The 67,643-nt window shown below is 50.8% G+C and overlaps 7 protein-coding genes, 1 long non-coding RNA gene, 1 other non-coding gene and 1 pseudogene across 13 annotated transcripts; 2 read left to right on the top strand and 8 right to left on the bottom strand.

Moving 5' to 3' along the window:
* Window positions 1-5,849: 5,849 nt before the first annotated feature.
* Window positions 5,850-8,290, bottom strand: LOC120641736 (60S ribosomal protein L11). Its single transcript, XM_039917959.1, has 5 exons — window positions 8,133-8,290; window positions 7,901-8,008; window positions 7,448-7,490; window positions 7,170-7,365; window positions 5,850-6,271 (listed from the first exon to the last, which is right to left on the bottom strand). The coding sequence occupies exons 1-5, from the start codon at window positions 8,133-8,135 to the stop codon at window positions 6,073-6,075; spliced, it is 549 nt and encodes a 182-aa protein (XP_039773893.1). The 5' UTR covers window positions 8,136-8,290; the 3' UTR covers window positions 5,850-6,072.
* A 54-nt stretch (window positions 8,291-8,344) lies between these two features.
* On the bottom strand, window positions 8,345-8,417 carry TRNAE-CUC. Its single transcript has one exon. It is a non-coding gene; the product is annotated as a tRNA-Glu (tRNA).
* Window positions 8,418-12,231: 3,814 nt separating this feature from the next.
* LOC120641735 (oxygen-dependent coproporphyrinogen-III oxidase, chloroplastic-like) lies at window positions 12,232-16,286 on the bottom strand. The gene is made up of 8 exons (XM_039917958.1): window positions 15,558-16,286; window positions 14,838-14,913; window positions 14,345-14,439; window positions 13,814-13,897; window positions 13,390-13,477; window positions 12,874-12,998; window positions 12,696-12,794; window positions 12,232-12,546 (listed from the first exon to the last, which is right to left on the bottom strand). The coding sequence occupies exons 1-8, from the start codon at window positions 16,098-16,100 to the stop codon at window positions 12,478-12,480; spliced, it is 1,179 nt and encodes a 392-aa protein (XP_039773892.1). The 5' UTR covers window positions 16,101-16,286; the 3' UTR covers window positions 12,232-12,477.
* A 1,501-nt stretch (window positions 16,287-17,787) lies between these two features.
* Window positions 17,788-28,192, top strand: LOC120641734 (probable potassium transporter 15). 4 transcript variants are annotated; one of them, XM_039917956.1, is made up of 10 exons: window positions 17,788-18,325; window positions 24,380-24,608; window positions 24,706-24,954; window positions 25,136-25,186; window positions 25,294-25,554; window positions 25,787-25,839; window positions 25,948-26,062; window positions 26,276-26,530; window positions 26,632-27,154; window positions 27,275-27,642. In XM_039917956.1, the coding sequence occupies exons 1-10, from the start codon at window positions 18,029-18,031 to the stop codon at window positions 27,276-27,278; spliced, it is 2,037 nt and encodes a 678-aa protein (XP_039773890.1). In that variant the 5' UTR covers window positions 17,788-18,028; the 3' UTR covers window positions 27,279-27,642. The 4 variants fall into 4 exon arrangements, with proteins under 4 accessions (XP_039773890.1, XP_039773888.1, XP_039773889.1 ...); XM_039917954.1 differs by having other exon boundaries at window positions 17,794-18,325; window positions 27,366-28,192; XM_039917955.1 differs by having other exon boundaries at window positions 17,795-18,325; window positions 24,397-24,608; window positions 27,366-27,882.
* A 323-nt stretch (window positions 28,193-28,515) lies between these two features.
* On the bottom strand, window positions 28,516-32,812 carry LOC120641733. 2 transcript variants are annotated; one of them, XM_039917951.1, is made up of 11 exons: window positions 32,096-32,812; window positions 31,833-31,976; window positions 31,631-31,714; window positions 31,489-31,529; window positions 31,260-31,295; window positions 30,853-30,915; window positions 30,599-30,688; window positions 30,267-30,359; window positions 30,137-30,187; window positions 29,876-29,974; window positions 28,516-28,784 (listed from the first exon to the last, which is right to left on the bottom strand). In XM_039917951.1, exons 1-10 carry the CDS (start codon window positions 32,164-32,166, stop codon window positions 29,877-29,879), a joined length of 771 nt encoding a protein of 256 aa, XP_039773885.1. In that variant the 5' UTR covers window positions 32,167-32,812; the 3' UTR covers window positions 28,516-28,784; window position 29,876. The 2 variants fall into 2 exon arrangements, with proteins under 2 accessions (XP_039773885.1, XP_039773887.1); XM_039917953.1 differs by lacking the exon at window positions 30,853-30,915.
* A 2,975-nt stretch (window positions 32,813-35,787) lies between these two features.
* LOC120641732 lies at window positions 35,788-37,027 on the top strand. Its single transcript, XR_005662375.1, has 2 exons — window positions 35,788-36,221; window positions 36,317-37,027. It is a non-coding gene; the product is annotated as an uncharacterized LOC120641732 (long non-coding RNA).
* LOC120641731 (ubiquitin-conjugating enzyme E2 28-like) lies at window positions 36,811-39,500 on the bottom strand. The gene is made up of 2 exons (XM_039917950.1): window positions 38,966-39,500; window positions 36,811-38,808 (listed from the first exon to the last, which is right to left on the bottom strand). The coding sequence occupies exons 1-2, from the start codon at window positions 39,248-39,250 to the stop codon at window positions 38,440-38,442; spliced, it is 654 nt and encodes a 217-aa protein (XP_039773884.1). The 5' UTR covers window positions 39,251-39,500; the 3' UTR covers window positions 36,811-38,439.
* A 3,883-nt stretch (window positions 39,501-43,383) lies between these two features.
* LOC120640332 lies at window positions 43,384-48,971 on the bottom strand (annotated as a pseudogene).
* Window positions 48,972-49,806: 835 nt separating this feature from the next.
* LOC120640331 (uncharacterized WD repeat-containing protein C2A9.03-like) lies at window positions 49,807-52,054 on the bottom strand. Its single transcript, XM_039916172.1, has 3 exons — window positions 51,867-52,054; window positions 50,680-50,881; window positions 49,807-50,567 (listed from the first exon to the last, which is right to left on the bottom strand). Exons 1-3 carry the CDS (start codon window positions 52,052-52,054, stop codon window positions 50,154-50,156), a joined length of 804 nt encoding a protein of 267 aa, XP_039772106.1. The 3' UTR covers window positions 49,807-50,153.
* Window positions 52,055-65,772: 13,718 nt separating this feature from the next.
* LOC120643115 (late embryogenesis abundant protein 19-like) lies at window positions 65,773-67,291 on the bottom strand. The gene is made up of 2 exons (XM_039919639.1): window positions 66,988-67,291; window positions 65,773-66,893 (listed from the first exon to the last, which is right to left on the bottom strand). Exons 1-2 carry the CDS (start codon window positions 67,168-67,170, stop codon window positions 66,174-66,176), a joined length of 903 nt encoding a protein of 300 aa, XP_039775573.1. The 5' UTR covers window positions 67,171-67,291; the 3' UTR covers window positions 65,773-66,173.
* Between the last annotated feature and the right edge of the window lie 352 nt (window positions 67,292-67,643).

The raw sequence follows: 67,643 nt of genomic DNA, 5'->3' as shown, positions 1-67,643 counted from the left end.
ACTCTGCGCAGTATGTTGCGCAGTCACGTTGGGCCCACTTGTCGGGGCCCCAACGTCCTATATATCCGCCCCCTTGGTCTATAAAAGGGGGCGCCCGCTAGAAGAAAAACTCAGGCTGGGTGAGAGCCAAGGCCCGGCAGAGGATAGATTCATACACAACAGAGATCAAAGCTTCTCCCAGTGGATGTAGGGTATTACGCTCCGGCGGCCCGAACCACTCTAGATCGTGTGTTCTTGTGTGCTTATCTCAGAGCTAGATCAGCCCAATCGCCTAGCACCTTCCCGAGCACTCCCTCTCTGGGAATAGGCGGGTGCGTTCCGCCACCCGGCTGTGGGTACCCTAGAAATCCCACCACATTTGGGAGGGGCGCTTTAGCTAGTTTTAGCTCATCTCTTGCCCATCTCCATGGCTTGGGTGGTTGAGCACTCCCACCACGACGACGACGTGGAGATGACGGAGGGTGTGGCGTCATCCGCGCCACACGCCTCTCGCCTTCCTGCGCCAGGGGCAACCGTGCCCGTGGAGCAACCACCGTCGGCAGCGGCGCGCGCTGCACGTCGACAAGAGTCAGGGCGCTCGTCAAGGGCCCCCTCACAAGCTGCGAGCGGCAGGACGACAAATCCCAGCTCGCAACATACCTCACTCATGTGAGGAAGCCCGCTCCGACGGAAAGCCGACTCCGGTCGCACCAAAGCCTCTCCGGCGAAAAGCCGACTCCGGTCGCACCCCGACTCTACATCTCTGTAAGTCCTACCCTTAGAGGCCCAGCAGGGAATAAAGCCATTTCCTTTGTAACTAGGTAGTACTTCCGTGTGGTCCAGTCCGGTGAGCCTCCCCCGTGGAGGGGTCCGGACCTCTGCGAACCAGGTTCAGGGAAGCGTACTCAACCTTCGGGGAGGTCTGGAGCCGTGTAGCCGCTTAGCCTAGTTCTGTACCCTAAGCCTGCATGCTCTACCTCCCTAGGGCGAGTACCGTAGTACCTAAGACTGGGGGCCCGGAGGTCCGGACAGCTCCGGCCTCATAAACCCGTGTTCTGGCTTACATCGCACATCTCATGTACATTTAGTTATAAAGGAAAAGTTTATTCTCAGTCCGCCTCTAAAGATGTTACATTCCAATTTCAATCTACGCATTCTGTTTGCGCTAACCCCCACGTGGCTTCTTACTCTTGTGCGGTGATTGTGGTCCGAATTGAGTTGGCTAATTAGTGACTTAGCTCGAGACCCCTCATAGAAGATAGGGGTTCGGACTCCTGGGAACCTGCAGGTTCAGGGAAGCGCACTCATTCTCCGGGGAGGTCCGGAGCCGTGTAGCCGCTTAGCCTGGTTCTGTACCCTAAGCCTGCACGCACCACCTCCTGTGAATGAGTGCCGTAGTACCTAGGACTGGGAACCTGGAGGTCCGAATTTTCTCTTAACCCAAAGGCCGGCCCCTTGAGCTCCATTCATTGAACCTAGCTGTCTATCTCAAAGGATTATAGCCAACAGGATTTGGGACCCGTGGGCACGCTACAAAGCATCTACCTTGAGTCATGTGCAGGTCCAAACGTGATGATGCAGCAGGTGACCCAAAGGATGGACGACGCAGGACAAGACCCTTGCGGCGCGCATCGCTGGGCGCCAGAAGCAGCCAAGTTGCTCACAGTAGTGGCCCCACCTGCGGGTTCGTTGCCTCTCCCGAGGCGGGCCCGGGGGCCTCTGTCGGTACCCTGCAACTGGGGTACCCACTCCTACTGTGCCAAGACTCGCGTAGTTATCTGTAACTACGCCCTAAGGAGCTGAGTAGCCGGACCTCTGGGGTCCGACTCCATCTCACCAGACCAACGGTCCCGGACCCGCTTCCCGCTCGGGGACGGGTCTGGTGTCACCACGTGTCCTAGAGGTGGAAATGCTCAGTACTTGTGGCCGCGGACCCGGACCCCCGCAGGTGGGTCCGGGACCTCCACGTGCCATCCGGACTCCCGCAGATGGGTCCGGGACCTCCACGTGCCATCCGGACTCCCGCAGATGGGTCCGGGACCTCCACGTGCCTATCCGGAACCCCGTGAGCTCTCGGCTCAGCTAGCTGATCAGGAGGGGTCCGGAGCCACCACGTGTCACGCAGACGCGGGCGCAAGCCTTCCGCTGGAAGCTCCCTCACCCACCCGCATTAAGTGCGAGTGGTTGAGGCAGGCTCTGCTGCCTCTGGGCACGGGGCAGCTTTTGTCAGTCCACACTGTAGATCGCCAGTTACCGAGGCGGCTCGTCAGTTACCAAGACAAGCATTAAAGACTCAGCGCCGTGTGCATGGGCGACGAGTCATGATGACCAGCTACTGACTGGAGCAACAATGCACGCTGCTACAGTGGGCTGAGTCAGTAGTTCGGCGCTTCATCATGACCTCGACGCGCGGCTGCAGAGGCTAGACTCTACTCTGACAGGACAGCTCAAGACCATCCCTACCTGGCGCGCCAAATGTCGAGGTGCTACAACCACGGCCGGGTGGCGGAATGCACCCGCCCTAGCCCAGAGGGTGTGTACTCGGGGGTTAGCTAGTCCCAGATGGATCTCACTCGAGAACACGATGAACACAGCAAGATTTAGAGTGGTTCGGGCCGCCGGAGCGTAATACCCTACGTCCACTGTGTGTTGTATTGCCTTCCCACGAGAGTGAGCGAGCTCACCAGGGCTGGTGTGTGCGGAGAGCTTGAAGTCTGTAGTGCACAGCGAGCGCCTCCCTTTTATATCTCAAGGGAGGCGCGTACATGGCTGTTGGGTCCCCGACAAGTGGGCCCAACGGTGTAGTATAAATTAACGTACTGTTCATACATCATGGCGTCGCAGGCAGCGGGGATCTCTCTCCTGGAATCCCTTGCCTGCTCCTGGTGTACCTCGTTCATCATGTCCAGGCGCCGTCTTGTCGGGACGATGCCAGACGTAGCTAGTGGCGTCGCCTGCCACGTAGCTGAACGGCTGTGTAGGGAGCGGCGTAGGCGGCATGATGGAAAAGTGCTGTGCCGTCGTATCCATTTAATGCTGCAGACGGTCTCTGCGCGGGCGCGGCACAGGCGGCCGCACTGTGCACCTTGGTAATACGCTGTGCACAGTGAGGCCTGACAAAGGCTGTCCCGTGTGTCGCGGTGACAGAGCACGCCTCAACCATTCGCATTAAATGCGGTGGGTGGGCGAGTCTCCTTGCGAAGGACTCGCGCACGAGCCCGCGCCTGTGCCACCGGGGCACGTGGCGGCTCTGGACCCCCACACGGTAAGGGGGGGGGGGTCCGGATGGCGCAGGAGGTCCCGGACCCCTATGGGGGGGTCCGAGGCCTTGACTGTCAGCTCGGAGCTTCCCTTTCTTAGAGACACGTGGCGTCTCCGGACTTATCCCCAGGCGGGGAACGGGTCCGGGGCCGTTTGCTTGGTGAGGAAAGAGCCTGACTGGCGGGGCCTAGCTACTCCGTCCTTACGCGTAGTTACGGATAACTACGCGGGTCCTGCCTTGCTGCAGTAAGAGTGGGTATCCCTGCTACAGGGTACCGACAGCTTAAGTGCTCCAATTTTCCAGAAATTTAGTAAGCTCGAGAATGTCCATGGAGGAAAGGAAATGCTTGGCAAAGAAGTCTCAGCAAATGGGGCCGATAATAAAATGTTCTTGTTCTTCCTTAGCTTAATCATCAAATGGGCTAAGCCGAAAGTTAACATGAAAAGCTGTCACAGCTCTCATCAAAACCGGCTTATAGTTTTTATATCTTTTTTTTTCTGAAGCTAAGGACGATCAAATTACTCGCCGGGCGCCCCGATCGATACGGAGTAGTAGTATATCTTCCCGTTCCCCTCCTGCGCCGAGCAACATATGCATGGTATCCAGCACGCTCAAGCACGGCGTACTGGGCGTAGAAGTCCATCCATTCCATGGATTGGCAGTTGATCGATCATTCTTGGCGGTGCAACTTGACAGCGCGCTGTCATCTCCAGCACACATCGCTCTCGGCCTCGTTGCTCCCACGTGAGGACGCTTGAGGGAGATCGGTATTTGGAATCCCGTCCCCCCCTGGAATAAAACTTTCCAATCACATGGGATGTCAGGAAGAAACATCACATGGCGGGGCAGCGGCGCAAGCAGCGCGCGGGGCAGTGGCGGCGAGGGGCCGAGGACGACGGCCGGACGGTGGGGAGGAGAAAACGAGGACAGGAGGTTGAACTGTGGGTTCATTTCAACCAAAGTTGAGGATTTTTTTCGCAAAATTTCTTAAGAGAAGGACGGACCGCGGGTTATTTTCTAGAAAGGGCCGCGGCTTCGTTGCGCGGGACTCGTATCTCACGGTGTAGTATTGTAGTTGACATGAACTTTAGTTCATGTATGTAGTAGTTTTTTCTTTTAAACAACGTTGTTAAGATAAATATGTCGTTTTATTATTTTCGCATAGGTGTCATGGTCTGCAACCCGCTATTGCACTCAGTATATAATTTGGGCATTTTATTATGGTGACGATATTTTGAGTAGCATATTATTTTGGTTATCGAAATGGAGCTATGACATTTGTTGCTATATTTTTTGGGTGAAAGAAGGGGTAAAATAATTTTATTAGGAAAGGCGGAGCACAATTAGTCGAAAACTTAATGTATTTGTGAAACCATGTTGCAATTAATAGACGTGTTACTTTTTAAGGCAGTAATAGTTATATGAAAATATGATGCATTATTGTGGAGATATCATGAGAAGTCATAGAAGGATGGTGGTACGATATTATATTTTTAACAAACAAGATGTCATGTTGAACAAATTATGAAAATGATTTGAATTTACAAAACTTTGCTATACAGTAAAGTTGTAGATTTTAAAATTCTAGGCAACTTTTATGTTAATAATTTTCTGCTTTGAAGACGTTTTGGTGTCCAAATTATAGGTACTACGGCTCGCATGTAAGTGTTTGTGCAAATGAATTACGAAAGTATTTTGAATTTTAAAATTTACTCTATAATAAAGTTGTAATTTTTGAATTTTTTTATCAAATTTGATGAGCAACTTTTGGTTCCAACATGTTTTGGTGTTCAAATTGTACGAATAATGTTGGTCGTGTAGAAGTAACGGATAGAACGGGTTGTGATTTGATTTAATTAAAATCCAAGGATTTTTCTAAGAAAAATTCTAAGAGACGACAAAGAAGGCGAGTTGCTTTTATAAAAACTTAAGGTTTTTTTGACCAATTAATCTGAACCTAGTCTGTTGGATTGCGGGTTGATTTCAAAAAAAATTAATTGGTTTTTACGAAATATTACCTGAGAGAGGAAGCCGGACCGCGAGTTGTACTGACTAGGAAACGTAAGATCTGGACACTCTGAGCTGCTGGGCCGTATCCCACATATGGGCCTTGCCCGCGCGCTGGACTGGAAACAGATTCCACAGCGAAAAATCGATTGAAGACAGTAAGAGAACTCAAGTGATGGTTAATAATTGCTATTATTTATATTTACAAATAAAGAGTTTAATTTCCTTGCAAAAAAAAGTTTATTTGGAGTTTTTTTAACTTGGAGTAAACGCCTATATATAGGGAATAAAAAAAAGCAAACGCCATCTTCGTTAGCAATTGAAGCGTTTAGAGACTTGTTTGTTGAAGTTCTGAACACATGCCTGTGCTTTCCATGGAGCAATTTCCTAACGAGCACATCGGAGAGGAGTTGATAGGTGCAGGAAAATAATTGACAGACATGGCGTCAAGTTCAGTTCAGCACAATGCACGGGCGATTACAGGTTCAGTTTCGATTGCGCATACTATCTCCCGAAATTAAGTTCAGATCTAATTTAGCACGATTTTGTAGCACATTGGTACTCAGGATTTTCCAAGAACGAAACGAAACAAAACAAAACAAAACAAAACGCTACTTGAGAGAATAAGCCAGTTATCTACTATTTCTGCCAATGTGGGTAAAATACAAGCGAGAATTAAGATGAAAGTACAGGGCACCCAGAAAAAGGGTCCAACTGCAGTACAGGCAAAACTGACAGCATTTTGTTTCTTTCTAGTAAAAATCCAACCACCAGAGAAACTTAAGTAACGCGAGCTCTAAAGCGGGGCTAAGCTCTTGTGATGCTTAGGAGGTGTTGGCTTGGGCCTTGTTGAGGATCACACCCTCGTACTTGACCTGGAACCACTTCATGGCATCCTCCTTGGTGACCCTGTGCTGGATACCAACACGGGACTTGCACCTGCGCCGGCGGGCGACACGGTACCCAGCACGCTCAAGAACAACGTAGAAGTCCATGCCGTAGATACCGGTAGATGGGTCATACCTGAGATAATGCGATAAAGAAATGGTTATTAACAAAATGTAACACTTGATTAAGCAGACACCAGGCAGCCGGGAAAAGGGAACTATCCCCTGCAAATATGCACAATAAGTATCCTGAAATTCCAAATCCGCAAGGGAGGAGAAACGAGCCACAAACACACAATGCCCACATATGCACACAGTTTATAATGTTCTACAAACTGAACCAAGTGGGAATGGCATCATATGCACAATTTATAACAAGGATACACCAGGTCACAAATAGCTTGTCAAATTTAGCAAAATATGCCCATTGCACCACATTACTACAAATTTGACCATAGACCTGGACAACCAAGCTAACCACGCAATCAATAAGATACAAAAATCAGATACACCTAAAGAACAGCATTTTGACTTGATAAGGACTCGAGCTAACATGGCAACCCTGGTACAAGCACACACTGAGATTAACTAGGTGATACACACTGGTGTGGAAGTTTCTGAAAAAAAACATTGAATTGAACTCAACAGAACAAAATATTGGAAATTTGATGTCACCAATTCGACATGACTTGCGAAAATAACTTGGATACTGTAATAGATAATGAAAAACCAATTCCAGTACATAAAAAGACCAAAATGATGTCATTGGCATAAAGGGAATTCTGTGGTTGTATGATTCCGTCACTTTATCACAACAGAAAATAGATGAAGCTACTAAAAAGCTAATTTTAGTGGATTCTCAAACTGTGTTAAGCTGTCATAGTGAGTAGAAAACCCCACATGCTGCACACATGAATCTAAAGTTACATGTTCCCTCGTTTACTTACTGACAAACAGCCATCATAAAAGCATCCATTCACAGAAACAGTACACCACATTTAAATCACTGGAGAGCAGAAATGGGATAATCTTACTTGATGCCAAGATCAATGTGCTCCTGGATACCAAACCCGAAGCAGCCGGTCTCACTGAAGTTCCTCCTCAGCAGCTCGTACTCCTTGACCTTCAGGCCACTCTCCAGCAGCTGCATCGCCTTCTCTCCCCTCACTGTCACGTAGCACGCAATCTTCTCATTACGCCTAATTCCAAACGACCTCACAGTGTACCTCGCTGCAATATCATAACACCATCGGTTTGAGCACCGTCAACTCAAACCACACACATACTTGTCTGACAGGTTTAAGAAAATCACCCTTGGAGAACACCGGTGACTGCCCACTCAGCTGCTCGAGCACCTGATAACAATCACTGGAGGTTAGAGAAGAGCAAATGGTGAAGATTGTCCAAAGGCAACGATGAATAGTGCATACAAAGAGACATCAAAGCAATTAAGGACATTGACCAGTCTCGAACTGAAACTATGCGAAAAACATCAAACCACAACTGATGTGACAAACAATCGTATTCCTAAGCATTTGGACGGCACAATTATTATGTTGATAAATATAATACGATATGATTTGACGGCATGAGGAGTGGAGGATAACATACAGAGCAGAATTATTTCTCACAGAAAATGAAATGGAGCACAACTAGATACGATTCCGACAGACCACAATACACAGCTGAAAGTAAACTATGAAACACAAGCGCCGAGCAAGCATACAAATCAGAGCGCAGAAACTAAGGTGGAATGGGCGAATACCTTGGCGGCACGGGTGAGGCGATCACCGCTCTCGCCGACGGAGATGTTGAGCACGAGCTTCTGGACCTTGATCTCCCGCATCGGGTTCGACTGCTTCTTCTCTGACGCCTGCAATCGCAGAAATCAAAACAGAAACCAACCCCACATCGTCAGAACCGCACGCACGAGAGGGCCGAACGATTCGATGGGACAAAAAGAGAAGGGGGCGGCGCTAAGAACAGCGCGAGCTCACCATTGGAAGATCTGGGAGGCGACGGCGAGGGAGGTGAGATGGTTCTGCAGTGCTGTGCGGGGCGGCGGCGGCGGACGAGGGAGGAAGCTTTATATGTAGACAAAGAAACCCTAAATCCCCTCATGCCTTGTGCAATTACGTACTTAGCCCTGAGCAACCTAGTGAGTGGAGGGGTGTTTTAGTAATTTCGTGAAACGAATTGGCAAAAAAATTTCCGTTGCCGGGATTCGAACCCGGGTCTCTCGGGTGAGAGCCGAGTATCCTAACCAACTAGACTACAACGGAATTGTGATCAGGGCAGACTGGTATTTTATATAGTTTAAAGTAATTGTTTGAATGGACTCATGGAGCCGCACGGCGCCAACGATTGCACGTCTGCCTGCGCGTGAGGCCGTTTCGGGGGCCTTTGGGCCAACTAGGCTGGGCTGCAGTGCACGCCATCGATGTGAGCGTTTGAACAGACCGAAAATAATCCTAGGCCGTCATGGAGCGGCCCGCTTTGAATGAAAAATGAGTTCTACTAGTGTTCTCTTGGATAAAAATAAATGGTCACACAATTTTTAATCCTTGGACAGAAAACCAGGGCAACGGCAAACGAGATGGTTCGCTCTTTCACGTGGGGACAAACAGCTAGCATTAGAGCATCTTTTAACAGTTTGTCATATCACTTAGTACCACGGACTCCTCTCGGCATGTCTCCCCGTCGTCTTCTCCCGCGCCTCCCCGTCGTCTTCTCCTGCGCGATGGGGGACGGCGCCGACGGCCGTGGCGGGGCTGGGCGGTGTCCTCGTCGGGCATCCTCGTCGCCCACGCACCGGTGGGGATCAGGCCGATTTGGCCGGAGGAAGCAGGGGAGCTCTTGCCCGTGAGCGCCGGCATCCGGTTGGGGTGCGGCCATGGCGACGGCAAACTGGCAGCGGCGCTGTAGGGCGCAGCAGCCAGCGATGGCGGACCGCGGCGGCTCGTCGGCTAGGAAGAGGAAGGGCAAAAATGGAAGACGACGGGAAGGCGCGACAGTGGCTACGCAGCCATTCAACCACGCACACGGCACACGCGGACAAGATAGAGGGAGCAGCCATGGCCGCCGCCTTGTACTACCACCCGGCCGCCGGGAAGGAGAGCCTATGTGACGGAACCGCCAAATTAAAACTCTAAATTAAGTGTAATGGCCGTCATTTGAACACATCGGGCGCATTAACTTAATGGTTTAATTTGACAGTCCTTTCTCAACCCACGGCCCGGTCGAAACAACACCGGTAATCCCACGCGAAGGTGGGCGCAGATGGTACAAGCACGACACTACTTAAAAATACAATAGTAGTACACCACAAACATAATAAGTTTTACAAACCGAGTTCAAATACAACAGTTTTACAACCCTAATTTAAATACATACTTGACACGCAAGTCTTACAATATTACAACTAGAATTTATACTAAAGAAAAGACTACACTGCACTTCTGCCCACGCTCAGCCTAGCACCACTGGTCAGACCGGTTAGCCAAACCGGTCAAACCGGCCTGCATGCATCTACCCAAGGACTACCGGTCAGACCGGTCCATTAGACCGGTCAGACCGGTCGCAACAAAACAGAGAGACTGCACGCTCAGGCCGCAAGTGTGCAACCCGCCGACGCCCTAGTCTAGGGGTCTCGCTCAATCACCTCCCACCCCCTCTGCATCACGGCGGATGAACTTAATGCAGCAGGGGCAGAAGTCGACGTCTGGGTGTCCTGTAACAAAAAAGTGGTGGCAACAAATCCTGAGCAACTAATACTCAGCAAGACTTACCCGACCAGTTGGTATAATTTAGCCCACATAACTAGACATACAAAGCTTTTTGGGCTGGTGGTTGGTTTTGCAGAAAAGCGCTAAAAGCGAGTCCTTATCTTCCAAGTTTAAGCTCCATTTATAACAATAACTTTACTAACCATCTATGATTTGCAAACCTACAACAATTAAGGTGGGCAAACATTAATTAAATATCAACAACCCTCATTGCATCTCATATCTTTTTATTCCATTTCCTTTCTACGATGTGACCAAGAGATCAAGGCTCTCATAACCGCGAGACACGGCGAATCGATTCGATTTAACCTTGCAAGGTGGACCTAACCAACACGGCACGCATAAGCCCCATCGGGCCACACGCACCAATCATTCCCCTCCCCGCCTTGAACTATAGAACCGCCCCACCTACATATAGTCAGTCGAGCTCAACGTGAGACCACCAAAAGTAAACATATGCATCCCGTTTCTCCGCGACTACTTGACTCGCCCTAAGGGGTGGTGATAAAGTTCTGTACCTTCGAAGCGAGGCAGTACTAGACTTACCGGTTTCGACTACCTCCTACTCCTGGCATGTGATTAGTACAGTTCAATCCCCGATCAGCACAGCCAATAACGGAACGGTCTTAATCAACACAGATGGGGCTACACATTCCCCCATCCGGTCTCCCAGCCCATATCTTCTATCTTGAACATAATAGCTCATATAATGTAATTTAGAGACATCCTATATCTCGCGAGTGACAGAATTATCACTCGACTTCTACCGAACCCTATTAAGCATAGCAGTGCTACCGACCTACACATACTAGTATAGGGCCCAGGAAAACCTAAGGATCATGCAACTAGGGTTTTCAAACAACTCCTACACGTAATGCACAAGTAATAGATACATATATAGGTGTCATAATTTGAAATAATAGGACATGCACCGGGGCTTGCCTTCGGACTGCTACTCAGTACTAGGGTGAGTTGGGCTTTGGGTCGGCTCCTCACGACCCTCCTGCTGCGGGGTTTGCCCATGCGGCTCTTGTGGCTCCGCAACCACCTCGTGTACCACCTCCTCCGCTGCGGCTGCTACACGTGTGCATATGCATATGACATGAGAATGCATGCATGATTTATAAAAATTACAAATAACGAATAACCAAATTGATTTCCAACTAATTGCACCAACAACCTCCTATTTAACCTTCTCAGCCATTGCTATACCGGTCAGACCGGTATGCCATACCGGTCAGACCGGTCTGGCCTGTGTGCGACTCGAGACCAAAAATCCGGAATATCCGGACGTATTCTCGGAGTATCCGGACTCCCAAGTCCGGAATATCCGGACATAAACTCGGAGTAGCTAGGCCACTACAAACCCGTAGTATTCGGACAAATGGCCGGAGTCTCCGGACCCATACCGGTCAAACCGGTCCTTCCTAGACTAAAGGCTAGACTCTTGGTGCGACGAAAATCGCCTACCAATTCTAAAACACCTCTAGACACTAGTTCAGGGAGACCTTTGGACGTTTTTGACTAGAGGAAAATCACCTAAGATCATCTAGAAAAGGAGATCGACCCATCCCTAATAAAATACCTTGAATGAATCCTTCCCCGCGAAGAACTTGAATCCCCTGCTCCCCAGGGAGGGAATAGCGAAGAATAAGCCTCCCCAAGTCGATTTAATCCAACCTTGACCTTGAATCGAGTGGAAAAGGAGGATTTGAAGCTTTAGGGCTTGGGGAGAGGGAGGCTCGGGAGAGAGCGTGAGAGAGCTGGTGAGGGGAGTACTGGTAAGGGAGAGAGATATGGCGGTTTAAATGACGTGGGGCCCAACAAAACGGTTGACTCAGCCCCAACCGGTCAGACCGGTCTGGCCCAAGCTGACAGGAACAACTTGATTTGGTGATTTGTAGCGTGAGTTTAAACTAATGACTGTAATTAGTTTTAATTACAGAGAATTAACACCTGATTGTTACAGCCTAGACGCAGTGGCCCCGTCCTTGCTGTCGCTGGCCCTGCGGCCATCGCAGAGCAAGGTGCTGTGCATCGGCAGCAGCCGGTGGTGGATGAGGAGGAGATGGGAAGGGAAGGCGAGGGCGAGCAGCATCAGCGGCAGGGCAAGGGCACGCCCTGTGGCGAGGCCCGCCTTGTTCGCTCCCGTCGCCATGGAGTGGTAGGAGAAGTTGAATCGGAGAAATTTCCCCTTTCTTTTATCCTTTCCGCCTTGTTCGCTCCCGTCGCCATGGAGGGGAAGTGTTTTTCTTTTATCTTTTCCGTCGATTGCATTTAAATAGCTAAAACTTTAATTTTAGGGAGTAAATTATGCCAAACTGTTGGAGATTGTCTCTTTTTTTACTTGACATATATTTTAGGGAGTTGGCAAATCTTAGTAGAAAATGCCAAACTCTTGGAGATGCTCTTACATCATACTATTTATTATTCACGATTCTACAGATAAAGAAGACGTGATGAAACTACACGTATGACCGGAACTCTCAAGCTAACAAAGTTACAAGGAGGGTAACACTAACAAAAAAGATCTGAAGAACAAACAAACTTCGGCTAATCAGATCCAATCCTTTGGGTTTATGCACGCGTCCAGGAGTTTCCATTCTTCAGTCCCTTCTTCTGGTTTCTGCAGGCAAGGGTTACATGTTAGTGGTATTTCAGCAGTACCTTTTCTTCTTTTGTATTTTTGCTAGGACTTTAAACGTTCTCTGATGGCAAAACAAAGACACGTCTATGTTTATTGGTCGGCAGAGGAAAGCAGCATTTTTAACTTACATGATCATACTGCCATCGTGCTGTAAGTGGAAGAGACACGAGTATGCTCTCAATCCTTCCTCCAGTCTTTAGGCCGAATGTTGTACCACGATCATAAACCTTCAAAAGAAGGTGGTATTAAAGCCAGAAGACGTTCATCCACGAAAGACACTGGCTATGTTAATCTAAAATCACTTACAAGGTTGAACTCCACATAACGACCTCTCCGCAGTTGCTGCCATGCCTTGTGCTCCTCGGTGAATGGAGTGTCCTTACGCCGCTCTATGATTGGTACGTATGCAGGAAGTACAGAGTCCGCACATTCTGTAGGGAAAGAAAAACACCTTGGTTGTTAATACCATTACTTGAGCCCACCTCAAATCGCACTGCAACCAAAACACTGAAATGCTACATACTCCCTCCGTCCCAAATTATTAGTCGTTTTGGATTTCCTAGATACATCAATTTCGCTACATAGCCCCATAATTTAGAGGGAGTATAATTTAGGGGCAAGAACACAAATGCCCCATAATTTAACTACATAGTAAATAGCTCATAAGAAAACAGAACATGATTCAAAGCTATAGCCACCTTAAATTTGAACTCATCTCACACAAAATGTGTGGAAACTCTATCACACTGAACAATTTAGAAACCACTTTAGAAACCTTAAATACAAATAAGTTCATCCTATCAGTCTAGCAAAGTGTCCCACCTGTGGCAAAGTTGAGAAGCATTTCTTGATCATAATCATTAAGATCATCAAAAAATATTCCACCAAGCCCGCGTCTCTCATTACGGTGCTGCATTAAAAGACAACATGACTACATGAGAACTCAAACACAAGGTGCCAGAAACTCTTAAGAATTATTGATTGCTACATCCAAAGCTTCCTAACAGGAAATTAGTATCTTCTCCAGGATTGCCAATATACCATGGCCATCACAAAGACACAAGACCATTAACCAAATACAGAAAAGATGTTAAAAGTTTTTCTTTCTTTCTTCGTGGTATTTGAACCAAGTTAGGAAATGCAGAATTGTGTCATTGCAAAAAAACGATACTAAACAATGCGATCCAAACTGTAGAAATGATTCCTTTTTTAGCTTCTAAAATCAAAAAGAAGGAACTGAAAATACCTTAATATAGAAATAATCATCACACCACTTTTTGAATCTTGGGTGAAAACTTGGATCAAATTTATCGCATGCTTGTTTTTGAACCTGATGTCAGACAATAAAAATGTTAATGACTTTCAACGAATATGAAGAAGCAACTAAACTGCTAGGATAGCTATTACCTAGCTTATTAACTCTTCTTTTTTGTTCTGTTTCCTCTCAAGATTAACAGAAGAACTTTGCCCATAAGAAAGCCTACCATAAATTTTACTTGTGCTAGTACTAATGTGGATTGCCCACATGTTGAACTGAAAGACACCCTTTTTCAGAGTAAAGAACAGCTATAAAGTATATCAGAAACCTAATAGATTGATTAACTACATTTGAGACTAGTTTACAACTAGAAATGGTGCAGCATTAAAAATAGTACTAATTCCATAGATTCGCCTAGCATAGTACTATCTAGGAGACAAGCATTGCCCAAGATATGAAAGAAAAACATCCTAGAGTCTAGGGCACATGGCTTTGCAATATTTCGGGGGTGTTACGTACAGAATGGAAATGCTTCACGTCCTCTTCAATAATGTATGAAGGAGTCAAGTCAGTACCACCCCCAAACCACCATTGTCTTGGTGCACCAGGAGCGTCTGCAGTTGGATATTATAACAGATGAGCATTAAAAATCACATTTCCTACTAAGAAAGACACTTACAGTATGCATAAATTTTTTGAATGTGCATAAAATTTCCCCAGCGTCCAAAGATCTATATGAATGCGATATATTTGCACAAGGATTTGGAGATGATCATGTTAAACTTGGGTTACCACATTAAGAAAATAACATGACCCCGGTTCTCTTAAAGATATCTAGAGGATTTAGTCTATTTTAAGCCTATATTCACTAAAAAAGCAAAGTGTAAGAGCATCTCATTTATTCAGTGGTCTTTGTACATGAGGGGGGCATATATAATGAAGCACAAATCCTCTTATTGTGCAGGATATAATTAAATGTAATACTTCTAGATTGTATAGCATAAAAAGATACCTTTTGGTGCATCTGTCTCAAAGTAACGGTAGTTAAAATGCAATGTAGGAGCAAATGGATTCTTGGGATGGAGCACCTGCCAAAAAAAATAATCTTTAAATCCACGTATCATATTCATAGGTATTAAGATTAGTATTGCCTAAAGTTGGCAAGCATTTTTGTAACCCTGAATAAGCATATTAAATTATCAGTGTCACTAAACAAGAGGTCAAGAGCATGGTGTACATTAAGTAGAGTAGAACAAACTGAACTGAAATTGATCACCACACTTCAAAGGACTAACAACACATTCATCTAATTCATCTATCAACTGCTTAACAGAATATTTAAATGAAATCTATGCACTTCTGTTGTAGCAGTGAAAAGATCGATCATATAGGTACACGACGCTAGTGCCGTCAGCACAGAACAATATGCTAGCTATTCAACTGTGCAGCATGCACATATCAACAACTAAAGCAAATGGGTAATTTATGCATCATGATCACGCTTGTTAAGCCAAAATGACCAAATTTTGTTTATAAATGTTAACAGGTTCAACGCATTCTGATTCTCGGTGCCCATCATACAAATGGAATGTACTGCCTATACTGGGAGCAGGGGAGCTAAACACTAGCTTCCTACTGCATTGCAATGTCTACATGCAACTTAGAATTTGCATAGCGGAAATGGAAAAGGGATATTGGATTTTCACGTCAATGCACCGGGAAAGGCACTTACCGAGCTAATCCCCGCGGCGAAGAAGGGCACGGGGCCAGCCTTCTGCGCCTCCGCGGCGCCATTCTTCCCGGCCTCCCCCTTGGCCGCGCGGTACGCATCCGGCGGCATGACCCCGTACACGACGGACACATTGACCCCGGCCTTCTCGAAGATGCGGCCGTCCTCGAGCACCCGGCTGATGCCGCCCCCGCCGCCGGGACGCGACCACACGTCCTCGACGAACCGCGCGCCGCTGCCGTCGGCCTCCTCCAGCGCGGCGCAGACCTCCCCCTGCACCCTCCGGATCATGGCCTCGAACCGCTCCCGCACGGACCCGGACCCCGCGCCGCGGCCGTCCTCGCGCAGGAACGTCGGGGGCGGCTCGCTCTCGGGCGTCTCCTTCTCGATCGCCACCGACGCGCGCACGCGGAGCGCGCGGCTCCGGCGGGGGGCGGGGCACCCGCGCGGGAGGTGCACCTGGGCCGGCGCCCTCCGGCGGAGCCCCGCGGGGGCCGGGGCGGGCGCTAGGGTTCGGGACGGGGTGGAGAGGAGGGACGACGCCATTGATTGGGGTTGATTGGGTCCGGCGAGCGGTGGTATGCTTGTTTTTGTAGACGCCGGGGGCGGTGGCTGGCTGCCGCCGGTGGGCGGCGCGGGCGGGATGCGGCCCGCGGTTTTGCAGGTGGGAGGAGTCAAAAGGGAAGAGCGGGTGGGAGGGAGAGCTGCTCCCCCTATGCTTTGCTGGCTTGCTGCTCTGCCGCGCTGGCTTCCCAGGGGATAAGGAAACGGATCATGTTCTGGGCTCTCGGGATTTTCAGATTCCGCGAAAGGGAAGGCATGCCGCATGCGTGCGACAGTTAAAATGGCTTCTGATTTCAAAACGTGATGAGAAAAAAAATGACTGATTAGCAAACTGGTGAGACATGCACATCAGCATATGTGATCATACGAGACGTGTTTGTTCGAGCTAATTTGAAATTGGATTTGCAGTCTTGTTGCCATTCATGTTCTGAACTTGTTTCGTTTTCAGATAAGTGTTCTGAACCTGTTGTGTTCATTCAATCATTCTCGTCAGGTTCAGACTTTATGGCCTTATTATGGGGGTAAATCACTGTCAATCTCCGGTCACTCCATGGCGACAACAAACAGATTGTCGTTCAATAGAAAGCTGTTCCAGCAGGAAGGTGAATACTGAAGGCAGGTCAACTATACTCGGCTTGTCGTGCTTACCGGATCACAAGTTTTTGAAAAACGGGACGAAACAGTGGTCGACATACTGAAATACTGGATGTTTAAGCTACCAACTGACACAACATGTTGAAAGAGAAGTGGTGATGTCTTAAGCGTGGTCGAAGTCAAACCGTGGAAGGCATGAATCCTGTGGGTGCCGGATTTCCGTGTGCCTGAACAATGGCGCGTAGCTTCAGCCTTCATTTTCCAGGCGCCATATATTGTTTCACTCATCAAGTGGTTCTATAGTTTCATTCATGAAGTGGTTCTGAAAAGGTAAACGAGAGACAATAGTTACGTCATGTCGTTTGCACCTCTGAGCCCTTCCAGGCTTTGACGAAACCTAACAATGGTTGCCTGTCCATCTCAAGTCTCGCAAAAGTCTAACGATAAAGAATATATATTCATTAACTGAGGCCAGAGGTCTCTCGATGTGTTTTATTTAAGAAAAAAAAAGTTGGATTCTTCTAAGATAAAATTGTTTTGTATTTCGAACGGACAAAGTAAACATGGACCATAGCTTGGTGAAGGTGAACATGAAGTGTAATACTATTGTACACATAAGTTTAAGTTTGGCTTTGTGCCTTTATGTTGAGCCACTGTTTTCTTTTTCATCTTTTTATGTAGGAAATTCTAACTTTTAGATAATTTCTAGGCAATGCAATCAGCCTTCGCTAAATGTCAAAGAACATTGATTTTTTTTAAACATTCTAAATAGTGTACTCTAATGTATACATACGACTTTATAGTGTCTAACAGCAAATATCAACATTTTAGTGGATTTAGCAAAAGTAGAGAGCCGGTTTCTTTCTTTTTCTCCCATTGTATAGAAACACACTGTGCTTACATGCTTCGTGCACGCATCATCCGCCTCGTTTCACAAATTTATCTAGGATGTCAGCCATCTGTAGATTCTTGTTTCTCAAATTATGGAATTTTCAACTATTAAGTATTTGTTTTTTTTAAAAAAGGAAATCATTGAGCTGCTCATGTGACTCCCACGTGCTGCCACCTCAGTGGCACTCCTTCCCTCCATCTCCGCGAACAAGCTCGTGTGCTCGTGTCCGCCCCGCCATCGTCATTGTCCGCCCCGCCATCGTCATTGGTTTCGCTCTTGCTCCCGGTTTTCTCGCTCGCCGTGCCCCCTATCTCCTCCACCACCCACACCGCCACACGCAACCACGGAGCGGAATTTTTCTATACCAAACTTCCTCGTCCTGGCCTGCCCTCTCGATCCGATCGGGACCCAACCCTAGCCTGGAATGGCGTCGTCGGCGGAGTCGGCGGCGGCCAGCGGCATGCGGAAGGCGCCGTCGCTGGAGTGGCGCTGGGTGTCCACGGAGGAGGACGACGACGAGGACCGCGGCGGGCGCGGGGGCGCCGCGGCCGTCGGGGCGGTTGGCAGGGGCGGGAGCTTCGAGTCGGAGGACGAGGAGGACGCCGAGGACGAGGAAGAGCGGGAGGGGAAGAAGAGGCTGATCCGGACCGTGCCGTCCGTGGACTGGTTCGACGTCGAGGGCAACGAGGTCTCCGTCGGCCAGCAGGTCGAAGACACCGAGGTGAGGGGCTTGGCACGGGCGATCATTCCTTTATCGCGTTTGGGGCGAGGGACTGGTGTTTGTTTCTGTTGCGTGATTGAGATAGATTTGCTTCGGGGTCAGGATGACACGGATAAGGTGCTGATTGCTTAGCTGGGAGGATTTCTGAAATGGTAGTCCATCAGGTGGGGAAGGGAAATCTAATCCTTGAAGCCGCGGAAATTGACATTCCGGTTAAGATAAAGTGCTGTGTGTTAGCAATGTATTATTGTATTTCCTTTTCCTACAACCCACATTCACATGTATGCCAATTTACTTCTCTAACCTGCACAAAGCCACAAAGGAAACACAACGTTTACATGTGAAGACGTGTATGTGGGCAGGTAATCACGACTTGATTAATCATGTACACAGGGTTACAAATATATAGGCAAGCCTCATCCCGGTTTATAGAAACAAGACCCGGGAGGGCAACCAAATCAGCCGTAATTACAGGAGCCTAAATAGGAGATGCAATCTCCTGTCTAACACCCCCCCGCAGTAGGATCGTCGGTAGAGCGAACGTTCATACTGGACCGAAACTCCAAGAACACAGAAGACGGCAGTCCTTTGGTGAAGATATCGGCATACTGAGAGGATGTCGGGACGTGGAGAACACGGATAGCCCCAGCAGCCACACGCTCCCGGACAAAGTGAAGGTCAATCTCGATGTGTTTGGTGCGCTGGTGCTGCACCGGGTTCGACGAGAGGTAGACGGCACTCACATTATCACAGTAGACAATGGTGGTACGCTGGAGGGGCTGATGCAACTCCTGAAGTAACTGACGCAGCCAGGCGGCTTCAGCGACACCGTTGGCAACAGCACGGTATTCAGCCTCAGCACTAGAGCGGGAGACAGTCTGCTGACGCTTGCTGGACCATGAGACGAGACTATCACCGAGGAACACCGCATAGCCTGAGGTCGAACGGCGTGTGTCGGGACAGCCGGCCCAGTCGGCGTCAGTGTAGACAGTGAGGGCAACAGGCGAAGAACAACTGAGGGAGAGTCCAAGATCAACTGTGCCCCGTAGGTAGCGAAGAATGCGCTTGACAGCGGTGAGGTGCGGCTCCCGAGGATCATGCATATGAAGGCACACCTGCTGAACTGCGTAGGTGATGTCCGGGCGAGTGAACGTCAAGTACTGCAGAGCGCCAACGAGGCTGCGGTAGAGAGTGGGATCCGCGACGGGTGGACCAGCAGAAGAGAGCTTGGCCTGTGTATCGACGGGTGTGTTGCATGGCTTGCAGGCAGTCATCCCAGCACGCTCGAGTATGTCAACAGTGTACTGCCGCTGAGAGAGCATCATACCAGCAGGAGAACGAGTGACGGCGATCCCGAGAAAATGCTGAAGGGGTCCCATATCCTTCATAGGGAAGGAAGCCTGCATGGCTGCAATAATCCGGCGCAGCAGGTCAGCTGAGGAGGCAGCGAGGACAATGTCATCGACATAGAGCAACAGATACGCAGCATCCGAGCCACGGCGGTAGACAAAAAGGGAGGTGTCGGACTTGGCCTCAGTAAAACCCAGGGACTGCAAGTGTGTGGCGAAACAGCTGTACCAGGCACGAGGAGCTTGCTTGAGACCATACAGAGATTTGTTGAGACGGCAGACGTGATCGGGGCGAGTTGCATCAACAAAACCTGAAGGTTGAGAGCAATATACTGTCTCTGAGAGGGTGCCGTGCAAGAAGGCGTTCTTGACATCCAGCTGGTGAACGGGCCACGCACGGGAGAGAGCAATGCTGAGAACCGTGCGGATGGTGGCAGGCTTCACAACCGGACTGAAAGTCTCATCGAAATCAACACCAGGCCGCTGGGTAAAGCCGCGAAGGACCCAACGGGCTTTGTATCGATCGAGAGAGCCATCAGAGTGCAGCTTGTGCCGGAAAATCCACTTCCCGGTGACGATGTTCGCATGCGGAGGGCGCGGGACGAGAGACCAGGTGTTGTTGTCGACGAGGGCCTGGTACTCGTCCTCCATGGCACGGCGCCAATGAGGATCGGCGAGCGCACCCCGGTAAGAGGTGGGTATGGCGGAGACAGCAACTGCCTGAAGGTTCAGGTTAGGTTGCCGAAACCCACTCTTACTCCGGGTACGCATGCTGTGCTGGTTGACGACGGGAGGAGCAGGCAGGGCACCGGCAGGGAGCCGCGGTGCAGCCTCCAGGGGCCGAGGCACCCGGGCGGTGCGCGGGCGACCGAAACCAGCCCAGTGCCAGGCATCCGTAGGCAGGGGTGCCGGCGCACCAGCTGAGCCGGGCAGCTCACCAGCCGACGTGAGCGGGGGGCCGGCGCCGGGGGAGGCCGGTAGGGGGCCGGTGCCAGCGCCAGGGGAGACCGGAGAAGGCCCAGCGCCAGTGCCAGCGCACGGCCCAGCGCCAGGCGAGGCAGGCAGGGGCCCAGTGGCAGTCGGCGGCCCAGCGCCAGGCGGAGCAGGCAGCGGCCCAGCAGCTGGTAGGCCAGCGCCAGTCGAGGAGGGCCGTCGTGCCAGCGCAGGGAAGCCAGGCGGCCCGCCCGGCGGCCGGGGCAAGGCTGCAACAGCGCCGGAGGGTTGGGGAACCTGTACAGCAACCTGGGAGGCAAACTCATCCAAAAAATCAAGGTTAGTTGGAGGAGACGAGGGGGAGGGCGCTGCAGCGAAGGGGAAGGTGGACTCGTCGAATGTGACATGACGAGAGATGAGAATGCGATTGGTGGCAAGGTCAAGACAACGATAACCCTTGTGGTCAGCGGAGTAACCAAGGAACACACAAAGGGTAGACCGAGGTGCAAGTTTGTGGGGAGTGGTGGCGGAGAGATTGGGATAGCAGCGGCAGCCGAAGACGCGGAGGTGGGAGTAGTCGGGCGGGCTGCCATGCAAGGCTTGGTGAGGAGTGGAGAAGGAAAGGGTTTTAGTGGGGTGGCGATTGAAGAGATAGGTGGAGGTGTGGAGAGCCTCAACCCAATAGGCTGCGGGAGCATGAGAATGGAAGAGGAGGGAGCGAATGATGTTGTTCACTGTCCGAAGTACACGCTCAGCTTTGCCATTTTGCTGAGAGGTGTAGGGACAGGACATACGGAGAATGACGCCATGGGAGAGAAAGAATGCACGGGAGGACGCATTGTCGAATTCACGACCATTGTCACATTGCACACTTTTGATGGTGGTGCCAAATTGCGTGGCAACAAAAGAGAAAAAATGCGCAAGGGTGGAGAAGGTGTCGGATTTCAGACGAAGGGGGAACGTCCACAAGTGGTGCGAGCGATCATCAAGGATAGCGAGGTAATATTTAAAACCAGACACACTAGGAATCGGGGAGGTCCAGAGGTCACAATGTATGAGGTCGAAGTTGCGGGAAGCGCGAGAATGCGAGGAAGGAAAAGGGAGGCGCACATGACGACCCAACTGACAGGCATGACATAGATCAATACTAAAAGTATTTTTATTACAAGCAATGGATGGCGTGCTGGCTAGACGCGAAAGAGCCTCGGAGCCAATGTGGCCGAGACGCTGATGCCAAAGCTCGGGAGATGCAGTGGCAAGGAGGGCAGTGGCGGATGGCTCGGAGTGAAGCGGGTAGAGAGGGCCGGAGCTATTGCACCTGGCGATCACGCTCCGGGTCCTGAGATCCTTCACAGAGAAACCAAAGGGGTCAAACTCGACAGAACAGGAGTTATCAGTGGTGAATTGACGAACAGAGACAAGATTAGTGATAATGTTGGGAGAGACAAGGACATTATCGAGACGGAGGTTGCCAACGGATGCAGACCCAGTCGCGGTGACGGGTAAGGGGGCACCGTTGCCAACGACAATAGAAGAAGGATCAGAAGGAGAGGGAGGGTGGGAACTGGAGAGAAAACCAGGGTGGGAGGCCATGTGGGAGGTGGCACCTGAATCCATATACCAGTTACCGGACGGAGCTGGCAGAGTGAGGGTCATGGTGTTGAAGGCGCCAGCCAAAACTCCTTGGTCCCAGGGCCCAAACCCCCCCAGCCCACCAGCGGCCTGGACAGGCAGCGGGGCAAGGGGCGGAGTGGGGGACGGTCCACCAGCAGGCAGGCCGGGTTGGCCCGAACCGCCGTGCGCAGGCCAGCCCATAGGCCAGGGCGCCAGCCAGGGCCCAGGCGCGGCGGCAGCGAAGGCCATGGGCGGCCCAGCCGGACGGGGGAGCCCAGCAGAGGGCCCAGCGGACGCCGGACGCCCCTGGACCGGACCGGGCCACATCTGGATGGTCCCGGTCCAGGGGTTGTAGACCGAGGGCCAGGGGGAGCCCGCGGCCGGAGCGGAAGCAGCGCCGCCGGCGGGAGAGGCTGCGCCCCCGGCCTTGCTGTTGCTGCGGCGGCGGCGGCTCTTGGAGGAGCCGGTGGGTGGTGGAGCAGGAGCCCTGGCGACGAGCGCAGAGGCAGCAGAGCCCGGCGGAGCGGTAGCGGGCGGCGCGGGCGGGGCTGCCTGACCCGCGACGAGGGCGGTGGGTGGAGCAGCAGGCGCCGCCGTGGTGAGCTCCTCCAGCTGTAGCTCGGACCGGATCTCGACGAAGGAGGGGAAGGGACGCTGCTTCTTGAGGAGGAGGCGGAGGGTGTCGAAGCGGTCAGAGACCCCGCGCAGGACGTTCATGGCGAGGGCGCGGTCGGAGACGGTCTCGCCGAGTTCGGTGAGGGAGTCCGCCAAGGTCTTCATCCGGCGGCAGTAATCATTGACGGAGAGGGCGCCCTGCTTGAGGGTGCGGAACTCGGTGTCCACCAGAAGGACACGGGTCTCGCGGTTGCCGATGAACTGCTGCTCGAGGGCGACCCAGGCGCCGCGAGCGGAGGGAGACGCCGTGGTGATGATCTCGAAGAGGTCGCCGGTGATGGAGCCGTAGAGCCATGAGAGGACGTGGAGGTCCATCCGCACCCAGTGCGGAACGGCGGGGAAGGAGGCGTCGCAGAGGACGTGGTCGGCGAGGGCGTACTTGCCGAGGGCAAGGAGCATGAGCCGACGCCACTTGGAGAAGGAGGGCGCGGCGAGGTCGAGGACGACGGGGACGAGGGCGCGCACGTTGAGGATGCCGAGCGCCTGCGCGTGCAGCACAGCAACGGCGTCGTCGTCGCCAGCAGGAGGTGCGTCGCCGTCATCAACGTCGCCATCGGCGTCGGAGGCGGCAACGGCGTCGGCTTCCTCGAGCCGGCGGCGGGCGTCGGCGAGGTCGCGCTCGTGGCGAGCGACGTCGTCCTGGAGGCGCTGGCGAGCGGCGGCGGCCTCGGCCTTGGCCGTGGCGGCGGCCGCGGCGTCGATCTTGGCCTGGGCGGCTGCTGCGGCGGCGGCATCACCAGCGGAGGCAGACGGATCGACAGGAGCGTCGCCGGCCATGGCGATCAGGGAGCGGAAGCGAGGGAAGGAAAGCCTAATCTGATACCATGAAGACGTGTATGTGGGCAGGTAATCACGACTTGATTAATCATGTACACAGGGTTACAAATATATAGGCAAGCCTCATCCCGGTTTATAGAAACAAGACCCGGGAGGGCAACCAAATCAGCCGTAATTACAGGAGCCTAAATAGGAGATGCAATCTCCTGTCTAACAACATGTAGCTGTAGTTAATTGAGAAAATGCAGGTATAGATGCAACATTTATTTGATTCATATAAAGTTTGGTACATATGTCCAGCAAGTTAATGAATCTATAAAAGTAAAAGCAAATAGAGCAACACTGGAACTAAATTTATAGGCTGCTAGTATTGTTCAATAATGTTCCAGGTGGTCGCTATTTTTGTAAACAAATAGTCTCACCATTGTTTTGAACACCTCTATTTTAACAATAGTTTATTTGAAGTTTTATCACCAAGTGAAGTTGAATTTTAAAATCAACTCCTTTTGATCTAAAAATATATCACAAGCTTGATCTTTTCTGTTGGCATCAGATAGAGGTAAATTCTTTTGGAACACTTCAAAGAAATTAAGTGTGCACCAATAGATCCTAATATATTTCCAGTTTCTACAGAATGCCTGCCATTGTTGATCATGTTTCACTCATTATCTTCCATATGGTTTAGTTATTTCATTTACATGTGCAGGAGTTTGATTTTGGCAGGACAATGTTTCTTGCGCTTCAGACTCTTGCTGTGGTGTTTGGGGATATTGGAATTGGTCCATTATATACATTTGATGTCATGTTTAACAAGTACCCTATTCAAGGAGAGGAGGATGTCCTTGGAGCTCTCTCACTTGTTCTGTATACTCTGATTTTGATGCCATTAGTGAAATATGTTCTGGTTGTCCTTTGGGCCAATGATGACGGTGAAGGTATATGCGAGGTTGTGAATTGAGTTAATCAGGTTAAGATTTTTGTGCAAAAGTGTGTCAGAGGCTTACATCTTCCATTGATTCTACGACTCTGCAGGGGGTATATTTGCCTTGTATTCTTTGATTTGTAGAAATGCAAAAGTGAGTCTCATTCCAAACCAAGTACATTCTGAGAAGAGGATGTCAAGTTTCCGACTCAAGCTTCCAACACCAGAACTTGAGAGATCCATAAAAGTAAAAGAGAAACTTGAATCGTCATTGTTGTTAAAGAAATTGCTCTTAGGCTTAGTGTTGTTTGGGACTTCCATGTTCATATCAAATGGAGTTATCACACCAGCAATGTCAGGTTTACTTCTTCATTTTGTGCATATTTTAATTTCAATTTTGACGTTTTTTGGTGGAATAATCATAAAAAAGTACACTAGTCATCGAATAAATGTGCATTCTTTTCTATAAAATTGTAAACCTATTTCTCTACTAAAGAATACTTTTGTACATCCAAATTAATTAGTTATCCCTGAATGTAGTGTTGTCTGCTGTCAGTGGCTTGAAAGTTGGGATACACAATACCTCTCAAGGTGATTGTTTTTTGGGTTAAAATTTCTTGTACCTCAGTGCAAACGTTAGTTTTGTTTTAATAATATTGCTTATTGCCCTTTGTATTGTCATCAAACATTCTTTGCAGATGTTGTGGTGATGATTTCAGTTGCACTTCTTGTAATATTGTTTAGTGTACAGAGGTATGCCACTAGCAAAGTGGGGTTTGCACTTGGCCCTTCTTTACTTGTATGGTTTTGTTGTCTTGGAGGAATTGGCATATACAATCTCAGTCTATTTGGGCCAACGGCTTTTAAGGCATTTAATCCTCTATACATCATTTATTATTTTGGGAGGAATCCTTTTCAGGCTTGGCTGTCCCTTGGTGGGTGTCTTTTATGTGCAACAGGTAACAATCATAGCTTGTTGATCTATAATCAGCTGAATGCCCAACCATTTTTTTTGTTTGTCTTATTCACTTTGCTGGATCTCTTTACTACTATTTTTTTTAAAATGAACTAAGATTCCCTTTTGTAATAGTGCATTGCTCAGAACTTTGTCTTAAATATCTGAGTAAAAAAACATTTCTTTTTTCTCATTCAAAAAGACTCACTTTTAAGCTTATCCAACCAACATTGCAGGATCTGAGGCCATCTTTTCGAATCTTTGTCACTTTCCTGTAAGATATGTTCAGGTATTATCTGCAAGCTTATGAGAGCCTCAAATTCATTTGCTCCTTCGTAATATGCTACCACAACTAACATTTCCTGTAAACACCTATGTGGTTCATTTTACTTTGCAGTATATGTTTGTGCTTCTTGTTCTTCCTTGCCTTGTCTTGGCATATCTAGGACAAGCTGCTTTTCTTATTGCCAACCCAAAGTCATCTGAGCAGGTCTTCTTTTCATCGATTCCAAGTAAGTTGAATGTTGCTGACCATTTAGCTTAGCTGCCATTTTCTTCTGAATATATTCCAATAATAGTTCTTCGGCATGTTATGTAAATATTCGCTGCTTAGATCAGTTCTATTTTGTGCTTTCATTTGGCCTCTCACATATTCCAGTTGATTTTTTTTAACCAATACGGAGGAACTATTTACTTTGACTTATTAAACTGTTTCCTCTTTGCAGTTGGAGTTTTCTGGCCTGTTTTCTTAGTGGCAAATTTGGCTGCACTAATTGCCAGTAGGACAATGACTGTTGCTATATTCCAGTGCCTAAAACAGTCTATAGCACTTGGTTGTTTTCCTCGGCTGAAAATTGTTCATACATCTCGAAAATTTATGGCTAAGATCTACATTCCTGTTGTAAACTGGCTCCTATTGCTTTCTTGCTTGGGCTTTATCGTTCTGTTCAGAAGCATATATGATGTTGGCAATGCATATGGTAATAATCTATTGAATATACTTTTCATGCCAGTAGTTTTATTTCTCTTTTATTAAATATGTTTAGTTTCGGATGCTCTGACACAGTTCCATCTTGAACAGCTATTGCGGAGCTTGGCGTGATGATAATGGCCACTGTTTATGTTACAATCATAATGCTTCTAATATGGGAGTCCAATATTGTTAAGGTTCTGTCATTTGTTATCACATTCCTCTTCTTGGAGCTGATTTTCTTCTCCTCAGCTCTGAGTAGTGTTGGAGATGGAGGTTGGGCACTGTTGATTTTTGCATCTGTTCTATTCATGATTATGTTTATATGGAACTATGGGAGCAAACTTAAGTATGACAGTGAAGTCAAGCAGAAGCTTTCAAAGGATTTAATGAGAAAGTTGGGGCCCAACCTTGGTACCATCAGAGCTCCTGGACTAGGCTTAGTCTGCAGTGATATTGTGAAAGGAGTTCCTGCAATTTTCGGTCATTTTCTGACCTCCCTTCCTGCGATACACTCTATAATAGTGTTTGTCTGTATCAGGAATGTGCCGGTTCCTGTGGTTCCCCAAAGTGAAAGGTTTCTTTTCCAACGTGTATGCTCAAGGGGCTATCACATGTTCCGCTGTATAGCCAGGTAAGCTTCATTTTACATGAATACATGTTTTGGTCCATGTAGAGGTTAGGTTTCAACCATGCTATTGTTTTTAATTGCAATGCAATGTAGGTAAATTGACTGCAGTTCAAAAAAATGTAGGTAAATTGACCATCCAGTTATGCAGGAGTTGTTCAGCTTCAGCATGAATCAGCTGCAAAATGTCCCCTGATACTAACTTGTGTGTACACAGATATGGGTACAAAGACAAGAAGCAGGAGCACCACAGTGTATTTGAGTGTCTCCTAATAGAAGGCCTCGAAAAATTCATACAAAGGGAGGCAGTAGAGTTATCCCTACAAAGCGAAGACGATGTCGACTCTGATGAAGAGCCTCCAACCCCTGTGAAGATCATCACAGCGCCAAATGGCAGCCTCTACTCCCTCGACGTCCCTCTACTGGCAGACTACGCGCCTTCAACAGAAGTCATTCCTGAAGCCAGCTGCTCAACGCCTCAGCACGATCCTGTACTGGACTACGCACAGAACCTCGAACTGGAGCTGGCATTCATCAAGCAGTCAAAGCAGTCTGGTGCCGTCTATCTCATCGACAGCCCCATCATCAAGGCCAGGAAGGACTCATGGTTCTTCAAGAAGCTGATGATAAACTATTTCTTCGCATTCCTGAGGAACAACTGCCGCCGGGCGATCATGTTGATGAGCATCCCACACTCGAACATGATGCAAGTGCGCATGACTTCTTATGTCTAAATGCCGGAGCAGCACTGGTTGCGTTGTTGATGGCTGTCTCATAGATACCGCACTGGACCGGAAAAGGCTGACGGTGAGTGTTGGACAGCCAATGTCCAACGACGATACCTGCACTCTTGGACTTGTTCAGGAAATTATGGCTTCAGTTCGGTTTTTGTAGGGATCAATCTCCCGTGTAGCTATTGTACAATGCAAGGTCCGGTGGATGCATCTGTGACACATTTTGCTGTCATATGCACACGGAACAAATAACTATTGTTTACTTGCCAGTTTATGGAATTTTTAATGAATATGCACACGGATCAACCAATTGTTGTTTAGATTATTGCCAGTTTAGGAAACTCTTAATGATTATTGTCCCGTTACGAGGGGATTATATGTAGCAGGAACGGTACTCAGCACCATCGATGAGATGAAGCAGTTACGGAGGAAGAACAGAGCATGCCTTGACAAATGCAAATTAAAGAACCAAAAGTATGCTTCTAAAGAGTAAATTCCACCCGTAATGAAGTTCAAAAGGAACATGTCTGCATTGGTGCCTCCTGATTAATCCTGAATTTTCGCGTGCGTAAAAAAATGAGAAGGAAATGAATGCAACAGTACGGAACAGTCAAACAAAAATGAGATATAAGACTTAAAAGTGCGTTGAATAATGGAGTAGCTCAATAACAAGATTCCGACAGATTCATTCGAGTTGTCCAAGACTCCAAGGGTCACCGCTACGCAAGTACTTCCTAATTTCAAACATTACTTAAGATCCTCTGTTTTTTTAGATAATAAAGCTACTTCGACTAGGGTAATAAAAGGTCTCTTCAGCTGAGGTCAGTGCAACGCCGAAGCCACCATTAGTCACAGGCCACGCCACGGGGTCGGTACACTGTTTCCTTGCCTGCGCTCCAGACCTGCAAGAGAAATGTAGAGATAGCGATGAGCTGGCAGTTTTATAAAAAAAAAAGGTGTGGTGAGCTGGCGATAAAAGTGCATGAGAGCTGTAAGACGACATGTGCAACATCTAAAGTGCATACTCCCTAGAGAACTTCAGTTCATACATCATGCTGGCCTAAATTCAGGTCCACGAACTGATAATAAGTTCTCTAATCTCATTATGCTTTGAGACGGTCGCAGAGTCACGCGCACTACCATGTCAGAAAAACAAATAAGATATTCAAATTGGCTAAAACTCTTCCTGATGCCATCCAGCATGGCATATACCAGGATCATCATATAAGGTAAATTAGTAAAGCATTAACAGTAAGCTAGTTGAGGTTAATGATATCGATCAGAACACTACCAAAACTTTGAGAGTCGCATGCAGCAGAATGTCCGGGGAGCAAGCAGTAAGGGATGCATTATAAATCAAATTTTTTAAAGGAAATCTGAAGCTTCAACCTGACTTATGCACTTCCTACCTTGATTTGTGACCGGAAAGCAGCTATATTGCGCCTTAGGATTCTAAGAGTAATTCAATTTAGTAATTTGGCATTTAGGTTTCACTAACGAAGTTGCTAAGAAAGACAAGCCAACCATTACATGTTTTGTACTGTTGATGATGTTGATTTAACCTTGATACCATATAAATCATAGTCCAGGCTGTACAAAAGTAGCATTACATGTGATGTTGGATTTATTAACGTATATGCCACATCCTGGTCTATCTTGACAGACACCACATCAATCCAGATTCTATGCCAAGAAAAGAGCTTGCCATTCTAAGGAAAAGCATATAATGGCTGCCTAATTTCTTTTTATGTGAGGTGATAATTTATGAACAAACCCTGATATACAAGGAACCATAGTTGGATCAAGGCGATGCAATTATACTAAATGCAAATAACACACTTAAAGGCAAAATGCAGTAACAAATATTTTGCAGGGTTGTCTTTGGGCTGTTCCATATAGAATACTACGCAGAATATACGTAAAACTAAACTATAAACATAGCGCTGCTGTACATGTGAAAATTCATGGAAAACGGGAGCGTAAAAAGACGTACTTCACGAAAGATTAGTTGTTTGCGGCCCATTTAAATATTCCCTGGTCCCTGGACGAGCAGCATCTTGTGGAGACTCCTGAGAGCTCATAAGCTTCATGGCTGCCCAAAACAACATACTCTTAAGGACAAAAAATACCCTTGATAGGGACATTGCAGTAGCTTCCCACAGTTAGTAGTAAATTAAAAGCAATTTCATAGACCGAAGGTGCAGGTGGTGTATTGCCCCCATTTGAATCAACCTAAACGGTTAAATCAACTTACCTGACTTAGTTGTTTCTGCAAAGGCCACAGCAGCAGAACTCTGCAGTGCATCTGCAAGTAAGAAAAGAAAAGGCTTGGCAGTTGGAATTTGCAGCTTAATTTGAATTGCAGAAAACACAAGGCATGTTACCTTGTTTGGGTGAATGTTGGAATTGATGTACTTGACCACTGGAGGATTTGAGCACGAATGGAGGCATAGCTAGCATCTGCATGGGCGGAACACCTGTAGAGAAGAAACAGTAAATTCAGAACTGCAACAATATGTTTGTTAGGGTCCCCTTTTTGTCCACACCGTGTACATCTACATAAACCCTTGCTTTCGTTTATATAATATAAGAACTTCAAACTGCAGCTTGAAATTGTAGGAAATACAATATTACCTTTCTTTGAAAGGAAGAAAAAAAGATCGGCACTAAGAAATTGCAGCTTAATCTGAGCTAAAGAAAACACAATGCATGTTACCTTGTTTGGATGAATTTTCAGCACGGGGGTTGATGGATAATGGAGTCAAATGTACCTTCTCCCTATCTAGCATCTGCAGGAGCGGAAAATCTGTAGAGAAGCAAACAGTATCAGCAATTTGGAATTGCAACTTCTGCTAGGGTGTTCTTTGGTCCACGCTGTGTACATACATATAAACATTTGCTTTTGTTTTATATAATGTAAAAAGTTTCAAAACTGCAGCTTGTTCTGAACTGTGGGAAATAAAATATTACCTTCTCCATCGGGAGGAGGATATTGAGGGTGAAAGTAACACCTACCAGCATGCAAAGCTTTCTCTGAAGATCACAAGAGTTTTCCAGTCATGATCCAGAATTAAGTGTTTTGCAAAGTAATGAGAATTCGTAAAAGAATGAGGGGATGTTCTTGTTCTGCTAGCTTGCATGTATGGGAGATCCGATGAAATCATAGTAGACATGGTGTTCTACACTACCAAATCATAACATCTATCAGAAGAAGAAAGTGAGCAGATGCGAGGACAGCAAACAAAGTTTGAAATAGCAAATTCACTCAAAATTGGGAAAAGAGAAATATACTCTGTTTAACACACCATCAACAACCTGTAAACTGGAATGTAAACAATTAAGAGCGGATACAGATGGAAAAAACTAGTCGTACGTACCAAGTAGTGCAATCAGTGGCTCATCTAATTCACTTGCTGCTCCAGCCATTGAAAAAGCTTGGTCAGTAATAAGCACAACCGTATATTATAAATGAAAGGCAAACACATTCTTCAGAACCAAATGCGCATGCGCCAGACATTATAGGAGATGCCCAATAATGTCTGTATATGATGCTTGAAAAGACAATACTATCTACAGATATCCAGTAACAGTTTTATCCATTGATACCTGAGAAACCATTACTTTCACCCTGACTTGAAGAAGGCAGTCTGCACGGTTTCAAGAATCAATATTTTTATAGTGCAGATCTGTGAGTGTCAAAAAAGAAGATGCAGAAACAGCAGAGTCTCAATTCATATGCATGTTGTACCTCTTCTTCAGCTGAAGATAGACTCGAGCAATGTCGGTTGCTTGTTGCCGGCCTAAGTTCTTCACGACACGCCTTCGAGGAAAGCTAGGCGAGATTCCATCACATGAGCAGCAGGCCGACTGTTAGTCCTGGAAACTGCAAATGTCATATAGTAACGGAAGAAGCTTGCACGGTTGCACCGGTGCCGTGCGCACAAATGTACCTGGATCCAATGGACACGACGTGGTACAGGTTGTTCGGGCGGCGAGGTAAATGCAGCTTGTCCTTAAGCTCGGGCACCTCGTAGGCCATCTTTTTTACCATCTTCGCCGCCTTGTGCTGGACTACTTTCCATGCCACGTAGTCCCTGCATCAGGAGTAAACCCCAGAGAAATAAGCGTGCTGCACATCACATTATATACAGCTCAAAGAAAAAGATCACATTGCATAAGGTAGCGTCATGTGGGAGGGAGATTAAGACCGTACCTGGCATGATCTGTGCGCAGGAAGAGGACATCCTGAATAAGGGTGAGGAAGCAAGGGTACGCAGCGAGCATAGGTTTTGAGGGACCGAAAAGACGACCAGAGGGAGGTGAATGGGAGCCGCAAAAATTATCGCAATCGTAAGCTCGGCTTAAGATCCCAAGTGCGCACCCAACCCTAAAGTCCTAGGTGAAGTGCAGAGTAGTTATAAAGGAACTACACTAACACAAAACAACCCTAAGAACAAACGAGAACAATCGCGGAAGCAAACACGAAGAATAGCACAAAAATCGGCTCGATATATGAACACCAGTTAAACCGACGTGTGAAGAAAGTCTTCACCGGTTCAACCGACGTCACAGAGCCGGCAGCAAAGAAGAACGAGCACCAGTTGATCCGATGTAGAGATTAACAAAGCGTCGGTTCAACCGGCGATAATACACCGGATGATCTGACAAAATCACACTCCAACGTCGGTGCAGTTGTCCAGAGCGGCCTCAAAATGATTTTCTAAGCACCGGTTGAACCGACGAAAACAAGTCCGAAGCGCCGGTGCAGTTGTCCAGAGAGACAGTAAAAGCAACAACACCGAACACCGGTTTAACCGACGCTGCGAAAATACTATACGCCGGTGCAACTGGCCAAACAGCACACACTCGGTCTCTGGTGAAGCTTCACCGGTTGAACCGATGCGTGTGGAACTAATGCACCGGTGCAACCAAGCAGAAAAGCCAAAAACCCTAAAAACCGAAACTTCTACTCACCGGTTGATCCGACGATCTTGATCTCAAGCGTCGCTTCAACCGGCGATAACGAAAGACCCAGCGCGAGCAGAACTGGTGTTTAACAGCCCGCGTCCTTTGAAAAACTCGACGATTGGAGGATCAAACCAAGTCCAAAGAAGCTCAAATTTTGCAGGCACGATCACAGAGACCTTGTGAACATACCCATCAAAGGAATCGACAAATCACTCCATGGTTTGGGAGGAATCGAGGAATTCCCGAGCAAGAACGGGGTCTTCTCTAGAACTCAAAAACTTCGAATTAAAGGGACTTGTAATTCCGCGGGTTTTAGTACTAGGCTAGATGGATTAGAATTACTTCAAAGAGTCACGTGATCATCAAGAAACAACCCCTCATCTCGTGCTCAAGAATCGATAAAGGAAAATCGAATTCATCACAAACTAAGCACAAGACGTACGAGATTGAAACGAAATCAAAACCCCGGAGGGCACAAGGAGGGAAGGGCCTCCTTTCCCATTCAACCTTAGTACAAAGTCTCAAAAATCCATACCTTGAATCCTACTCCTAGAGAAGGAAGGGAGGAAGAACAGAGAGAAGGGAGAGATGGCGACGGGAGGAAGGGGCAGGCGGCCTGGGCGCCAGGCAAAAGGAGAGGGAGAGAGGAGAGGGGGTATTTATGGTGCCCACGTAGGGGTCCAAAATACCCTTAGACTTAAACTAGAGACTAAAACACCCGTAGGGGCTAAACCGGAAATATCTACATGATCTCATCCGATGGCCGAGGTTCTTTCTTCGAATCGAAGTCTTCTCCGCGATGCTGCCACGTAGATGAAGATCCGGTCCGCGGTTTTGGAGGGTCCGCGAAATCTGGGTAGGTGGCCGGTTTTGAGAAAATCATCAAAACTCCACGCGCGGGAAGATTCCCACCTCCACGCCGTGGCCCTGGACGCCGTTCCCGCCTTGGCCTTCTGACGGCCCTAGACGCCGCCCGGCGTCTGTCACCTCCTCGCCCGTAGCGAGGCCTTAGACGCCGTCGACGCCCGTTCCTCCGCCAGTCCCGAGACCGACGCCGTGGCTCCACGACTTGGCGTCTTCAACCGCCGTCCGCCAACTTGGTTTTGTGGCGCAAACAAAGAAACCCGCCTTCCGTCGGCGCTTGCGCTCTCGATCCAGGAGTGGACGCCACAGCTGCCGCCCGACCCGAGCTCCGGTCCCGGCTGCCCTTCACCACCGTCCACCGCACGGTCCATCGGCCACAGCACCTCCACGACAACTCTCCGTCGACACTCGACGCCCATGTACCTGCAACCAAAGACCAAGCACACGATCACACTGCACGGTTGACAATTCACTCATCACAATCAGGAGTGAGTACTCCACCTTTCTCAGGTTTCTTGTACTTGTAGAGGCGTGCGAACGGGTGGCAGAACGAGGGTGCCGTCCTCCATTGGCCGTCGGCGAATTCGTTGAGGACCCTGAGTTGCTGGAGGAACCCCAGGAGGAGGTGGCTTTCGTAGCTTGAGGTCCGGTTAATGAAGCGGTTGAGATAGTTGCAGGCCGGCCGCCACATGCCAAACCTGACCTTTTGAACAAGGTATCTCACATCGAAGAACACAACCATCTTATCTCTCGCCCTGCGATGTTTTTTTATGAAAAAAAAGGAAAAGAAAAGGCGAGCAAACAAATCCCATTTCAAGAAACAAGGAAAATAAAATCACACGGATCTCTATCTACGATTCCTGGACCAAACTGCGGGCGCCCGATAGGGCCACGTCGCCCGCTAACCCCATAGCCATCGGATCTGACCAAGACACGATACGGACCGTCCGATCGGGATCGTTAGCGGTGTCTCACCCGTTAATCCGTCAAGGGTCGTGAATCCTCGCGAGGGCCGCTCGCAGCCCGCACCTCGCTTCTCCTCCCACTCCCAGCATCGGCCTCGCCGCCGCGGGCACTGCGTTCCCGGCCATCCCAATGTGGCCACGCGGGTGACAGCCCAGCGGACTCGGAGACCCCAGCGCAGACGGGGTGCAGGCGCGGCAAACTCGGCCGCTCCGGTCCCGGCCATCCTGGCGCAGGCAGGGGCCTCCAGCAGCCACCGCGACCTCGGCACGGCCGGCGGTGCGAGCGTGGGCTCGACCCCACTAGGCTTTCCCTAGCGACCCCGACGCAGACGGGCTGCGAGCGCGGCGAACCCGGCCATTCCAGCGCCAGTAGCGCCCTAGCGGCCACTGCGAGTCTACGACCCGGCGCGGCTGGCGGTGCAGGCATTGGCTCGACCTCCACCAGGCTTTCCCAACTGCCCTGCAGCATTCGGCTACCTTGCCGTCGGCTTGACCCCGACTCGCTCGCCAACGTTCGATCTCCAACCAGCGTCAAGGCCGTGGGTGGTGAGCATTAGATGCTGTTGCCTCTTCGCGTTTATCTGGATGCTGCTCCTCCCTTCCATGCTGACTCCCCAAATGCTTGAGCCGACAGGTACAAAAAAGTACAAATAGTGTGCTTAAAGTCTTTACCCTCCATGTCCATCGATATTTTGTTCCTCCTTCGATTTGTTGCAAGGAAATTGCAGATATCCTTTTTTTCCTTTGAATTTCAGTATCCAACACTGTCGAGGATTGCAAATACACCATGCTGCCAAGTTAAGCATACTCAGGATACAACAAACAACAATAAAAATTAAATAATATTGAAGGGTCTTGGCAAACATATAGACTAGATATATGCTGGCAATGCCAATACCGTTGTAGTGTGTAAATTTAGCTAGAGGCTGCAGCCAGTTTTCAATTCTAGGAGCATTTGTTTTGAACAACCGAAATTGATTTTAATAAGGTATGAAAAAGAAGTGTTTGCATGTCACATGTCCAGTTCTTTACAACATAGATTATTAGTATCTTAAATTTTGCAATAAAATGGTTTCCGCTGTGAACCTAAATTTTTGTAGCTGCCGTGCCGTTTCTACAGCAACATCACTGCTTCCTGCTCTATGCTTGGCCAAATGAAGAGAAGAGGAATAGAGAGACAGCAGGCAACGAAGACAATTTGTTAAGGCCTCCCTGATGCATCCTTTGTGACTTAAGTCAGAGCATGTATCACTATACTTAGAATCTGCACAGATCTGAACCTCCCTAACACTGAACAATATTAATATTCTATCCTTTCTTTTCTTTTAGTGATTAATTTTACTCCTTTCAGTTTTTTCTCTGAGCTTATCGCTTGTCAGACATATTCTATTATTGATTATCCATTATCTTTCTCACCATTGAATGTCCAGATGCATCCAGTTGCATTAGTTTAGAAATTGAGAGCGTTGTGGAGCTTACAATATTACTTCACTCAGCAGAAAGAGGATATTGCTATGTCGAGCGATCTGGGCGTTGTCAGTGGTTAGTAGATTTCTTCTTCCCCTCATTTCTTCATCTATGCATTGCCGATGTTGTTTTAACAGATATGATGCAATGTGGTTTGTTAATGGTGCTAGCTGTTGCGGCTTCTCCAATATTTTGGAATCCCTTGCTGAGGTGGGAGACGATTGGAGCATCCATGGTTGTATGAGAAAAAAAGAACTTTTTACCATGCTTGTTCCTGCAATTTGGTGGACATACCATGTGGCTCCATTTTAGTACATTCTCCTTTCCAGAAAAGATAAATGATCAAAATACCTCTAACACAGTAACACTAGCTAAAACTATAGAAAGGAGCGGCAAACATAGTTCCGCCATCTTCCTAGAGGTACACTGCCTACTTGCTGCTTGCATATCTGTTTCTGTTACTCATTGAACAGGTGCAGCACCACGTTGAAGTTAATTTTCCAATAGCTCCATAGAGATCATCACTTTTTTTTCTTACATCTTCCTGGAGGTACACTGCCTACTTGCTGCTTGCATATCTGTTTCTGTCACTCATTGAACAAGTGCAGCACCACGTTGAAGTTAATTTTCCCATAGCCCCATAGAGATCATCAGTTTTTTCCCCTTCCCTGGCTGCTAATTTGAATGTTTAGCCTGACAGCATCTTTGGACTTTCCTATTTACCTGCAAGGTTAAATATGGCTGGCTCTTTGATCACAGATTTGCTTCTTTCCATGGATGTTCATAAACTTCCTCACACTCCACAGCTTCATAGTTGTTTAGGTTTCGTTCTCCTTTGTAAGGCACTGTGCAACCTACCGAAATAAGAATTGCATTGTCCCATTGAATGTATCATATAATAACATATTATCTGAATAATTGATATAGCAGAGTAAGATCTTTTACCATATATTCATTTTACAACGATCAACAAGCAATGCTTTAAAAGCAGATGTATTGAATTAACAAGCTTGCTTTTGAACTCCTATATGAACAATGTATCATACGCCTAGGCATTAAGGCACAACCATTTTTATAAGGACCAAAAAGGATGATGAAAAGAGAGCTCAGTCTACACATTGAATTCAAGAATGATCTAGAGACATGAATCCTTTTGAGATAGGTACCTCTCTATAAAGTTATAATTCTATTGCAACCATTGTTGATTATTTCATGGTTGACAATTGATACGCCTCCATCTTATTTACTGAAGATTATATTTCTTTTAATATATATTTTATTTAAATACCTATCTGAAATAATCATATTAATTAATATAATAGAATTGCACCAAAACTATCAGTTTTTCATAGGTGTGAAACGACAATTACCAAGGCAACTACTAAGCAAACTGTTCTGAATCGAAGAATGCCAGCAAACATGGCAATAGCTTTCATTTGCATGATGTATACATGGTTTTCTAGAACTTAAGGCATGATGTACTTAGCAATGCAATTGTCCTTGGTTTAAAGCGAAGACTCAGGATGACAAATTCGTAATTATTCGTACAAAGCAAGTAGGGTGCGGCTCAAGTGTGACAACTCTTGCTTGTTCCTGCAATTGGTGATCAATGATGAACAATGGAGCAGACACAGAAACCAGTTAAATTCTCTTGTAGCTTTCATGTCAAAGAGTTTGGTCATCAGTTTGATGATGACAGTGATCCATACTTAGGCAAACTTGCATACCCTTATCTAGCAATCTGCAATCTTCAACAAAAGTTGTATCCAGCTTTTAAAACAAAATTTGCCTTCCTTTGAATGCTCACCTAAATCTCCTATGTTATGGTAGTACAACAAAATTTCTTGTTGTACTGATGGTTTAAGTTATAGAAATCACTATCACACCTAGAATTATAGCAGTCAGAAGAATACTGGTTGTACCACTAGCAACTCAAGATTAACAGACCAATGCAGGTTTCCAAGGCTTTGCTGGCTCCAATGACCATATATCGACGTTATAAGCATCATTGATATTTTTGAATCCTGCCCTCAAGGGAGGGCGCGGCAAAGCCGCGCATGTGTTTCTAGTCATTTTCTAATTTCTAAACCATCCGAAGAACGCGCAAATCTCTCCATAATTGATCGGACACTAGTTGATGAGCTACGAATGATAAGCTAGTAGCAAGCATAGAATGGCCTGAAGATGAAACACTCATCACCTATGTGTCCAGCTCCAGCATCCAGCATAGCAGAAATTCTGTCAGCACTCAGCAGGCAAGAGGCCGGCAACCTGCAGCTGCAGGCCCTGCCTCCTATCCTGAAGTCCGAAGAGACGCCATCCTCCTCATGAGACGGTGCCACAGCTGGGAAAAGCCCCGGGACGACGACGGGCGGCGCTCCTTCTCTGACGAAGACGATGGCTCATCCCGTGGCGCTGCCGACGCCGACGCGTGCTGCCAGGTCGTCGCCCGCGCGATCTCCTCGTACACGAGCCTTTTCCTCTTGTAGAGGTACGCCGCTTCCCGGTTGATGGCGCCGCCGTCCATGACAGGCTCGTGCAGAAGCGAGACCACGACCAGCAGGATCTTGTCCACCGTCCACACAGGCGTCCACCAGTTCTTGTCGGTCAGGAAGTCGAGGCAAACCAGCCCGGTCCTCGGATCGACGTTCGGGTGGTACACCTGAATGAAATCGCCAGTGCAGAGCAGCGAAAGGACGACATGGATGCGCGCGTCAGCCCAAGAAAACGAAGAGAATTCGGCGATCACAATTCAGACAGAGAGGGGATCAAAATCAAACTACAACGAGCCAGGCGATCAGGGCGCCGCGCGTGCTCACCTTGGTCGCGAACGTGACCTTGGGAGCCTTGAAGGGGTAGTCGCGGGGCAACTCGACGCGGACGGTGAAGACTCCGCCGTCGTAGGGGCTTCCCTCGGGGCCGACGACGACGACCTGCCAGCGGAGGCGGCCCGTCGCGTCGGCGCCGGGGACGCACCACTCCGGCGTGTCGGCCCAGAGCCCCTCGAGCTCCCTCTCGAGCCGCGTCGTCCAGGGGCGAGACTTGTCTGGCCGCGCGCCGGTGGCCGCGCGCCGGAGATGGAGAGCCCCGCCGCCGGGAACCATGGTGGCCGCCTCTGCCTCTAGCTGCAGAGCTGGTGAGCGGTGATGCTGCGAGATCAGGAACCAGGAGAGTGGAGATGATTCGATGGAAGGTAGTTACCTCTACTAACAGAGATCAGTAAGAACGAACACAACTCTAGATGGATTGGACTGTTGGAGTAGGCATTATATAGATGGAGGATTAGGATTTAGGAATGGATTGAGATGGCTTGTGAGATCTTGCTAGCTCGCACTGGCGTGGCATGCCGTGAGCCCGTGACTGGCCGAGGAGCCTCCATTTATGATTTATCGACAAGTAGTTACGTGAGGTATACCAATTACCATACGTGATAACTGATACCCCCACTATGGGATGGAATGGAAGAGGCATGCGCACTGAATAAAGAAATGTAGATGGATTTGAACTCCGAAGCACCGAAATAACATTTAAATCATAGGGTCCTATTTGATATGATCGAGAGAAATATTCAATCCTAGAAATAATGCACCCACTGATCAAGATGGTTGTGGCTCGTGACCGAATGTAACAACCTCCAGATTAGCTAAAGTTACATAGTACAATTCAGAAAAGTGAGGAATAGTTTATACACGAGGAATTGCATCTAAGATCTAACTAAGCGCATGCACAGCATGATCTCATACACACTCATAAACAAAACAAAAATTCCAACCTAATAAACTATCACAAAAATAACCTATGTGTGATGTGCAGCTCCTAATTTCACCAATTTGGAAGTCCATTAGCTCATTTGCTATGCAAAATAAGATTTACACATGTTTGTATACTGAAATTGGGGCTGTTTGTAATATTCTGGAGCTCCGAGGGCTATTCTGAAAACTTACCTTTATATGGTTGCTCTTTCTTCCCCTTTTGGGGTTGCGGGGGAGAGAGAGCAGATCTGACGGGTGAGGCTTTGATATACAAAATCCATCCATTAGAGAGTGAAATCGGAGGTTTTTTACTCCCACCTCTTGTATTCCCATCTTCATAGTGGATTGCTTGCTTGTTGTCGTTCGTGATTTTTCTTGTAAAGGGTTTCCACGTAAATCATTATTTCTACTTTTAATTCGGTGTTTATCTTGTCATACTTGTTGGTTTGTTCCTATCTTGCATGCTATTGGTGTCATTTTGTTCAAGTTCATGATGTATGGATAAGATTAGCATATGATGCATACATGAGTTTTTGATATATTGATAGTGAGGATTGGTGTGTTGGTGAGCTAATTTCTGCAAGTATATTCCAACTTGTGATGTTTTGACAGCACCATGTTTGAAGAATTGATACCGTAAGGCTGTTTGATATATGCACATAAGATGTTCGGTGAAATGCTTATGAGTGTTAGCTTGCTAATTCAATGCTTCCGCTGCCCCTCTGCGCTCAGACCATGTCAACTGAAGAATTTGTGCCGTGTGCCAATGCAAGAGTCAAAATTGACTTTGACAAACCAAACTGCCAAAAGGAGCTCAATTTGGTAGGCAGTGGACCAGTAGTAGCACTTAAACCTCACATCTTTTTCGAATCATATAATGTAAATAACAGGCCATGTAATGTATAACTGACCACTAACTTACATAAAAGGTAGCATATGTACATTTTTAACATGAAAACGATGACCAATATTGCTTGCCTAACATAAACATGGAAAAGGCCAGCTTCACAAGTCTCACCATCCAAATATGACAAGATAACGGGAGGAGTGATAGTGGTCTATCATGACAACAACTCATATATACCAATCAGAAGTAAGCACAACTGATATACTGAATTAGGCTACAATCTCCACGATTTCCTCGAAGCATTTGGAGCTAATACGAGACAGAATTATGAAGCAGCATCGTCTCGTCGTTCTCAATTTCAATCGCGTACGCTATAGACCATGCGTCTAAATACCTTAGAGAGAATTGTTCATCTTGTGCTAATTAATCAAAGGAAACGCTACGACCTTGACGGTAGATGGCAACGCGACGGGCCGGCGGCCCTGAAGAAACGGAAACGCTACACTGTCCTCCACTGACAGGAGGCTCCGTCCCTTCTCACGTCGCGGCGCGGCGACCTTGTGGCGGCGCTCCGACGACGAAGAAGCAGAGCGGAGCCTCCCTTCCTTCTCTATCTTCGCGTTGTGAGCGGCCATACGGCGTCGCAGTAATCCTCCCAGTTCTCGTCCCCCTTCTCCGGGTAGCAGGAGGCGACCGGCGTGGAGGCGGAGCTCCGGGTCCACGCCCTGGCGCCCTGTGCCGCGCCGGCCTCGGATCGGAGCACACACCGCGGTGACCTCGGTCCGACGAGGTGCCGCCGGCCTCCCCATGAACTCCAGGCTCATCACCGCTGCGTATGCCTGCAACACGACCCGCTTCTGCCGCATGTCGGGTAGCGACAACTTCACCAGTCCAGCCTTCGGTCCAGTGCCGGCAGCCGTCCAACCCCAGCAGCGCCGCCGAGGAAATTCGTCCCTACGACGACGCGCGAGCACGTTTTCCGCCAACTTAGCCGTTGAACGCATCCATCTGGGCGAGTAGCTCCGCAGCTCACGGTCGGTGCCCATGCCGGCGGCGTGGCGCGCCGAACCACAGTGCCGCGACAGCGCCCTCCTGTCCGCGACAAAGCAGGCCGATGGCGCCGCCTCCTCTCTGGCGCTCCGGAACACGGCCTCGCACCGTCTATAGCCCAGGAGAGCAGGCGGCGGAGGCCACGACGGCGTGGCTGCCATCGATGAAGCCGGTCGGCCCAAACTAGAGGAGGACGGGATTCAATTTAGCGTCCCGGGGTGGACGGTAAATGAAATATCGTCCATCCCTAGGCCTCTCACAGCCGTCCGATCGCAGTCGTGCGGCCGAGATCGGCGCGGATAACTGCAGGCAGCGAACGGCCTCTTCGTCTTCCTCTCGCGACGGGCCCCAAGAGCTAGCGCGCGGCGCCCCCAGAAAGGCCACCCAGGATCACCGACAAAGACGGAGTCCGTCTCCGGAAGCTACCAGAAGGAAGCGACGGGCGTGGAGACTGATCGTGGGCTTGCCCGTGCCTGTCCACCTGGATGAGCAGGCGCCACCTCGTCGGGCCGCGCCACCGCTGTCAATTTGTCTTTTGTCAGAAAATTTGTCTTTTTTTTTTAATTTCTAGAGGAGAACGAATTTGACCCTGAAATTTTATATATAGATGAAGTAGGTTGAGATGCACATTCAAGATTTTTTTCAGAATTTTTTGAGACTTTTTTTAGTTGGATTGCACGGTGATTGCACCATAAGCTTGATTGCACATGATATGTCTCCGGTAAAGATGGTCGAAGACTAACTACTACGCCATCTCGCTGGAACACACACAGATATGGTGGGCGGCGTCCTCGGCGAGCAACCAGTGGTGCTTGCACCGTCTCCCAACAATAAGACATCGCAACCCAGTGGTGCTTGGGCAGCGGGGACGGGGAGGCGTTCAATCGCGTTCGTCGCGGCGGGCATCCAGATCTGCGGCCGCCGCATCGTTCTCTTCACGAGCCCCACTAGGCTACTACGTCCAAGGAGAAGCCAAATAGTATCGACGCCGCCGGCCGGCCACCCGGGCGTCTCCTTGCCCGGGCCCATGGACGCTCTGCCCAAACCAGAGTGCGCGCGGTCGAGCTGCTCATGGCGAAGGACCAGCATGCTCTCCCTCTGCATCGGCCCCCCGCTCTGAGCTCGAGCAACGTCGCCGGGGCCGGGCTGCATCATGTTCCCGCCGTCCTGGCGCCCGGCCTTCGGCTATCACAATGGAGATTGCTGCCATGCCCGCCCAGGCCACAGCTCGCGGTCGGTGCTAGTGCCGCCTGCTCATCGAGGAAGCAGCGAAATTGCGCCGCCTGCTGTCCGGAACACGTCCTCGTACCATCTAGGGCCCAAGAGAGCTGGCGGTGGAGGCCAGGGTGTCGTCCATGGCGCCGGCCGTCCCGAACCGGCGGGGACAGGATTCAATTTACCGTCCAGGGGGTGGACGGTAAATGAAATACCGTCCACCCCCAAGGCCTCTCGCAGCCGTCTGATCACGATTGATCGACCGAGATCGACGCGTATAACTGCAGGCAACGAAGGTCCTCTTCGTCTTCCTCTCGCGACGGGCCGCGCGGCGTTCTGTCCACGGCGACGACGCGCTGCAGCGTGGCGAGCATTATCGGCTCGCAATCACTGCCAGGATGATTTCAAGGAGGCGGCAGGCAAAGGAATAGGCAGCGTGGTGGCCGTGGCGTCCGACGGCGACGGCTCTCACCGCCGTCGGCCTCTCCTCGGCAGGGACCGAGAGCTGCTCACGCCACGCGACTGCGAGCAGCCGCTGGCCATGTGCGGCGGCGGCGTCCTTGAGCGGCCCCGCCGCCGACGCATTGGCCGCCGCCTAATTATTTTTCCTGATCACTGACATGATTCATCAGCGGAACACAATTGGGCATCTCGGATCTGAATGCGTCTCCTCTGCGGCCGGACCGCCAGAGATCGTGGCCTTGCTGGTGGCGCCACGGGCCGGGCAAGCAGCTCAAGCGCTTAGAGTGCTCAGATGCTGCCAATGGCCGGCCGCGTATCATCGCCGCCGTAGGCGTCTTCCACGATGACCCTGCGGCCATTGTCACCGTATGTGCAGCTCCGAATGGCCAGGAAGCCTCGTCGTCCTCCCAAACCACGGTTCGTCGCGTCGAGCTGGCGAGCAACGTTTCGATGCGGCAGGCTGAGAACCACGCGGGGGGTGGAAGAAGTCCGGCCCAGCACGCGCCGACTTTCTCGGCGAGCGTGAGCACCGGCCACCATCTCGGTTTCACACAACGAACCACGGGGAGTTCCTTCTTTCTCTGCCCTCAAAATCACAGCAGAAAGTCCTCGACGGCGGTCCAGCTTTACACGGCCATGGAGGCACGCTAGCTGCTCCTCGGCACCGCGGCCGGTGTGTGATGGGGGGCCGCCGGCCGGCCGGCCAGGCAACAGGCATGCCCGTACAGGAGCACGAGGACACGTGCACGCGTGCCGCCTCACCGGATACCGGTCTTGGTGTACAACGATCGGAAGCTGCGCTGTGGCCCTCGGGCCTCTATCTCCTGCTCGGAAGCCGTGAACGCCGGCGGCAGGGGTCGGCACGGCGTGGCTGCCATTGATGGCGCCGGCCGGGGCACGGGGTGGACTGTGTTTCACATCTACCGTCCGGGGCCCGGGGTGGACGGTAAATGAAATACCGTCCACCCCTAGGACTGTTGAAACCGCTGGATCGGTCTCGTACGGTCAGGATCGACTTCAACGTAGCATGACTTCCCCGCTGACTCACGCGCTCGTCGCCTCGGCCGCTCCAGAGAGCTGAGCCGCTGCCCGCTGACCAACCTCGTCGGGGAAGATAATCGCGACGCCGCACACCAGCCGTTCTCCTGCCATGGACGCTCGCGGGACCGACGGACGCCGCCGGGGCGCTGAACCGTACTGCGCATGAGCAAGACGCGGACGGCTGTGAGAGCTCGCTGTCCGTTGAGGTCACGCCGGTGAGGTTGCCATGCCATCGATGGCGCCGGGGAGCTCGAGCCCAGGAACTTCACGGCCCCGATCAAGTCCGGTTGCGAGGCAGCGAGTCCTCCCTTTCCACGCCGGCCGCCGGCCGTGAGGCTTTGGTGCAGATGAACGCCGTCTAGCTACGATCACTGCTAAAAACGTTGATTTGTCCCGGTTAGGAAACCGCTATTGTCTCGGTTTCCCAACCGGGAACGCCTGTCCGGGATAAAAGGGGGTGCCCTTTTGTCCCGGGTGTGGCAACCGGGACAAAAGGTACAGCCAGCGCCCACGTGGCTGGCGCACCCTTTTGTCCCGGTTGGTGTTACCAGCCGGGACAAAAGGTCCTCTTTTGTCCCGGTTGCCACACCCGGGACAAAAAGGCACCATTTTGTCCCGGTTGGTGTCTCCAACCGGGACAAAAGCCCCCTGTCCCCCTCGCTGGCCCGGCTAGCCGTTGGACTCGGGACAAAAGCCACCTATTGTCCCGGGCCCAAAGGCTGCCGGGACAAATGGCCAGGAACAAAGACCTGTTTTGTAGTAGTAGATAAGCGACGGACATGGAGACTTGAGCCCGGCAGGCCTCGCTGGCAGCCGCACGACGCCGACGCGAGCCGGCGAGCGTAGGTTCATTCCCCTCCACTGTGCATTTGCTAATGTGGAGTAGTACGTACTCCATTAGATTATTCGGCTGCATTGAATAATTAGCCAAGCATGTGAGATATACAGGATGGACGGCATGGATAGGGTTTCTCCAGTCCTCCTCTCCTCCATGGTCAAGATCGCTTCTCACAGGAAAGGACTCTGCCCATTTGTTATCCGCTGAATGTGTGTGCTGCAGTTGCTAATTGCCAATTGGGCACCATGGGGTCTCAACTAGCTAGGTCCATGAAAAGTCCGAGAAAACTTGAAGAACCCCGTGCGGTTGACTGATGAGTGATGACTGCTCTGACTCGTGATTTTTCCACTATACAGAAAAGGATGTTCCCAAGTCTTCTACTCTTTATAACTGATGATTAACTGCAGTTTCTTTCTAACATAAACTTGAAGAATGCCATTGGCACATGCGAATAAGTGTCAAAACGGCGAGATAACGAGAGGAATTGACGACAATGACAACAAACCTCACCGGTCAAAACTATCATCCAAATTCCAAACAACAGAGAGCTTCCAAAACAGTACCTATACCGACCAAGGCATGCAAAGCATCAACCATCAAGGGAACACGGAATGCATTTGCAGTAAAAAATGACTTGCATACATGGTTTTAAATAGCGGGCTATAACAAATAGCAGCGTATTTTTTTAATGGCTAAGAGGCTATAGCGGAGGCTATAGCGGATTATGACAAATAGCGGTTTACTACTAAATTATAAAAAATATAAATAATAGATGCGCAAAAATATAGTAATTAGCGAATTTTATAAACATAACTATATTTCTAGAGCCACAGGAACATTACTTAAGTTGACAATACAATAAAATTCATACAATCAAATATTCAGTTGTCCAAAAGACTAAAACAATAGCACTGAGATAAAGATAAGGCTATAGCGACGCTAAAGCTACGCCATTTAGTGCAGCTATAGCCCAATTTAGCGTCCATAGCTGCCATAGCGGCACAAATACAAATAGCGTAGCGGAAACCCTCTAAAAAGGCTATAGCGGAGCTATAGCAGAACTATAGCCGGCTATTTAAAACCATGCTTGCATATATTTCCTCCATTTGCATGTAACATTTTGGACATCCACACAATCTATAAACGAAACTTTTACTAGTAGCTCTGCTACAAAATATTTAGAGTGAAATGACCTAGTAGGATCCTCAACTAGGTCCATACAAAGTCTGAGAAAAGTTAAAAACCCCCAGTGCACTATAAAGTGTGAGATCTTCTTGAAATACGAATCCCCTTCTAACGTCGTGTTCTTCATCGTCCATGGATGATCTTCTAAAAACAAACGCGCCCGGTATAGTTTGACAACGGGAGTACGGCAGAAAACATTCGCCTCCTAAAAGTTGGAAATGGTAAGGCGACGGCCCATCCCTGGAGAAACGCCACCGCCCGGTCCCACGTCGCACGAGGCAACGAGATCCTCCAATCACGTGCGGGCGACGACGCGGTCAACAACATCTCTTCCTCTTGGTGGCGCCGCCTCGTCTCCGGGGCGTTGCTAATCCCCGCGCGCGCGTGCCAGTAACGATTCCAACAATCGATTTCCGACAACATGTTTTTTCCCTTTTGGAAAGCGTGCAGCAACTCCAAATTTCCTTCTCTGTGCGCGTCCCGACGTGTTACTGCCCACTATGTGAGCTGGCGCACGACGAGATGTTCGCGTTATCCGCTGTCCGGACTCCACGCGACGTCAGACTCCACGCACCCACGCGAGTCGTGATTTTTTTCACCCACCTCCTCCATGTGAATGACGTCACATGTATTTATTTTCTCTTTTCATTTTTTTGTTTTTCCTTTACGTTCCATAAGTGTTGTTTTTTTGTTTTCCAATTTTTCTTTTTTTACCTTCTATATGTCTGAAGTTTTTTTGACAACTTTTATATGGAAATGATACTAAAAAATTATACCAAGACTTGTGATTACAAGTTGCATGATAAATTTGTGCGTACAAAGGTTGTGTGAGAAATCTTCCAGATAACATCTTCATACAATTTGTGCTGAAAAGTTATCCTCTATAAGTTATTTTAAAAAGCTACGCATTAAATTTTGCATGTACTGTGACAGTTGTGCTAAAAAATTATTAATTTCAAGTTGTTAAGAAAAAATTATATGTAAAAGTTATGTACATCATAAAAAGTTATAATACGAATCTATAACTTTATCATACAAACTATAAATATAACTTTTTGTCATGTATTTTATGCGCATAAGTTTTTGGCTTTAATACACAACTTATGAATATAAATTATGTTGTTATACAACTTATGAATATAAATTATGTTGTTGTACAGATATATAGTTAGTATATAATTTTTGTTGTATAACTTTTTATAATATTTTAAATCACATGTATTTTGTATATGGTTTATATTTATATAAATTTGTCATATAGTTTTTTTATATTGAATGATGAAAGAGAATGAGGATGGCGTTGTCCACCTAGTGGTCGGGGAGGACTCCTTTGCGCTGTGCACGAGCAGCAGTGTTCGGAGGGGTGAAGGACAAAAAAAAAGGAAAAAGAATGGTGCGAGTCGAACAGTGGAAGTGGAAGTGGGAGGGGGTTGCACCAATTTTTTGGAAGGAAAAATAAAATAAAAAAGAAAAGAAAATAATAAGTACTCGTCGTGGCCGTGCCGCATGGCTCAGCAACTCGGTGGCGCCCAGCAGCTACCCGAAGTGAAGAATAAAAGAGGGAAAAAAATAGGATAGAAACCGATAAGATGAGTCATGATGGGGAAATAAAGAGTAAAAATCAGTTGATATATAAATGGTAGGACCCACGCACGTGTGCGGACGGTCGGAAAACCGAGCGCCGCGACGCTCGCGTGCCGAATTGGATTCCGCTCGTCTCCGCCTCGTAGCGGCGCAGCCACTCTTCCGCCTCTCTGGCAGAACGCCTAGCAACGGCGGCCACGCAGCCATTCACTTCCAGCCGCCGCTCGTCTTTCTCGACCGGCGGGAGGTAGGAGATGATGGGCGTGGAGGAGTACTCCCAGGTCCACGCCATGGCCACCTGCTCGAAGAGCTCGAGGTCGCTCTCGTACACGTCGTTGGCCTCGTCGTTGGTCGGGTGGTCGTCGAGCATGGGGTCGCGGAGCACGGAGACGATTAGGAGGACTGGAGGAGCTTGTGGACGTCATCGCCCCGCTCTGGTTCCTGTAGCGGAAGATGTCCAGCGTCATCTCCCCTTCCGCGTTGATGTTCGGGTGGTACACCTGAGGATGATGGATGGCACGATAAGAGATCGTCGGATCGATTGAAATAAACAAACCGAGAAAGAAGAGGAATTAATCCATGCATAAAATTGTTGGAGTGCGCTGCGCACCTTGGTTTTGAAGGTGATCTTTGGGGGCTTGAAGGGGTAATCGGCGACGAAGTCGACGTCCACGGGGAACGTCCCTCCGGCGTATGGGCTGCCGTCGCCCGTCGGAGCCGTCGATGACCACCTCCCAGTGGAGGAGGTCCGTCACCGGCGACGCGCCGGGGCGGCAGAACGCCGGCGGGTCGAGCCATATCATGCGGAGCTCCCTCCGGATCCGCCTTCTGAGAGGCTCCTCCAATCCCATTCTCCCTCACTACCAGGTTCGCCTGATGATCAGTCGCCGTGTCGCCTACAGGTGAAGGAAACCCTATTCCTTCAGGCCAAGGCTGCGTTGGTACTCGATACGGACGTGCTAGCGCTGGAGAGATCGATCGCGTCCCGGTGTCCACGCGGCATCCGACCTGCGAGATCAATGTATAGGCGGTATTCCGTGTCCGATTCTAATGTTGTGGAGTGCCTCTTCGGCGATACGACTTCGGAGGCACAGTACCTACCTACCGGAGAAAAAAAAAGGAAAGGTACGTGGGATGTGATTCAGACTTCACAGATACAAGAGTATGATGCAGGAAACGGGTAAGCAACCATTTGCCAGCAATCAACTTGCCTTAGGAAATTAAAATGATTCAGCACCGATAACCTTAAAACTTTAGTAACCAAGAATCCAAGATAAATTAAAATGACCAGCAATCACCCTCTTTCACTGTTCCACAAGAGACTCGCTCCATGGCCAGACGACCTCCCCTTGAGTTGACCCTTGCATTCCTCGGCGGCGGCGAGGCGCTTCTCCTCCTCAGCCTTCCGTCGTGTCGTATGCCCTCCGGCGGCGCAGCATCCAGCATACATGTTTCATGATAGGAGAGATCGGTTCACTTTTTTTTTATTTAAAAAAAGCAGATCGGTTCACTTCGAATTCGAATTTTGTTCTGACTTTTTCTTCCCTGGAGGCGGTTCCGAGCCGTGGGCTTTACTGGGCTCACTCGTCACTGCTACACAACACTGATTGGCGTAGACACGGCAGGCTACCACAACCGAGACCCAATTCACATGTAACAAATTCAATCGCGTCCCAGCAGCCAGCATACATACATGTTTCACAAATTCATTTCTTCACTCGGGCACCTCAAGAGCGAGGCAACGAGGGCAGAGCACAGCTCCAACCGCTGCACACCCTCAGGACTCGGTTCATCGGAATCTAACATATGACCTGCACGGCCGCACCACATCCTCATCAAGGCTACCTATATAGTTATCTGCTGTACATTTTTTTTATATATACACATCGAGCATGGTACAACATTTATTAATTCAATTATCAGGTCAACTTAGAGTTCCGATTTAAGGATAACCACCTGAACTTTATGCTGACAGCAACCAGCGCAGCTGCGGTACACATCAGACCCCAACACCCGTTTGGTTGGTTCCCACGTCAAAACAGGGAGTCAAGGTACGAGTAGTTGTACAAGCGGCCGAACTGAAGCAGGCTGCCGTACACCCTGTCCCAGACCCCGACGAAAAGCATGCCGGTGTCGGGGCTGAAGGACATGCCGGATATCTCGCCAAAGAAGTCCAGCTCTTGCCTTCTGTTGTAGTCGCTCTTCACGTCGTAGATGTGGACAAAGTCGGCTGGTTCCGCCATCGACATGAACTGCCCATCCGAGGTGAAGCAGATAGACCGGATGGCTCCTAGGTTACCCCTCAAAACATGGACGGCTTTGGAGAGGTTCCTCGTGTCCCAGATCCGGCATGTCTTGTCTTGGTTACCAGTAGCAAACGTTCGCCCATCAGGGCTCCAAGCCGATGCAAATGAGTAGTCCCGATGACCTTTTATGGAATGAAGAGTCTGCAAGTGAACCAGAGAAAATGGTGAACTCAATCGCATGTCCCTACCAGCATTTTCATGCGAAGGATCTATTGATCTGAGCTTAGTTAGCATCCTCATGGCGACTGAATACCTTTCCGGAGCTGGCATCGATAAGTAAACCATCAGGGTCATCCCCCACAATAACAACCACCTTTCTGTCAGGACTCAATGAAGTATGCTGCATCAACAAAATATACATAGTAAGAACAGATACAGTAATAAAAGTATGGAAACATTCCACTGAATTTAACCTACTATCTATCATGTTCATATTGATATTGGACCAATTCATTCTCGTAGCAATAAGAAAGATCGTAAAGGATTCCATGGTTGTTATGTGAAATGTGCCAGCGGGGCAATGCCATTCTTTCTTTTATTAATCATTATATCTAGAATATAAGAAGCTATTAGCATATATCAACATATAAATTGGTATATGAGTAAATTCAAGGTGGACCGGTTGGGGTTGGAGTTATGGTCGGAGAAAGCAGCACTTCAAGACTGGGATGGGCCTCACGCCTCAGGGAAGCAGACCAACCCTCTTTCTAATCTTCTGTTCTACTCCCTCCGTTCGGAAATGATCTACATATTTTGACTAGAGAAAGTCATTCGAAGTAAAGTTTGAATTTTATTAATCACTTAGAATATAATGTCAATTACGAATAACTCAATGTCATCTCAAAACCTCTTTGAATACATATGTATTGACATAAATTTTATAAACTAATTATACATATAATTTAACTAATTATTAGTCAAAGTTTATAAAGTTTGACTTTTTCTAGTCAAAATACGTAGATCATTTCCGGACGGAGGGAGTACTTAGTAGGTGATGTACTTTAAGGCCGTTGGAGAGAGCAGCAAATCAGAGGCTAATCCGAGGGCTCCTAACTAGTTTAGTCCAGCTGGTATTGTGTTGATGCAATAACACACTCACTTTCTCATCCCCTGGGGTAGAGGAATTGAGGAAGGTGAAATGCATCTCATCTTGCTTTGAGCAGCTATCAGGGACAAGAATTGATTTTCATGGAAGTGAGGTCATAGCCATGAACTTGGGACCTGATCAAGTGGTCATAGCTATCAGGGACCTGATCATAGCCATGAGCTTGCCTATGAAGTATCTCTGTGTGCCTCTTCATTTTTCCAAACTTAAGAGGGAAGAAACAACCAGTAGTTGACAAGATAATTGAGCTCCCAAAATGGGCTAGCGCTATTTTATGAAGGATGGCTAGTGGCAATCGAGGGGAGGGCGAATCAAGAAAAATCAAGAGAGCATACGCATCGTAGATCTCCCAGTCGCTGTACCGCCAGTGGTAGGCGACGAGACGGCGGAGACGGAGGCGCGCCGTGCAGGGATAATCCAGGGAGCGCAACAGGGGCCGCCCGCCGTTGGTGGAGTCCGCTAGAGCTCGCTCTTGCTCGCCGGAGCCAGCTACCGCCTGCTCGCCTTCGTTGGAGTCCGGCATCGGTGTCGGGAAGGTGTTGATTTTCTTCAACTACGTCGGTGTGTGCTGCTGCTGTTGGGGGGCTTGGGGCTGGGAGAAATGGTGAGCCAGGAGAGGAGGACGCTGGAGAGGGGGGAAATACCCAGGTATTTAAGGAGGGGAGGGGGAGGGGTGGGGAAATACCCACGTATTTAAGTGCTTGATATGGGGTAGTGACTAGTGAGGAATGTGCCGGTTCAAAAGAAATGACCCGGTCCCAAGAAAATGTGGTAAGATAAAATGGTAAGTTAATCTAAAAAAAAGGGAAATAATCTAATCTAGTTATAAAAAATCAAAGAATAACCTAATTATAAATTAATACTTCATCTCCCAACCCAACAATCAATAAATATTTAACCCACGTAAAATATTAAATTGGCATATTGAAATGATGAATCAAGGTTCACGAATTGATTTATAAATCAGTTTTATGAAAATATTGAGGCTTTATTTGGATGTTGCTATTCAAGGTTTGCGAGGAAATTTGGATTGAGGGCTTCCGGCGCGCAATTTCAGACAACAGATTTATTTCCTTTCTTGGAAAATTTTTTCTCTGCAATTCTTGTTTGGAAAGTTATAATTTCTAAATAAACTTTTACATATAAATTTTTATACACACCTTTTAAGAAATAAATTTGCATCATAACTTTACGATACATATAACTTTTACGTATAATTCATTCTTAACAACTCTTTTGAAAAAATAACTTTTTAACACTTGTATGATGTTATCTATACTGGGAAGATTTCTCGATCTTTTTACGCACAAGTTCATCACACAACTTCTGAGTATAAATATTTGGTGCACTTTTTAGTATGATTTTTATAAAGAAGTTGTCAAGAGAACTTCAACACTTAATAGAACATGAAAAAAGAAAACCTGAAAAGGAAAAGAAATATAGCACTCACACCACATATAATAGGGAAAAATAGAAATGAAAAAAAAGAAAACAAAGGAATATGTGGGTGGCTAGAGACAGCTCCACCGTGGCTGTCGCGTCGCGTGCTAGGAAGCGATGTAGTAGCCCGCGATTGTAGATTTAAGCCCCCTTTGGCATAGCTCCACCTGGAGGGGCTTCAGCTCCGTGACACATTATCAGGCACAGGGCCATCTCCAAGAATTTGAGGCCCCAGTGCGAAATGAAAATTGGAACCCTAAATTTTTTATAAAGATACTTGAGTTGGTGCTTGTAATGTCTCTTCTTAAGCATTTTAGAACTTTTTATTTTTATTTTTAGTACACATGATGAGGATTGACCGCTTGAGTGTCGGTGTCCTGACCCGGCGGTCCGGATCCCAACTAGTAATGCTGCGTGTTTCCTCGTCCCAGATATTGATGCAAGAGGCAACACAGTAACGCATGGGTTTATCCTGGTTCCGGCCGCGGGGCCGTACGTCCAGCAAGGGGGTGTGCGAGGGCACTGTATTATCTTGCACCGGAGGTGCATGTAGTAGGGGGTACAAGCAAGGCGAGAGAGGGAGGGAAGCTCCCAGGTCTCTGCTAGAGGAGAAGTCGATTGAGGCGAGTGCCAATATCGGGTGCTCAGTGGTACTGATCGTATGACGATGATCGCGACGTCGTTGATGATGGCGTCCCCTTTTAAAGGAAGCCCGCCTCCTCCTTTTATAGTCACAAGGAGGGACGGTGTACATGCGCAGGGGATCGTGGAAGTCGTCGTTTTCCCCCGAATCGTTGGGGGGGGGCAGTGGTCGAACACTGTAGGAAGTACACTGTAGGGCATGGCGTCGGGCGTGGCAGTCGTCCTGGGTATCGTCCTTGATCTTGTGGAGATCGCGCTGGCGTCCTGCCAGCCTCAGCAGGCGGCGTGGTCGTCGTTGTAGGGTGTACAGTCCTCCAAATGTGGCATGGTGGCACTCCGTGGGCCCTGCAGGTCAGGGTCTTGCATACATATGTGTGCCAGCGGTAACGGGGCGCGTGGTGGTCCCGTACCCCCCTGGGCGAAGCGCTAGCGCGTGCACTAAGAAGGTCCGGGAGTCACATGGAGATCCCGGACCCCTCGAGGGGAGAGGTCTGGGCCTCCGGCTGCTAGTGCTGAGCATCCCTCCTTGAGGGGCATGTGGCGACGCCAGACCCCTTCCCGAGCAGGGGGCGGGTCCGGGGCCATACATGTGGTGAGGTGGAGTTCGGTCAGCAGGAGTTGGTAGAATAGTGATGGGAGCTGTGCCGAGCACGTCTCGTCCTGCGTCGCAGGTTCCACAGTGCCGCCACAGCGTTCGGGATGGCGAAGCAGTGACCGGAGTTGGCGGACGGGACTCCGGTCACAGCCACTGTGGGGAATGGTAATCTGACGCCATCTGTCCTGGGCGCTGTGAGGAGTGGTTGGCATTCAATGCCTCCGTACGACGGGCGGGTGAGCGGCATGACCGTTTTGTCTCCTTCGTCCAGGGGGTGGCCTCGAGCGAGGCGGAGATGATTCGCCCTGCTCGAGGGTAGGTTCGCTACCCTCGAGCGAGGCGGCGATGTGTTGCCCGCTCGAGGGTCTCGATGGGAGCCCTCGAGCGAGGCGGAGATCGCCCCGCGGGTCCGAGGGGGGTGCGGATGGGCCGCGTGCTGAGCTTTTTTGAGTCCTTTCCTTTCTTCCAGATTGGAAGGAGGCCGTGGGCCTTCGTTGGCTCAGTCGGCTAACATGTGTTTGTGTTTTTAGGGTGACTTGGGTACCCCGATTAGGGTGTCCCTAATCGTGGTCCCTGACAGTAGCCCCCGAGGCTTTGGTCGAGTCAAGGGATTCGGCCAAAGGGTATTCATGCGATTTTACCCCTTGAAGTGATCGATTGGCGTTGTGCTTTCGCCAGGCGCACCTGGGTGCCAGCCCAGCGGATGTGACAACTCGTCGGTCGGGGTAGTGCGCCTGCGAAGAGAGTACTTCGAGGCACGCGCCCCTTTTTGTTTTGTTCCGGGGACAAGGCGCGTCAGTGTGCCGAGCGGGCCAGGGCCACGATGGCGCCTGCTGCTCTACAGCCGGTGCATTCGCCACGCTGTCCCGTGCTCAGGGTCTCGGCCCCGCTTCCCCTGGTCGCCTTGCAATGCGCCGTTTGAGGGCAGTTGGCCAGCGCCGATGCTGCGCCGCTCAGCGTCCAAGGGCTCAGCTTTGCTTAGTCTCGTCATGTCTCAGCACGGTAGCCGAGGGTATCTTTCGCTCGTGGAGAGCCGTGCCGTCACGGGCAGTACAAGCCTTCGCCCTTCGACAGGCTTGAAGCTTGGCGCCCGACGCAGCTATAAATAGGGGTTGTGGGACTTCCTTTCCTCTCCAACTCCCCTGCTCCTACTTCTAGCATCACCTAAGTCTCGTAATGTTTTCCTTCGCCTTTCACGACCGGCCCCCGGACGGGGTGGCCTGGCCTTTCTAGGCTTTGATGCTAGAAGAATGCTTGCGAGCGTTGGGGGAAAGCCGGAGGGGGCGTGCGTACCATCCCTTAGCTTCAATGGGATCAGCAGAAGAGCTCTGGGCCCATGGGGTCCTGCTTTTGCGATGTCCCTTAGCCTGAAGGGGGATGGAGACGTCTGACCATGGTGTTGGTGCCAGATTTGGTGGCTGTTCTTCACATCGTCCCCCTTGGCGACAAGGTTGCTCTCGGGGAGACGGTGTGGAGGGTGCTGCCCGCCAGCTTGACCCCCCGCAGGGTCTTCGATGGAGGAGATGCTAGAAAAAAGCTTGCGAGGAGGGCATCCCTCTGGACCCGTACGGTCTGGGGGCTGTTCCTCGCAATCCCTAGCGGCCTGGCCGTCGCGCCAGCCAGGGGCTCGGTGCTCTTCTTCGTCGCTCACTCCTCCCCAAGACAGGGAAAATTGCCATGCAAGTGGCAATGCGTTTGTACTTTTCGACGGCTTTAAGCCGATAGCCCTTTGTAATCTTTGTTTGTAAAGAGCAATGAAGTCTCCTTCTCCTTCGCGGAGAGGACGACCAAAAGTGTATGGGTGGGTGCCACCCCTGCAGGAGATTTTGATCCTCAAATGTGTGAAGTTTCCTCCGTGGGGGCGCGTCAGCGCACCCGCGGGTGTAGCCCCCGAGGCCTTGGAGAAGTGTTTGTACTCGTCCAAGGGCTATAAACGTCGTCTCGCTTAGTTGCCAGGCGTACCTCAGTGTTCGTGCGCATCCGAGCCCTCGAGGGTCCGGAAGGTTCCCAAAAATAAACAAGTAAAGCGTACTTCTTTATTATTTCGGGAAATCGAAAATGCGAGTACAAACGATGTACAAATAGCTCGAAACTCTAAGGATAGAAGCGACGTAGCTGCTGTATGTTCCAAACATTGGTGAAGACTTCGCCGTTTTTGTTCGCCAGCTTGTACGTGCCGGGCTTGAGCACCTCGGCGATGATGTATGGGCCTTCCCACGGTGGTGAAAGCTTGTGGCGGCCCCTGCTGTCCTGTCGAAGCCTCAGCACCAAGTCCCCTTGTTGAGGTCTCGGCGCCGGACTCTCTGCGCTTGATATCTTCTCAAAGACTGCTGGTAGCGCGCAGAGTGTAGGAGTGCCACGTCTCGAGCCTCATCCACTTGATCCAGCGAGTCGTCGCGGGCTCGCTGGTTCTGCTGCTCTTGATAGGCTTTGAGCCTTGGTGACCCGTACTCCAGGTCCGTCGGGAGTATGGCCTCGGCGCCATAGACGAGGAAGAACGGGGTAAAACCCGTGGCTCTGCTTGGGGTCGTCCTCAGGCTCCAAATAACCGAGGGTAACTCTGTGAGCCACCTCCCGCCAAACTTGTTCAACTTGTTAAAGATTCTTGGTTTCAGTCCTTGGAGGATCATGCCATTGGCACGCTCCACTTGCCCATTCGTCTGTGGGTGCGCCATAGCCGACCAGTCCACATGTATGTGGAAGCTGTCGCAGAACGCCAAAAACTTCTTGCCTGTGAACTGGGTGCCGTTGTCGGTGATGATCGAGTTCGGGACCCCGAACCTGAAGACGATGTCGGTAAAGAACAGAACGGCTTGCTCGGATTTAATCTTGCCGATGGGTTGAGCCTCGATCCACTTGGAGAATTTGTCAACTGCCACCAGCAAGTGGGTGAAGCCCCCGGGTGCCTTCTACAGCGGGCCGACGAGGTCCAATCCCCACACGGCAAACGGCTACGTGATGGGGATGGTCTGCAGAGCGTGGGCCGGGAGGTGTGTCTTTCGAGCGTAGAACTGGCAACCCACGCAGGTCCGCACAAGGTCGGTGGCGTCGGCGACCGTGGTGGGCCAGTAAAAACCTTGCCGAAACGTGTTACCCACGAGGATGCGCGGCGCGGCGTGGTGACCGCAGGTGCCAGCGTGGATGTCACGGATCAGCTCTTTGCCCTCAGGGATGGAGATGCGTCGCTGCAAGACGCCCGAGGGACTGCGCTTGTACAGCTTGTGGTCGATTAAGACGAAGGACTTGGCCTGCCTAGCGAGGCACCGCGACTGAGCGCGGTTCGAGGGTAGGAACCCTCGAATCATCTAGTCAAGGTACTGGGTGCACCAATCTTGCGAAGTGGGGGCCTCGTCGATCTCCATTGCTTCGGCATCGTCCGCGGAGGAGGTCTCGAAGTCAATGTCCATGGGCTCGGCCTTGTCCGCCGGGGGGTTCCCGCCAGAGGGCCCGGCGGTCGAGGGGCCTGGCTCCGCCGGATCCTTGAATTCGACGGAGGGCTTGGTGACGTCGCGAGCGAAGATGTTCGGGGGGACAGTGGTCCGCCCCGACGCGATCTTGGCTAGTTCGTCGGCATCCTCGTTGTACTTGCGCGGAACATGATTGAGTTCTAGGCTGTCGAATTTGTCCTGGAGGCAGCGCACTGCTTTGTAGTATGCCTCCATCTTCGGGTCGTGGCAGCTAGACTCCTTCATCACTTGGTCGATGACGAGTTGAGAGTCACCGCGCACGTCGAGGCGTTTGACGCCGAGCTCGATGGCAATGCGGAGGCCACTGAGGAGGGCCTCGTACTCCGCCATATTGTTAGACGCAGGGAAGTGCAAGCGTATTACGTATCGCATGTGATCTCCGAGGGGTGAGATGAAGAGGAGGCCGGCACCGGCGCCGGTTTTCATCACCGACCCATCGAAGTACATGGTCCAGCATTCGGCCTGGATTTGTGGTGGGGGTAGCTGAGTGTCCGTCCACTCAGCCACGAAGTCAGCCAAGACTTGGGACTTGATCGCTTTGTGGGGGGCGTAGGTGAGAGTTTCTCCCAACAGCTCCACGGACCATTTGGCAATTCTACCCTCGGCTTTCCTGTTGCGAACTATCTCTCCCAAAGGTAAAGACGAGACCACGGTGACGAGATGGGCCTCGAAGTAGTGGCGCAGCTTGCGCCGTGCCAAAACCACCGCGTATAGCATCTTCTGAATCTGTGGATAGCATGTCTTAGTTTCAGACAATACCTCGCTGATGTAGTACACCGGCCGTTGGACGGGTAGAGCATGACCCTCCTCTTGTCTTTCGACAACGACCACCGCGCTGACCACTTGGGTCGTCGCGGCTACGTACAGCTACAGGGGCTCGCCATCCGTGGGTGGCGTGAGAATGGGGGCATGAGTGAGCGATGCCTTCAGCCTGTCGAGGGCTTCTTGAGCTTCGGGGGTCCACGTGAAGCGCTCGGTTTTCCTCAGGAGTCGAATCAGGGGTAAGCCTTTCTCACCAAGACGCGAGATGAATCGACTGAGGGACGCTAGGCATCCCATGACCCTCTGTACCCCCTTTAGGTCTCGGATCGGCCCCATCCGAGTGATGGCCGAGACTTTCTCAGGGTTGGGTTCGATGCCCCGCTTGGAGACAATGAAGCCTAAGAGCATGCCTGGAGGGACTCCGAACACGCACTTCTCGGGGTTGAGTTTTACCCCTTTAGCTCTTAGGCAATCAAATGCGATCCTAAGATCAGCAACCAGGTCGTCCGCCTTCCTGGATTTTACGACGATGTCATCGACATATGCCTCTACGTTCCGCCCGAGATGGTCCCCGAAAATGTGGAGCATACACCGCTGATATGTAGCTCCGGCGTTTCTGAGGCCAAAGGGCATCGTGACGTAGCAGTACATGCCGAAAGGTGTGATAAAAGAAGTCACGAGCTGGTCGGACTCTTTCATCTTAATTTGGTGGTAACCGGAGTAAGCATCAAGAAAGGATAAAAGTTCGCATCCCGCAATTGAATCTACGATTTGATCAATGCGTGGCAAAGGAAAGGGAACCTTCGGACATACTTTATTTAAACTAGTGTATTCTACGCACATCCACCAACTCCCATTCTTTTTCTTCACTAATACAGGATTAGCTAGCCACTCAGGATGGAATACTTCCTTGATGAATCCGGCCGCCAGAAGTTTTTGCAGCTCCTCGCCGATCGCCCAGCGCTTAAGCTCGTCGAAGCGTCGCAGGCGATGCTTCACCAGCTTGGAGTTGGGTCGGATATCAAGGGAGTGCTCGGCGACCTCCCTCGGTATGCCAGGCATGTCCGAGGGGCTCCACGTGAAGATGTCTGCGTTGGCGCGGAGAAAGTCGACGAGCACCACTTCCTATTTGCTGTCGAGTGTGGCGCTGACCTGCAACGCCTTGTCGTCGGAGCGATTAGGGTCGAGGGGCACCTTCTTGATACCTTTGGCGGGTTCGAGGCTTCTCGCGTGTCGGTGCGTGGAGACCAAGGCCTCGCTTGCCATCTTGTTGAGGGTGGCTGTGAGGGCCTCGTCCTCCGCTTGAGCCTCCGCGTGCTCAACGCACTCGACATCGCACTCGTAGGCATGCTCGATCGAAGAGCCGACGGTGATGATACCCTTCGGACCTGGCATCTTAAGCTTGAGGTAGGTGTAGTTGGGGATGGCCATGAACTTGGCATAGCAGGGACGACCAAGAATGGCATGATAGGATCCCCGAAACCCCACCACCTCAAAGGTGAGTACTTCCTTGCAGAAGTTGGCTGTCGTGCCGAAGCAGACAGGCAGATCGATCTGGCCGAGGGGTTGGACTCGCCTCCCCGGCGCAACGCCATGAAATGGCGACTTGCTGGGGCGAAGCCGGTTCAATCCAATCCCCATGAGCTCCAAGGTGTGGGCGTACATGATGTTGAGGCTACTGCCTCCGTCCATGAGCACCTTGGAGAAGCGGGTGTTGCCGATGATGGGGTCGACAACGAGCGGATACCGTCCCGGGTGCGGGATGTAGTCGGGGTGGTCCTCGCGGCCAAAGGAAATGGTGTCCTTCGACCAGTCGAGGTAGGACGGCATGGCCTTGGTGACGGAGAAGACTTCCCGGTGCTCACGCTTGCGCTGCCAAGAGGTCATGTTCGTCGTTGGTCCTCCAAAGATGAAGAAGGCATTCTCCATCGGGGGAACTCGTCATCTCCACCTTTGTCGCCAGCATCCTTCTTCTCGTCCTCGTCGCGATGCGCGACCCGGTTGTAGTACTTCTGGAGCATTTCGCACTACTCGAGGGTGTGGTTGACCGAGCCCTTGTGGTAAGGGCAAGGTTTCTTCAGCATGTCGTCGAATAGGCCACCCCCACCTCGAGGGGGGCCTTGAGGTCCTTTGCGGTCCGGGGTGGCGACGAAGGCCTCGTCGGAGTCTTCTGCCTGCCCCGGTCCACGCTGGATTGGAGGGGCATGCTTCTTCCCTTTCCTCCCCCGATTTTGTTTCTTAGCGGGGGCGTTGATCTTGGCGTTACCGCCCTCTGCGGGCGCATCTTCCTTGCGTTTGTTCGGCTTGTCGTCGAAAATGGCACCAACTGCCTCCTCGCCGTCGGCGTAGTTGGTGGTAGCGTCGAACAACTCGTTGGTATTGGCGGGACGGCTTCGTGTAAGCTCGTGCACCAGGTTCCTGCACGTCGTGCCCTCGAGGAAGGCGTTGATGACCTCGACGTGGGTGACGCTGGGGAGCTCGGTGCATTGCTTGGAGAAGCACCACACATAGTCGCACAGGGACTTGTTGGGCTTCTGGCGACATCCCTTGAGGTCCCAGGAGTTCCCAAGGCGCACGTATGGGCCCTGGATGCTGCCCACGAAGATCTGGACCAAGTCGGCCCAGTTGTGGATCTAGTCCGCGGGCAAGTGCTCGAGCCACGTTCGTGTGGCGTCAGCAAGGTGAAGGGGAAGGTTGCGGATGATCACCGCGTCTTCCGTCACACCGCCCAGCTGGCACACTAGGCGGTAGTCGTTGAGCCAGACTACGGGATCGGTCTCGCCCGAGTACTTGACGAGGGTGGTGGGTTGTCGAAAGCACGGGGGAAAGGGAGCGGTTCGAATCTCCCGGCTGAACACCCGGGTGCTTGGGGTCGAAGCGCCCACCCCGTCGAGGGGTGTCGTGCAGTCCCACCGGGCTGCTTCGGGACTATTGAGCGCATGCGAGACGCAGAGCTCTCGGCCTGCTGCACAGCAGCTTGCTCGATGAGCGCCTGTGCCTCGCGGCGCAGGTTGCGACCCGAAGTCGTCGACGGCTCGGGCATCACTTGGAGTAGGTAGGCCGCAGCGACGAGTTTTTCACCGGCTGTTTTCAAATCCGGAGGTTTGTCGACGTTGTCATCGGCTAGGATCCGCTCCCAGGCAACGCGCGCCGCCGCCTGGGCATGCGCGCCACGCGCGGTGCGCTGTTGCTCGAGTGCGGTGCGCAGCTCCTGAGTTTGCCAACGCTGCTCGTCGAGCTTGGCTTGAAGCTCCTTGAGCTGCGCCAGCTGTGCATGCCGCGCCGCCGAGCTTGACGAAGAAGAAGGGGGCCGCAGGCGGCACCACTGGTTGGTTCGCCTGCGCGTCTGCCCCGCCATTCCCGTCATCACCCGGAGCGTTGTCGTCTTGCCCGTCCGCAAGCTAGACCATGAAGCACTCCCGGGCGGGATCGTAATCCCCCTCGCTGGAGTCCTTGGAGCAGGTGAGGTAGTAAGCCGTCGCCAGCTGGAACGAGCAGAAAGTGCCGGGGTCGCAGACCCCGAAGTAGTCCTCGGCCTCCTCGGCCGTGAAGTTGTCCATGAAGAAGTTGATGTCGTCGGCGATAGAGCTCACCATCTCGGGGGTAGGAGTCGTTAGGAGATGATGCGATGAGGTTGCGGATCGACAGGAGGTGATGACCTGGTAGGTCCTCGTATTCGACGAAGTTGGTGCGGCATGAAGAAGCGTAGGACGTAGCATTGCGCATCCCGATGGGGAAGGGCGACGCCGCAGTCGCGCCCCCCTGGGAGGCACTAGGGCTGCAGTCGACGATGGTGCCGGTGCTGCTGACGCCGAAGCACGTGATGACGAAGCGGTGGCCCCGTCGGCCGCGACGCTGAGCCGTGACATGGCAACCTCAACCCACGTAGGGGAGGTGAGGCGTGCCGCCCGGCGCCGCTCTGCGCGTGCTTGTCGCGAATGTTGGCCCGAGCGCCTGTTGCGCCGGGCTGGTGAAGCCGGAATGTCCGGGTTGCGTCTGGGCGAGAGGAGCTCCATGAGATAACTGTTGCCGGTTGCTCTGAACTCAAGACTCCCAAACCAGATCTTGTATCCTGCTGGGAGCGGATCCGAGACGCCCATGGGGAACGGGTTGGATCTGCTCGCCATCCCTGGAGATCAAATGGGAACAAAAGAGAAAATGTCACGCAGCAAGCCCCTACCTGGCGCGCTAACTGTCGGTGTCCTGACCCGGCGGTCTGGATCCCAACTAGTAATGCTGCGTGTTTCCTCGTCCCAGATGTTGATGCAAGAGGCAACACAGTAACGCACGGGTTTATCCTACTTTCGGCCGCGGGAACGTACGTCCAGCATGGGGGTGTGCGAGGGCACTATATTATCTTGCACCGGATGTGCCTGTAGTAGGGGGTACAGGCAAGGCGAGAGAGGGAGGGAAGCTCCCAGGTCTCTGCTAGAGGAGAAGTCGATTGAGGCGAGTGCCAATATCGGGTGCTCAGTGGTACTGATCATATGACGATGATCGCGACGTCGTTGATGATGGCGTCCCCTTTTAAAGGAAGCCCGCCTCCTCCTTTTATAGTCACAAGGAGTGACGGTGTACATGCGCAGGGTATCATGGAAGTCGTCGTTTTCCCCCGAATCGCGGGGGCAGTGGTCGAATACTGTAAGAAGTACACTGTAGGGCATGGCGTCGGGCGTGGCAGTCGTCCTGGGTATCGTCCTTGATATTGTGGAGATCGCGCCGGCATCCTGCCAGCCTCAGCAGGCGGCGTGGTCGTCGCTGTAGAGTGTACAGTCCTCCAGATGTGGCGTGGTGGCGCTCCGTGGGCCCTGTAGGTCAGGGTCTTGCATACATATGTGTGCCAGCGGTAACGGGGCGCGTGGTGGTCCCGGACCCCCCTGGGCGGAGCGCTAGCGCGTGCACTAAGAAGGTCCGGGAGTCACATGGAGATCCCGGACCCCTCGAGGGGGGAGGTCCGGGCCTCCGACTGCTAGTGCTGAGCATCCCTCCTTGAGGGGCACGTGGCGACGTCGGACCCCTTCCCGAGCAGGGGGCGGGTCCGGGGCCATACGTATGGTGAGGTGGAGTCCGGTCAGCAGGAGTTGGTAGAATAGTGACGGGAGCTGTGCCGAGCACGTCTCGTCCCGCGTCGCAGATTCCTCAGTGCCGGCACAGCGTCCGGGATGGCGGAGCAGTGACCGGAGTTGGCGGACGGGACTCCGGTCACAGCCACTATGGGGAATGGTGATCTGACGCCATATGTCCTGGGCGCTGTGAGGAGTGGTTGTCATTCAATACCTCCGTACGACGGGCGGGTGAGCGGCAGGGCCGTTTTGTCTCCTTCGTTAAGGGTTGGCCTCGAGCGAGGTGGAGATGATTCGCCCTGCTCGAGGGTAGGTTCGCTACCCTCGAGCGAGGCGGAGATGTGTTGCCCGCTCGAGGGTCTTGATGGGAGCCCTCGAGCGAGGCGGAGATCGCCCCGCGGGTCTGAGGGGGGTGCGGATGGGCCGCGTGCTAGGCTTTTTTGAGTCATTTCTTTTCTTCCAGAATGGAAGGAGGCCGTGAGCCTTCGTGGGCTCAGTCGCCTAACATGTGTTTGTGTTTTTAGGGTGACTTGGGTACCCCGATTAGGGTGTCCCTAATCGTGGTCCCTGACACTGAGGAAACAACTTCATGTTTTATAAACCAAAAAAATACATGAATAATTATTAGATTTATAAAACATTCAAGCCATTGTTGATTAATCTAATCACCAATTAAACTTACATCGAAGATGTTTTCATTTTTTAATTTTTGAAAAGGAGCAAAACAAGTGACTACCAAAGCACCAATCGGTAACCTATCATTCGATTTTTACCAAAGCACCTATCAGTAACCTATCATCCGTTTTTGACCAAAACACCAACCAGTTAGACGACTGATCTTCAAAAAGCGTGAGTAGCTGACAGGCAAACAAGCTGATCGATGAGTAGCTGACTGGCTGACATACATATCTATATGCATATATCTGGGTTTGGGGGCCCAACCTAGGGGGGTATAGATTTCCAAATGGACTGAGCGCGATGGGCGGCTGGAGGCTCGACCCTAAAAAGCACGACCCAAGCCTAGCCCTAGGCCCGATCCATAGTGCCTCGAGCCGGCCTGGCCAGATAATGGGTTAGTGCTTCGGCCGCCACCTTGGCCCATAGTGCCGACCCGAAGCACGGCACGACAAATGGGCCGGCCCGATAGCGACCCGTGGCATTTATGTCCCAGCAGCCCACCTCCCTTTCCTTCTTCCCCTCCCACATATAAAATCATCAAATCCTAATTTCTACCCTCTTATTTCTTTCCACCCCAGCCGCCCCTCCCTCTCCTCTCCTGATGCACGCCGCTCACCTCCGCCCCGCGCGCCCGCGCACTCCCGTCCTAGCCACCCTCGGCCGTCCACCGCCTCCGGGCCCCGCGTGGCCGCGCGCGCCCCTGCCTAGCGCCATCTCTGGCCCCCGCTTGGTGTTCGCCCGGGCCGCCATCTCTGGCCCCCGCTTGGTGTTCGCCCGGGCCGCCGCCGCCTCCAGTCGCCACGCGGCCGCTCGCCCCCGCCTGGCGCCACCTCTGGCCCCGCTCGGTGTCTGCCCCGGCCGCCGCCCCCGGCCCGGCGGTCGCGCCGGTCGTCGCCGCCCCTGGCCACTAGCCTGGTCGTCGCTTGAGGCCTAGGATGCCCAGCTGGGCCGTCACAGCTCGATGGGCTAGTCGGGCTGTCGTGCCAGCCCGGCCCTATAAAAAGGCATTAGTGTCGGGTCTGGGCCGCCAGTTCGGCACGATGGCCCAACGGGCCCGACACTATCGGACCTGATAGTTTGATAGTGCCGGGCCGCTTCGGGCTGAGCCGCATCGGGCTAGGGCCGGGCGGCCCATGCGGGAGAGCTCGGGCATTGGAGACCGGCTCGCGCAAGAGTGGGCAAATATTTCGGGGGTATTGGAGCGCGATTCCACCTGCGAATACCAAAACCATCCAAACAACAGGTATTAGCAGGTACCCAATGCCAAAAACCGAATTCTAGCCCTAAATATCAACATCCAAACGTAGTGTAAGATCTTTTTGCTATTTGTGATTTGTGAGATACTGGTGAAAAATGGCCAGTTGGCATCAGTGCAGCATTTGTGCTATTTGCATGGAAGTGTATTTCCTGTTCATATTTTGTGACGAATCCGAAGTCAGGCTTGGCTTTGGATTGTCACGTTTTGTTCTGTTCGCATGTTTTCCTGCATCTGCATTACCATTTCCCAGAGTTCATGCAGTTCCCATTGTTTTTTCATTCCATGAACTGCACGAGGGGAGCACTTGAACCAAAAGTGTAAAGCCCCGGATCGATCTTGATGCAAAGGTCATAGCAGGTTGCCCCGTTCAGTATCGATTTGAGCTTTTGATCTCTCTTTGCAGAGGGTATATGTTCAAGCATCTGTGTAGTTGAAGCAGTTCAGATTCATGCTTCTGAAAATTAAAGAAAGAAAAAAAACGAAGATCCCTGCTTTTGCTAAACTGGTCTGAAAATTAAAGAAGAAAAAACGAAGATCCCTGCTTTTGCTAAACAGGTCCGATGCTGAGTACACCAGCAGTTCGTGCACAGTGCAGAGCTTCGATGTGTTGATCAAACACAAGACAAACCGGCACATGACATGCATGATCTTTTGCCAAACATTATTCAACTAGCGAAGGTGAAATTCAGCTCAAGTGGAGGCTGGCAAGCGTTGAGCTAGGCACTTCGTCTACGGGCCTACGGCAAGCCCGAGCCCTTCTCCCTGGCCTCCCTCTTGTTCCGCTCCTGCTCCAACCTGTCCATCTCCCGGGCGATCCGGTCCCGCTCCTTCACGGCGGCGTCCACGTCCTCCGCGTCGGGGACCACGCTGTCCTTGACGCTCTGCGCGGTCTCCTTTGCGGCGTCCCAGGTGCCCCGCGCCGCCTGCTTCGCCTTCTCCCCGATCGCCTGCGCCGTCTCGGCCACCTTGCTCGCGCCCTCCTTGGTCATCTCCACCACCACCTCCCCGGCCGGCATGGTCCCCTCCACGGCGCGGTCATTGGCCTCGCCGGCGGTGTCCATGGCCCGCTCCGCCGCCTCCCCCGTCCGGTCCTTGGCCGCCCGCGCCGCCTCCTGCGCCCGGCGCGCGGCCTCGTGCCCCAGCTCCTTGGCGGGCCCCGCCCGGTCCGCGGCCTCCCGCGCCGCGTCCTTGGTCTCGTGCTTCGCCCTGTCCGCCACCCGGGACGCGGTGTCCGCGGCTTCCTCCGCCATGCCCTTGGTCTGGTCCTTGGCCCTCCCCGCCATGTCCGACGCCTGGTTCGCCACGCGGCCGGTCATGTCCTGCGCCCTGTCCTTCGCCTCCCCGGCCATCCCCTTCACGTGCTCCTTGGCGTCGCCGGTGGCGTCCTTCGCCTCCTCCGCCGCGCCCTTGTACTTGTCCCTGATGTCCCTCCGGTCGTCCGCCGCGTTGTTGTACGCCTGAGCAACAAGATCACGCATCCGTGTCAGCGTCCATCCCGGACGAAATCGCAGAGGTCAACCTGCTCTGCCAACGACCCAGCAGAGTGCATACCTGAGACGATCTTGGCGCGGTCTGCAAGCAGAGGCGGCCCCAGCTCGCCGGCTGCGGCCGGGGAGGAAGGAAACACGCATGAGTGGGAACAAGAGCTTGCTTAACGGTGGTGCTGCCGGCGAGCTTGGCGGCGCCGGCGGCGCGCGCGTCCCCGAGCAGCATGGCGGCCATCGGCCTGGACATAGACGGCGTCGACGACTAACCGGCGAGATCGTGCTTCGAGGGGCGAGGATACCTCGGATTGGATCAGATCGAGCTAATGGTCATGGATAGATTTCAGGATGGTGAGCTCGCACGGGGGTAGAAGCGGGGATGATCGTGCGGTGTGTTTATATGGAGGTGGAACGGAGGGGACGAGCGAGGTGACACGTCCGGAGACACGTTGCGGTGCAAGATCGGGAAGAGGACACGTGGTGACGCGTGCGCCGCTCTGGCGTGTGTTGCTGTCCCGGGCTTTTTCTTTCTTTCTTTTTTTCCCTGCCCGGAGGGGCCGTCACGCCAAGTCAAACCATTTCAGAGCTAGCGCGGCGATCTGTTCGAAAGTTCAGGAAGGCCTGCCTATACTACCTACGTGTGTGCACTGTGCAGCTGCGTGCATACATTTTTTTTATACTTGGTAATATTATTTGGAAAGTTAAACACAAATTACAGAGATG

The sequence above is a fragment of the Panicum virgatum genome, chromosome 7K, assembly GCF_016808335.1.
Source record: "Panicum virgatum strain AP13 chromosome 7K, P.virgatum_v5, whole genome shotgun sequence".
NCBI lineage: Eukaryota > Viridiplantae > Streptophyta > Magnoliopsida > Poales > Poaceae > Panicum > Panicum virgatum.
This window is presented reverse-complemented; position numbering and strand designations above follow the sequence as displayed.

Bases quoted from the DNA above. Each gene is read 5' to 3' on its own strand.
- LOC120641731 (XM_039917950.1), bottom strand. From the start codon at position 39,250: ATGGTTCCCGGCGGCGGGGCTCTCCATCTCCGGCGCGCGGCCACCGGC. The intron at 38,809-38,965 runs GTGAGCACGCGC...GATTTCATTCAG, and splicing joins AGGTCACGTTCGCGACCAAG to GTGTACCACCCGAACGTCGA.
- LOC120641736 (XM_039917959.1), bottom strand. The intron at 7,366-7,447 runs GTGATTTTCTTA...ATGATATTGCAG, and splicing joins GTCACCGGTGTTCTCCAAGG to CGAGGTACACTGTGAGGTCG. The intron at 6,272-7,169 runs GTAAGATTATCC...GCATTATCTCAG, and splicing joins CACATTGATCTTGGCATCAA to GTATGACCCATCTACCGGTA.
- LOC120641733 (XM_039917951.1), bottom strand. From the start codon at position 32,166: ATGCTCGCTGCGTACCCTTGCTTCCTCACCCTTATTCAGGATGTCCTC. The intron at 31,715-31,832 runs GTACATTTGTGC...AATCTCGCCTAG, and splicing joins GTCGTGTCCATTGGATCCAG to CTTTCCTCGAAGGCGTGTCG. The intron at 30,689-30,852 runs GTAATATTTTAT...GCTTCTCTACAG, and splicing joins TCCTCCTCCCGATGGAGAAG to ATTTTCCGCTCCTGCAGATG.
- LOC120641735 (XM_039917958.1), bottom strand. From the start codon at position 16,100: ATGGCGTCGTCCCTCCTCTCCACCCCGTCCCGAACCCTAGCGCCCGCC. The intron at 12,999-13,389 runs GTGGGACACTTT...CTTTCCCTACAG, and splicing joins GCTTCTCAACTTTGCCACAG to AATGTGCGGACTCTGTACTT. The intron at 12,795-12,873 runs GTAAGTGATTTT...CTTCTTTTGAAG, and splicing joins GTTATGTGGAGTTCAACCTT to GTTTATGATCGTGGTACAAC.
- LOC120640331 (XM_039916172.1), bottom strand. From the start codon at position 52,054: ATGCCGGACTCCAACGAAGGCGAGCAGGCGGTAGCTGGCTCCGGCGAG. The intron at 50,882-51,866 runs GTATGCTCTCTT...TATTGCTACGAG, and splicing joins GACTGGGAGATCTACGATGC to AATGAATTGGTCCAATATCA. The intron at 50,568-50,679 runs GTATTCAGTCGC...GTTCACTTGCAG, and splicing joins TCGATGCCAGCTCCGGAAAG to ACTCTTCATTCCATAAAAGG.
- LOC120641734 (XM_039917954.1), top strand. From the start codon at position 18,029: ATGGCGTCGTCGGCGGAGTCGGCGGCGGCCAGCGGCATGCGGAAGGCG. The intron at 24,955-25,135 runs GTTTACTTCTTC...CCCTGAATGTAG, and splicing joins TATCACACCAGCAATGTCAG to TGTTGTCTGCTGTCAGTGGC. The intron at 26,063-26,275 runs GTAAGTTGAATG...TCCTCTTTGCAG, and splicing joins CTTCTTTTCATCGATTCCAA to TTGGAGTTTTCTGGCCTGTT.
- LOC120643115 (XM_039919639.1), bottom strand. From the start codon at position 67,170: ATGTCCAGGCCGATGGCCGCCATGCTGCTCGGGGACGCGCGCGCCGCC. The intron at 66,894-66,987 runs GTATGCACTCTG...CTTGTTGCTCAG, and splicing joins CCGCGCCAAGATCGTCTCAG to GCGTACAACAACGCGGCGGA.